Source organism: Anas acuta, chromosome 5, assembly GCF_963932015.1.
Source record: "Anas acuta chromosome 5, bAnaAcu1.1, whole genome shotgun sequence".
NCBI classification, from domain to species: Eukaryota; Metazoa; Chordata; class Aves; order Anseriformes; family Anatidae; genus Anas; species Anas acuta.
The window spans coordinates 3,984,547-4,054,840 of record NC_088983.1 but is presented as its reverse complement, the minus strand read 5'-3'; the positions used below and the strand labels follow the sequence as shown (position 1 = coordinate 4,054,840).

General features: G+C 43.2%; 3 protein-coding genes and 1 non-coding gene across 7 annotated transcripts; 1 reads left to right on the top strand and 3 right to left on the bottom strand.

Moving 5' to 3' along the window:
• Window positions 1-4,201: 4,201 nt before the first annotated feature.
• On the bottom strand, window positions 4,202-15,343 carry MAPK1IP1L (mitogen-activated protein kinase 1 interacting protein 1 like). 2 transcript variants are annotated; one of them, XM_068682331.1, is made up of 4 exons: window positions 15,238-15,343; window positions 8,533-8,560; window positions 7,321-8,034; window positions 4,202-6,854 (listed from the first exon to the last, which is right to left on the bottom strand). In XM_068682331.1, the coding sequence occupies exons 2-4, from the start codon at window positions 8,554-8,556 to the stop codon at window positions 6,843-6,845; spliced, it is 750 nt and encodes a 249-aa protein (XP_068538432.1). In that variant the 5' UTR covers window positions 8,557-8,560; window positions 15,238-15,343; the 3' UTR covers window positions 4,202-6,842. The 2 variants fall into 2 exon arrangements, with proteins under 2 accessions (XP_068538432.1, XP_068538433.1); XM_068682332.1 differs by having other exon boundaries at window positions 15,242-15,340.
• A 13,874-nt stretch (window positions 15,344-29,217) lies between these two features.
• SOCS4 (suppressor of cytokine signaling 4) lies at window positions 29,218-37,319 on the bottom strand. 3 transcript variants are annotated; one of them, XM_068682327.1, is made up of 3 exons: window positions 37,180-37,319; window positions 31,480-31,562; window positions 29,218-31,035 (listed from the first exon to the last, which is right to left on the bottom strand). In XM_068682327.1, the coding sequence occupies exon 3, from the start codon at window positions 30,936-30,938 to the stop codon at window positions 29,628-29,630; it is 1,311 nt and encodes a 436-aa protein (XP_068538428.1). In that variant the 5' UTR covers window positions 30,939-31,035; window positions 31,480-31,562; window positions 37,180-37,319; the 3' UTR covers window positions 29,218-29,627. The 3 variants fall into 3 exon arrangements, with proteins under 3 accessions (XP_068538428.1, XP_068538431.1, XP_068538430.1); XM_068682330.1 differs by lacking the exon at window positions 37,180-37,319 and adding an exon at window positions 35,329-36,984; XM_068682329.1 differs by lacking the exon at window positions 31,480-31,562 and having other exon boundaries at window positions 37,180-37,314.
• WDHD1 (WD repeat and HMG-box DNA binding protein 1) lies at window positions 37,297-69,073 on the top strand. The gene is made up of 26 exons (XM_068682326.1): window positions 37,297-37,416; window positions 37,810-37,898; window positions 39,392-39,503; window positions 42,551-42,702; window positions 44,885-44,996; window positions 45,528-45,578; window positions 47,521-47,616; window positions 49,088-49,180; window positions 50,113-50,219; window positions 52,318-52,453; window positions 52,992-53,187; window positions 53,407-53,597; window positions 54,186-54,370; window positions 55,524-55,765; window positions 56,251-56,388; window positions 57,070-57,226; window positions 58,877-58,991; window positions 60,423-60,554; window positions 60,911-61,128; window positions 62,864-62,994; window positions 64,407-64,463; window positions 65,323-65,366; window positions 65,524-65,679; window positions 65,985-66,142; window positions 67,333-67,468; window positions 68,030-69,073. The coding sequence occupies exons 2-26, from the start codon at window positions 37,822-37,824 to the stop codon at window positions 68,228-68,230; spliced, it is 3,393 nt and encodes a 1,130-aa protein (XP_068538427.1). The 5' UTR covers window positions 37,297-37,416; window positions 37,810-37,821; the 3' UTR covers window positions 68,231-69,073.
• TRNAG-UCC (transfer RNA glycine (anticodon UCC)) lies at window positions 51,047-51,118 on the bottom strand. Its single transcript has one exon. It is a non-coding gene; the product is annotated as a tRNA-Gly (tRNA).
• Window positions 69,074-70,294: the final 1,221 nt, after the last annotated feature.

Here is a 70,294-nt window from a genome sequence, read left to right as displayed (position 1 = left end):
GTTGGGTGTAGCCACAGAGGAGCGAGGAGGCAGCAGAAGGGGTCACAGCTCTGGGTCCCACAGCTAGCCCGGCCCAGGGGGCTTCCCCTCTCCCAAGAAGGACTTGGGGGTGCTGGTGGGCAAAATTCTCCCCCTCTGCTCTTGGGAGACTCCACCTGGAGCCCTGCACCCAGCTCTGGGCACAAGAAGGACACGGAGATATTAGAGCAAGACCAGAGGAGGCCTCGAGGATGCTCAGAGGCTGCAGCCCCTCTGCTGTGGGGACAGGCTGAGGGAGCTGGGGGTGTTCGGCCTGGAGAAGGGGAGGCTCCGGGGAGACCTCATGGGGCCTAAAGGGGCTGCAGGACAGCTGGGGGGGGCTCTGTGTCAGGGGGTTGGTGACAGGGCAGGGAGGTAGTTTTAGGTTAAAGAATTTCTTCTTTATATGGGAAGGATGAGGCTGGAGAAGCGGTGGATGTCCCAGCCCTGGAAGTGTTCGGAAAGGCAGGTGCAATGCCAAGTAGGCTGAAGAGTTCACTTTAAAATAACTTTATTACAACAATTTGTGGCTTTTACCTCATGAAATAAGAAGAGATGGGGACGGGAAGAGCTTTGTTGCACTTCTTTTGCTCCTGAGCACAAAAACTCGTTCTCCTGTAAAACCTCACCCTAAACATGGCTAAAGTTTAAATCTTTTGTACAGTGCACGTCTTCGCCCTGTAGAAATCAAATCAAATCCAGTTTAATACGAGTCTGTGGAAAGATGTAGAATTGTAATGCCATCCCACAGCCCAGCCCAACGACCAGCACTGCGTGAAGGCACAGCTAAACCCAGGACCTGTCCCAGCACAATCCAACCCAGCAGCTCCACCGTGCCCAGGGCACTCCCAAGCGCTGCTGTCACCCACTGAACTCTTTTTTTTTTTTTTTTTTTTTTTTTTTTTTTCCCGTTTTTATCAAGTTATTGTGCGTCCAATGCCAAAATAATAAACCCCAGGTACAGCCTGGTGTCAGGGAGGACCAGCCACGCAGGTGACCCAGGAGGGCTCCCAAACAGCAGCACTGCCCTCTGCTGCTTGCAGAGGAGCCAAAACCAGCCCCGAGCTCCTTCACCCGCTGTATTTGGCTTTTATTTGACCATTTAGAGCAGGCCTGTAGGAAGAGAGAGGTTTTTTGTGTGGTGTCACCCCGCAGCCACTCTTTTTAGCAACACCTTACTTGGCCAAGTGCTGCAGACCAACAGGAGAGCAACAAGAGGATGAGGACGATGGAGTTGTGCTGCACTGCCCACGGGACAGCACTCAGCATCCCAAGCAGGCAAACGGGGACAGCATCGAGGCTGAAACAAAACCACGACAGCAGAAAGTGGAAGCTGCTGAGGTGCCTCTGGTACAAAGCTTTCAAGATGAGCAACGCTGACACAGTTTCCTTCAGGGGCACCAGCAAGCTTCAGTTTGGCACGGCACGACTCGGCGCCGGGACATCAAAGCATCAATTCCTCCTACTTCTAAGCAAACTTAAAATAGGATATTTAAGTTTAAGTATTTTTAAGCTGGAGGGCACTGCCCTGTAACCAGAGAAAATGCAGGCAAATCAGAAGGTGGAGGATTCAAACCCGCTCTGAACAATTTCTGTTGTACTCTGTAAAGCTTTCCATATAATGCAAATCAGGCATTTGTCCTTGTCCTTGTGAAAAGGCATCTTGAAACGCTGTTTTACTTCTCGTTATCTGTTAACAGCTTCGTAAGATGCAGTATCCTGACAGATCACCCCTTATCACGTACTGCGTTCCTATAGGGAAGCCATAAATCCACCACAGAGCCACACCGCATGAATTAGCCAGAGTAAACCCAAATCCGCAGTCATTGGCCACCGTTGCATTTAAGGATAAATCCCACGTTTGCTTTCAGTCAGACATGGAAGAGCACGAATTTCATGGGAGTTGTAGGGCGATGCAGGTGGGAAGGGACACGAGCAGGTCCCTGCCCCAGGGCAAGCCCAGGCTGCTCCAGGGTTTATCTGGGCTGACCTCAAAAACCTCCGAGGATGGGGACTGCCCCGCTCTGGTGCTCAACAGACCTCATGGTGAAAAAGTGTCTCCTTATTGCTGGCCTGAATTCTTGCTTAAAGTTGTGCCTCGTTCACCTGCACAGCAACACTGCCTGGTGCTTGCGTTACGATGGCTCTGCCATCACTTGGCTCTGTCTCAGGCCACGGTCGTGCACATTTCTCACTGTGTACCCCAGCCTCCTGCTTTGTGGGATCCCCACCAGCCTGTGTCAGTCACCTGGCCTGAGGGAAACCACGGTGGTGATAGAAAGAAGAGGTAGGAAGCCATCCTCAAGCCATCATTACTGCCAGGAGGAACAAGCGGTGGTTGATGGCACAGCTCTTAAGAGTTAAGGGTTAAGTGCTACGAGCCTCTCCCCAGCTTTCCTCCACACGAACACCCATCTGCAGGTAAAGTCTTGCACTGACAGCAGAACCACGGCCTGAAACTAAAGCCCAAGGTGTGTCGACTGACTCCTCAGCACGGCACTTCCCTGCTGAGTGCCAGGAGAAAGTTGGAAAGGGGACAGAAATAGAGGGATTTCTGTTTTCTCTCTCACACCTCTCACGTAACAGGGAGTGTACTGTTCCAACAGGGATGCTACAGAGGTGTTTGTTCTATTACACTGACTGGCCCTTCTCACTTAACTGGGTATAACTTTACCATAAACTAAAAAATTGAGATTTTTGTATCCCTTTTGCAGAATCCTTCTGTATTCAGGCGGGTCAAGCTGAATAGCCAGCATCCCTCCTGAGACAAAGTCCCTGCTTCTTCCACCAGCACATACCTAAATGCATGTAGGCTTTCACACTGCATTTCCCACATATCTGAGGCATTCCCCTGACAAGAGTGGCCACAAAGCTAATGTTATCAGCCTAAGGGATGCATGTGCACACACACAAGCATTTTTAGATTATCCAGATCAACTCAAATTCTGCTCAAGTACATGTACAAGAGCAGAGGGAGTTACAGTTGATTCCACCACTACAGCTACCTTGGAAATGTAACTAGGAAAAGTAGATTTGGGAAAAAAAAAGAGGAAAATATTTAAGTATCTTGTCTATGCAGCCATCATCCTGCTGCAGACTAAGAGCTGCAGTGCTGCACCCTCAGTAATACAGCCAGGTTATCGGCAACTCTCGGGTGAAGCCCAGACAGCAATTGCAGAACTCCCCGCTCCTCAGTGCCACAAATACCTGCATCCACCCACAGGGCAGTGCTGGATTCACTTGTGCTTTTGCCAGATGTCTCAAGGGTAAGCATTAACTACACTCGTCTAATAGCGTCAGCTAATCTCGCAGCACATACTGGTGGACAGCTTGTATGAAGTTGAAACTCACTCTTCTTCATTTGTCAGAAGACATGTAGCAGTAATCTGATGCCTAACAGCTATATAGAATTGAAGAAAGGCATGGAATTGTGCTTAGTAAAAAAGTCAGTTATGAAAATATATATGAGAAGGAAAACTTTTGTTGTTAGAGCCCTTACTGTGCAGAGGCATCGTGGATCTAACCCATGCTCGAGCATGTGCACCCCTACGACTTCTGAGAAGTTATCTGGGGGGGTTGCAAATGTAAATCCAACCCTAAGAGTTACCTGGTTAAGTACCACTTGTCAGATGTCCCCCCCCCAGCATCCAAGTAAAGTTGCAGAGCCGCTCTGCAACCCACCACATACAAAGAATTTAAGTGCAGTTATGCCCAAACTTTGCAGTTACTCCACTGCCCAGAGTTTCTCAGGCATTTATCCACCCTTTCCCATTAAGCTCCTGATGAGCACATGAAAACGCTGGTTTGCAGGTTATTTACCACATCCACACCGTCAATCAGGCATAGGCATCGTCCAGCACTGGGAGAAAAAAAAAACTCCTCCTCTAGAAGAGACAAGATCATTTTCCCTCCCCTAGTTGACAAGAGAGTTTACGAGCTGGCAATAACTGAGGCCTACATGGTACAATATAGCAGTGTTCACACCCACACTTAATACACTTTATGAGCAGGTTGCAAAAAAAAAAAAATCACAAAAGGAAGAGGAAAAAACACAGAAGTCAAATAATTCCGATTTTATATTCAGTCTTTGCAAGTCAAGGATGTCCTGTTTTTACTATTCATTCAAGGCAAAGGTCTACACAAGCATGTCAAAAGCTGTAATTGAAAAACAGTAAACACAACAGTCTTGAAAATACGTTTAATGTCTAATCTTATACAAAAGTGACAGCATTTTCAAAAAAATATCAAATCCTGTATTTATAGCTTCTCACTATCATACAGCAATATTTGTTTCATCTAAAGAAAATACAGCAGCAGGTGATAATCTATACTTTAAAGATGTGATTGCTTATATTTCATATTGTAAACAAATGCGGTATGTCGATCTCAAAGCACAAGTCAAAACAAACTTCTCAGCAATTTAACTCAAGTGATGCATAGAAATGTACAAATTCCATTGCAAAAGCTTCAGGCCAGAAGTTGCTCACACTTGACATAACATGTGATAAAGTTACTACACGGTATATAGTGACAACTGGAGTTTTTACACAATAGATTAACAGGTATACCCTTTTCACTGCTATGCAAAGAACTTTGCTCACAAAAACAAAGGGGTTATGAAACAGTTTTCATGACCTCAAGAAATACGAATATACATTGAAAAACATCCCATATATACTGAATTTTAGCCTAAATGTTCCAGTAATAAATCCTGTCTACTTCAGGAAGAACCTAGAAGCCTAGTTACTTTCACAAACCCCCTTTCCAGAAGTCAGTACTTGCTACATTTGCTTAATCCTTTCCTACCTCTTCCCATCCCCTGCAAAGACGTGCCCAGTGCAGTTTTGAAATGGAGCGCTGCCACCACGATCCATTCCTTTGGAGTAACTGGTTTTCACTACATCGATTTATCATCTAAGGCTGGAGGTATTAAAGAAAAAAAAAAAAAAAAAGCACTTGAGCAAATGTAGGCAGCGTTCTACCATGTTTATTTTTAATCAGTCTTGCTGAGATCAAAGCCAGGGCTGTTGTTTGGGAGGCAAAGGGGGCTTGTTTAAGGTTAATAAAGACTTACTTTTTTGGTTCTGATTCCTAGGGTTACAGGCGCTAGGTTTTAGGCTGAAATGTTAAGCGTTTTGGTTCAGTTCCAGTAGTGTCCTCCTAAAATAATTTTAAAATCCATGTACCTTTGCTATTTAATTTTCAGGACAGTTTAAAACAGCCACGGCTGACTGCTTCCCTCTGCAAAAAGTATTGCAGAACTTTGCCGTAAAGGCTCAGACAAGTAACAAGCATCACCACCAGGTCACCCCGCTTGTTTTTAAGAAGTCCATCCCATGCATGCAGGAAGCCATGATAAGGTATGGGAAGAGAATTAACTTGCTTTCACAGTTCCACGACACAAAGACTCCCTAAATGAGCTACCATGTTAAGCAAAATATGTTCCTAATTCTACCTACAGAGGCTAAGTTAGGATCTCCCCAGCTGGGGAGAAAACAAACCATCCATGGTCAAATCTAGGCTATGAAGTACCACGAAGATTTCCAGAGCTCCTCACTGACACGTGGCTACGCTCGCATTGCAGTGAACCCCCAGCATGCTCTTTGCACGGATATGGCAATATAAAAACTTACTGCAGCGTCCCTCCAGAGGAGGGGCAGCTACACAGCAGTGCACAGGCTTCGAGACATTCAATTACTCCCAGATTACGCTTACTCAGTGAGGTATGCAGACACCGAGCTGAGAACAGAGGATTTCTCTCCATCACCACCTTCAGTGGAGCCCCAAGGAGACCTGCTCGTTCCCAGCTGTGGCAGTTAAGTATGGCACAAAGGATCTTGGCAGCTGACACAACTAAATGCCAAGCCAAAAACTGCCGGGAAGGGAATTGCCAGACTGGGTTTTTGATCCTTTAAGCTCAAGTTGAGTGTCCAGGGACTCGGAAAACATCTGCTGAGTTCACACAACCCGGCAGACAGATTTTAAACGACTAGAACCCAGGTTGGAAACGGGGAAGTACCTTACCTAAGCGGGAATCGATTTCTCTTTACATCGACCAAGCCAAACTTCCAACCACCACAGAATGAGAAGTGGCAAAATGCTGTCCTCATTTGCATGCACGAAACTCACATTGGTTGATTCAAAGTGAACTGCACATCCAGGTTATTTCGTTATTTTGCACACAAATGCCTGTTTGTGAACATGAACAGTGTGCTGACAAGCCAGACCAAGTATTTCAAATGCGGATCTTCTCTCCCGTAGTCCCGGACTGAGCAATTGTTTTGAGTATATACAAAATGCTGAGAAAGCCTTCAAGTTCACACGCTCTGTCTCTTTAGTTTGAATTACTGTAGCATGTTCAAAAATCAGATTTCTTGACAAAAATCTTGAAATACTCTTTATTGACATTTTAGAATAACCTGAAAATAGACAAGATATGACTATCCATCCATTCAATAACCAGCACAAGTCTGGCAACAAGACTTAAAGCGTTCACGGAAATTTAAAAATTCTTAAGTCCTTGGGCCTGATTCATTATAATCCTTACTTGGCAACTCCCATTTTTCCAAGGAGTATTTGCCAAGGTAAGAACCATGCGTTTATTGTTATTTCTGCTCTTTGACACTCATTTTGTTAAACCGAACAGTTACGCTAGCATATGAGCAAGTTAAACTTATGCAAATTGCTCCTTCATACCTCAAATGCACATACAAGAGGCAAGTATTCTTCATAGCCCCAAACATTACTGAAACAAAAACTGTAAAAATCTCTGTAAGTAGTGGATGAAGGTGGAAAGCTACAGTACTTTGTTGCCCAGAATGTTTTCAACGGTAAGGCTGCAAGAGACAAGAAGTCATCGTCAATAGAGGGTTTTCACAAAGCAGTTAATCCACAAACACAGTAATTTTGTTTTTTAAACTAAGAACGTATCTCTACAATTTGTTATTCCCTACCTACATGCCCTAGAAGTGATCTCTCTATAATACAAGACTAGCAATAATATTCAGAAATATAAGATATACAAGTCTTCTCTGTTTTTTTTTGTCTTTTAGAGAAGGCTTTCCAAATAGTGGAAGTCCACTACATCATAATGCTTAGACACACCCCAACTTGACAAAATTTGACTATTCTGCCATATATAGTTAAGTATTTAAGAACAAAACTGGCTGTTATTCCTCTGACTCACAAGTCAGGCATGCTCCAAGTCCTTACCTGCATTAATAGGTCTTATGCTACTGCATTTCCATGCTTACAAGTTTACAGATCTGCGTAATTCAAGCCAAAAAATAAATAAATACTCACATGGGGACCACCAGGCATTGACGGAGCACCAGCAGGACCAGATGGCACTTGAAAAGGATTAGGGGGCGTAGGATATAGTCCTGGAGCCGGGTATGATCCTGCAGGTGGAGGAAACGGACCTGGCGGTGAAGGTCCCCACGTTCCGGGCGGGACCGTACCCCACGGTACTGTTGGCGCAGCCCCTGGAGTCTGGGTAGGAGCAGAATATGGCCCTGGGGGTGGATATGGCATGCTAGGTGCAGGATACTGCCCTCCCATTGTTGGTCCCCATGCTCCAGAGGGCATGGATCCCCAGGGCCCAACGGGAGCCGGAGGTGCAGCTGGCTCCGTCGGACCACCGTAAGGTCTTGGAAGCTCTGGAAAGGGCATGTTTGGTGGCGGATACTGCCCTGGTGGGACAGGACCTGGCACAGTTGGGGGCGGATACGGCCCTCCAGGAGGAGGGCAAGAGGGTCCGGTAGGAGGAGGAGGAAATGGAGCAGGCGGTCCGGGGGGCATTGAAGGATACATTCCTGTTGGAGGAGGTCCGAAGGGCACGCTGGAAGCAGACGTGTTGGGTGGCAGGCCGGCTGGCCCCGCAGGGGGAGCGCTCGGGTTGTTCCAGGGGTTCGACGCCGGCCAGCCCTGCGGAGGCTGACCGGGCTGCTGGCCGGGCTTCGTGCTGCTCACTTTGGAGGTCTTAGCAGGCGACTGATCTGGTAAAGCATCTGCCAACTAAGAGAGAAAGCGTTAGTGAGGGTGCAAAGCGCCTACAGGATGCGTCAGTTGCACACATTCACCTGCGATAAATGCGTTTGGGTTGCCAAAGCAGGAGAAAAAGAGCTACTTGGCTACGTTCCCTTCTGCCATTGAGGGAGAAGGGTGTTGTGACATGCCACAGCTCCAGAACCACAGATAAGAGGCAACCTGCCACACGCAGCAAGAAGCTATTCCAGCACAAACCCCAAAAAGACTTTCGGGAGTTCCCACTCTTCTGACACCATTAAAATACAGCTCCTCTGTTAGGACCATAGCAGAAGAGACAAGGCCCGCAGCAGATTTATACGTATAAAATTCACAGATTGTTACCTCTAAAGCTAAAGAGGAAAGCACGGTTACTGCAATAGCAGGGAAATAAGCTCAGCTGTAAGCTCTCCTTCTCAGAGAATTGTCTTAACTTTTAGAATGAAGTAACAACTGGCAGATCTTCAGGAAGGAGAAAACATCACTTACCGAAAAATCATCAGTTCCAGACATTTTGCTGAAAAGCAAGGTAATATAAAGTGAAATTTCTTGAAAATAAAGTACATCAAGCAAGAGTTCCTAACAAATTCCACATTTGTCTCCTTCAAATGGTAACAGATGTCCAATGACAGCACTTCTCAGCAACAGCTCTATCCCAATGACTCGGGTCCACGCAGACACCAGCTACAGGTCTCATGAAAAAACAAAACTCGAGCCTCCACCTGTCTCAGCTCAAAACAGGACCAACACAAAGTAAAAGGGTCACCATGGCAAGAAAAACAATATTGAATCCATACGTTTTTTTCCTAGGATACCAAGCAGGCAGCCTACCCAGTGATGCCTGTGACGTATTTCTGATCTTTTCTAAACTGGGACTCCGGAGCTCTGGCAGGCTGCCTGCAGGTGAAGTCAATGCCCCTAAAATTAAACGTGATGACACCCCCATTCAGACCTTATTTTCAGAAGCAGAAGAGCTATCTATGGATTTAAGACACGCCAAAGATAGTAGATGCATCTATTTACTTCCACTGCCTGCAGCCAGCTAGCCTCAGCTGAACACACACACAGCAAAGGCGCTGTGACTGTGTGCCTGATCGCCAACCTCTCAGCACTTGAGATGTGTTGAAAATAGAGAGCAAGGAGTTGTGTGCTATCATGAAGCTCACCTCGAGCCTTCCAAAGCTTCACCGTGATGAAAACTGACTGACCGCTGATCTTTATTAGCCCCAGGAAAAGGCAGCCATCACAAATCCGATGTTATGTTCGGTTTGACTGACAGGCACTGCCTAGAGGCGAAGAAATCTTAAGAGGATGACCAAGAGCAGGTGGAATCGCAACCAGGAGGTCTTAGGGGAGGGTGTAGAACAACAAAGATAAGAGGAGAATGCAAAATACAGACTCACAGGATGGCTTAGGTTGGAAAACACCTACAGGATCATCACATCCAGACATTAACCTAGCGGTGCTGAGTGTGCCACTAACCCCTAAGCACCACAACCGCATCTTCTGAATACCTCCTGGGGTGCTGAGTCAACAGCTTCCCTGGGCGGCCTGTCCCAAGGCTTCACAACTACTCCTGCCTAGCTGAATCCATAAAAAAAACAAACAAACAACTCTTGTGAATAGGTTAAAGGTGGTGAAAAGCTGACTTTTAACAGAGCGATCTCAGGGGTTGAGGTCTGCACAGACAGCCCCTAGCACATAGGTTTCTAGGCTCCCACTAAATTTCAAGTGATGTTCATACAAATCTTGTGCATATAACTAGAGGCTTCTCTACAACTGGCTTTTTTTTTTTAAACAATTTAGAGAATATTCTAATCTCAGGACAGCAGTGGCCTGAACAAGGAGCTATTTTCTCAGCATTGCATTTTGTTTTCAACAATGAAGGGAACAACAGCAGGCACAACAGCCTAACTCCTCAGCTATTCTAAGCCCAGACTTACTAGGCTCAGATTTACTAAGTTACAGGCAGTTTCTATGGAATAAAACTCAAAATATCGCTTCCACAAACCCATCTAGCTTCCTCCTTGTACTTACAACATCCTTTGAGGAGAAACTCCATCTGGCTGCTGTGTTACACAAAGAGGCGCCTCCCTTTTCTGTCCTAAAGCCGGATCCTCCCAGTTTCAGGTGAGGCTCCTTCATTCTTCTGTCTTCAGAAGGCGTTAGGTCTATTCTCACCCACCCTGCCCATGCTGCTCATTATTCTGTACATTTTCCCCCTTTTTCTTTCAGTTGCTCCTTCTCTGGGAAGAGATGTAGTTCATCTCCCTGACCCCTGTGCAGCACCCACTCCATCTCTTTGATTATTCTCACCGCTTCTCTTTGAGGTTTCTCCAATTCTTTTTTTATCCTTGGAGACGAATGACAAGAGAGAACCGCACAGCATTCAAAGTGTGGGAGCAGCGCTGCTTTATACAGCTCCATAATTATGTTCGGGTTTGTCCTCTATTTCCTTTCTGATACTTCTTAACACTTGATCTGCTTTTTGTTCACTGCCCAGCTGACTTCTGCAGCAAGGCTTCATTCTTCTGCAGTAAGGGTCAGCCCAGCGTTTATATTTGAATAAATTCAATACAGCCATCTACTCTGCACTACATCACGTTTCTCCACGTTGAATTATATCTGCCATTTTATTCCCTAAGCCTTACTTTCCTGAACGCCTTCCTATCAACAAGACGCTGTTCCTCTCATTCCCCAAGTTATTTGTGATCATACCACGCAACCAAACCCCTGTGGAGACGGTGAAATCCCCAGGTTATACCTAGGAATTTAGATAAACCTTTGAAGAAATGCACATTGACCTTCACAGACACTGCCCTGGTGGAAGCCAGGGGCTACGTGCAGGACAACAAAGGCTCATTAAAGCTCTAACAGCGGCTGAGAACAGCAATAGCTCCTTCAAGTACCTACAAATACCTGTAGCTTTGTATTTAATCGGTTCAGATCAGCAGCCATTTGTTTCGAGTTGAGGAACCAACTGAAAATCACCAGCAAAACGTGATCTGCTCCTTTCAAGAGCTCAGCTGCTTGAGGCACCCACCAGAAAAAGCCCCCTTTCTCTTCAACAGACACCACTCCTGTTAAAAAAGCTGCCAGTGGTTCATTACAAGAACCAGGGATGGAACAGAAATTGATCCTCGCTTTTCAGTGGCGCTGCAGCTCCATTTGCCCAGACACAAAGCTGTTTGATATAACCCACAAAAATACAGAAAAATCATTAATCTAGAGCCAAGTACAGAAATAACTTTTTTACAAAGATGCGCGTGTACGCGTATTCATATGCAAAAGAGCTGGTTAACGGAAAGCACCAAAACGGGCCAAGAAAATCATCCTTGCTGAGGCAGAAAAGATGGGACGGGTAAATCCAACTGAAAAACAGAAATACAGGAGACTGGGAAAAGCCCACAGAGAAAGTCAGAGCATGTGAGCCAGGGAGAGGAGGAAGAGAGGGAACAGACCTAGGGGTAACTCAGAAGATCCCGTGACATCCCATAGGAAATCCAAGGCAAAGCAGCGGATGGCTACGGCAGAAACAGGCCTGCCCACAAAACACCAACCCGCCCCAATATTTATCAGCTGCTAGTCCCAAAATATTGCTGTGCCATGAAAATTACGGAAACGATTCTGCTGCATGGCTGTGAGGAACAAACCTGCCGCTAGGCACAGCCCGTAATGAGACTGAGCAGCTCCCCTCCCCTGGCAGGCAGGCTACAGCAACATTTGTTGGCAACATTTGGCGTGTAGGGCCCGTGCCAAGCATGTCAAGGATCCTTCTGCAGGCAGCCCGGCCCGCTTTGGGGACATTTTTTTTAAACATCCACTTAATCTGCGTCCTGCCACCTTCCCTTCATAAGGAATCGCTGCTGTTGGAGCCCTTCAGGCACCACACGAGCTGATCTGTACTTCCCATCTATAATCCACTCTCTGTTTAGGTTGCACAGCTCCAAATTGCAATCCAAACCTCGCAGAGATACCAATTTTATTCGCAGCGCTGCCCGAGGCTCACAAACGATGCGAAATCAGATGCTGTCAGGTCAAGGACCTCCAGCTCGGTCCCTTTCAGAGCTCCCGTGGGCTCAGGATTTCAGAGAAACACGCTGATACATTTTGTTGCCTGGATTTTTCAGAGCTGGCAGGGTTAGCAAACGGACTTTCATTTTCTCTTGAAGCTTTCCTGGAAGAGCGCTGCACAAGCACCGATGTGCGTAGAGAATGACGGGGCTCGTAGCAGATATTTTTACATCACCACACTGCCACATTTGAAATCTATTTCAAATTATTCTTTCCTGGGGCTGAGCGAATAGAAGGAGGGCCGGAGGAGCTGAAGTAATTTGGCAGGGCGCAGAAGGACTACAGAAGGGGCAGCGTTAAAGCTGAAGTCCTGCTCACATCCACTGTGCTGAGAAATAGGATTTCCTTTGTTTCTGCAGGCCGCCGCCCCTGCAAACATCCTCTGCTTTCCAGAAGCACACAGCCTGCCAGCAGCACCCCTGAGAGCGCACACATGGACACAGGCGGGAAGCTGGAGAGATGACCAACATCTCCGGGCAGTGAGGAGAGAGAAAAAAGGAAAAAAGGAGCAGAATCCCTCTCGTCCTTTAACCCAAGGAGTGAACTGGAGCATGGCACAGAACACTTCACTGCGCCTACCCAGGAAATATACAGGGAAGACGACTTCAGCCTGGAGCCTGAGGCCTCTGGGCACCCAGGAGCTCTCTGAGGAATTAACTACCAGCAGGCGAGATGAGTCTGTAGGGCTCCAGGCTGCAAAAAAGGTTGAGAAGTGCCCCTCAGGCAGCACCAGCGGGCTAATTCCACCACCAGCATTCAGGCCTGACTGAAATACCCGGCAGTTTTCGGAGAGGTCTGTGAAAACCCCACTCCTGGAAGCTCCATGCTCCGTGTGGTGCACTAAATCCTTCAGCTTCCACAATAGAGCAGCTCCGCAGTGTTTTTTGAGCAATAAATCCTCTCCACTCGCATCCAACCCAACCGAAACCGAGGGCTGCAGAAGCATTTTTTCCCATGCTCTTGCCCTCCCTGGCTTTTCTCCACCACTGGTCCCCGGTGGCCCCCGTTAGAGCTGTCCAAACCACTTTTTCCTCCTCTTTCTAAATCTTTCCCACTTTTACAACTGCACGGCATTTTCCGAAGGCTCGCTGTGACAGATTTAGTTCCCATCTCCAAGATCATCTTTCAAACGCAGGAAAAAGCCTCCTAGGTGCAACAGGCTCAGCTGCCTTTCCACCGGGTGGCACGGCTCTGTCAGCGACGAGGCTCTTTTGTCACCGTACCATGACTAATGCCTCCAGCACAACCCCATCCCCAACCAGATCTCTGCCCACATAAGCCCAAACACCGACACGGATAAAAAGGAAGGGACCAAATCTTTGACAGCTCCTGAATGTTTTCAAAAATACGCAAATTTCTGCAGCTTCTACCTCCAGGTGTTAAGAATCAGCATTTTATAGCTGTCCTTCCCCATCTTTAAGGCCTCTTGTGAAGCACTTGTGTACCTTGTGACTGTCTCCTCTAACCTACAGGATTATTTGGGGAATAAACCTAATTCATGACAGGCTGAAGAGAAAAAACAATAGTTAGTTGTTAGCAGCTACTCTAGATGTGGTGATTTCTGCTTCTAGCACGTCTGTTTTGACAGAAGAGGGCAGAAGGAGGATTTTTTGTTTCCAGATTTCCAAAACAGATTTAGTCAAGAACAACGACGTGTGCTGCCACACGTGCTGCAAGTCACCAGCTACCAGAGCAAGCAATTCCCCAGAAGAGAGCTCCCCTCAGCCGCCAGGACCTGTACACCACACAGCCATACGGAACTGCAATCCGGTCCAGTTTGCCACATATGACAGGCTGCTCAGTTTCACAGCTGCCTCCCCACCAAGATGAGACCTGATCGCTTCTGGTGGTCACCACATCACAGGCAGGTGGTCCTGAAAGCAGCAAACACACATCGCTTCTCAGGGGGCTGTGTACCTGCCAGCTGTGGGACAAAGCCAGCTGAGAACTGCCAAAGACAACTCCTGTCTGCACCTCCCTGCCCTGGGCACCTCGCAGAAGGTGTTAGCCCAGCAGCTCACAGGAACCACAACAGATTGTCCACAGCTGCCTCTGAATTTCCTTCAGAGCCACGCAGCCCATTTACATCACACCATCCTTGGGTCCAGAAGGATGCTTCATTTATTTCTAGCTTTAACTTCCCATTATCGGTTCTTTGGGAGGCTTCCTGAACGCCTAAAAGTAAACGCCTGTAGTAAAGGCGATGTAAGGAACACCTGAACTCTCCTCCTATCAACACAATTTACTCAGGAATTACCAGCATTTTTGGTTGGATGAGACAGGCTGACCCTAACCATCAAGCATCCTCCTCAACTGTGCTGCTTTTAAAGCAACATCAGACCTGTGTGTCGCATTTCAGTGACAAACAAAGCCCCACACCTTCCTGCTCTGTTACAGAGGTTCTTTTCCAGGGTAGCTCTCTTTGGGATACAGCCTCGCTCCATGCTGGTACCTTTGGCTTCTTGATTTGGCACTGCTAAGGCATGCTGCAATGAACTTAAGTTCCAAAAGCACCTAAGATGCTTTATGGGATCGGGCTGACCTTTAGCACTCATTTGCACATCACTGGTCTAGGGAAGTGAACCTTCGGGGCGGGTCATTTTCATTTTGATTTAAAAGAAAGGACACTTGTTTCTTACACCTACTGACCAGGAGGCTGAACAAACACCCACAGGTCAGCAGTTTCCTGAGGCATCCACCCCGAAACAAGCTCTCCCTCCGAGACGAGACCTGCCAGATGAGTAACTCTCTCTCTCTCTCTCCAGGAAACGTGCTGGTCGATACCGCCGGGCGCTAGCTTTTCCATTGAGTCATTGAGGAGCCACCTCCTTAAAATACAGCAACATCTGCGAAAATTCACCTCTCAGAAGGCCACACCGGCTCGGAGACCCTCTTTAAGCAAAAACATTTGACACAAAGGGCTATTTACGAACCGCGCACGCCTATTTAAGTACCGCCAACAAGCCCCAGCCACCCCCCAGCCACCCCCCAGCCACCCCCCAGCTCACCGCCCCCCACCCCGAGGCAAGGCCCGGCACCGCCGCCCCAGCCCCACAAAGCCCCGGGCTCTTCAGCCTGACTGAGCAGAGCCGGAGGCGGCCGCGAGCCCCATCCCGGTACCTGCCGGCGGGGCGCGGCGCGGCGCAGGCCGGAGCGGAGCGGAGGCAGCAGGCGGCGGCCCCGCAGCACCACCGCCACCCCCTCACGCCCAGGCGGAAGCGGAAACTGCGTCACACGCCCCGCCTCCCGGAAGACCCCTGCGCTTAGCCACGCCTCCTTCTGCTTGACCACGCCCTCTTTCCCCTTGGCCACGCCCCCTTTGGTTGGCCACGCCCCCTCCCTCCTCTCCCCCCTTCCCGCCTTTTCGCACCGCCCCGCGGTCACGTGACGCCTTCCCGCCTCCCTCCTGACGGGAGGCGCCCAACGGTCGCCGCCGCCGCCCCCCCTGAGGGGCTTGGAGCCCCCACACGGCTCCCTCACAGCCCTGCGGTCGTGTTTGGGCTCCACACAAAATGGCCCTTCCCCAAAATGGCCCGTTTCCACCTTTGGTGCCCGCCCCCGTGTCTTCCCCGGCACGCCCCGAGGCGCCGCGGGTTGTCTTCCCTCAGCGCTACCTTTGCCCTCATGCCTCGCGCCCCGGCGGTTAAAGGCTGCTAAATATAATGTGGAGTTTTCCTGCCCTGCCCCGCCGAGCTATGGCACTAATCCGGCAAACATCTGCGTGTGGGGATAACGCTGTTAAATGAAGCAGAGTTCCCCGTGCCTGTGCCCATCTATTTGCCCTCCCCAAGGTCATAATTCTGCCATTTCTGTGGCAAATGGGAAAAAGGAGCAGGAATGAGCCCCGTTATGTTATTCCAGGCATTACCGTAGCAGCAACAGGCATAAAAATGCATTATTTTTAGCGATTTATTTGCATATTTTTTAACTATCTAACCCCAAAGGGTATTCACCACAGAGGCAGCCCCACCATGACGCGTTATCTCAGTTCATCAGCTCACTCAAAATTTAATTAAAAGCTGGAAAATTCAGGCTGACTGCACGCTCCTTTCGTAGTTACCTGTCCAACAATGGCAATCGCTGGGCGATGGTGGAGAAACGGCACTTCTGGCATGGCCTGGTGGGGAAAAATGAGCAAATAATAGCAAAATCCATCTTCCTGCCAGCTGTTTTCCCTGCTCGGAGGCCCTGTCACGGGCGGCTGCTGCCGTGTCCTGGGCTGCCAGCAGTGACAGCAGCAGCCCCTGGAGCTTGCTGCTTCTTCCTGAGCAATCTGGTAGTTAGAAGCCTTAATTAACGAGCACACATGCGGCCAACAATGGTTATGATACCTTAAATATCAAACAGGGGCTGCAATAGTGCTTTCCAGCAGTAGCCTTACCAGCCCGCCTCACTGACCTTGATGTCGGGCTCACCCGATACATAATAAATAAATGTTTCCCCCTTGCTGCAGAATACAAAGGATGATGCACTTCTAAGCAAATATTTGCTTGTATACACAGCTTTCTGCTCCTTCAGGCAAATGTGGCTCTTCCTCCGCGTGGAGGTTGTGCAAAGAGCTGCAGATGTACCTTCACGTAATTAGTGTGCCATTGATCCAGCTTAGAGCCAGGAACAGCACTCAGGGGGGATAACACCGAGCCCTGGCCACATCCTATTGGAAGACATCACTTTGCACTCTAAATTATGCAATGGAAAAAAAAAATAGGACGAAAATACAAATCGAGAGCTTGCACGCAATTCTGAAGGAAGGCAATGGAAGCTGTGTGAAAGAAATTTTGCTCCTGATTACTAAGAGCCATTATTTTCCACTTTGGGACCTTGCTGTGTTGTTTCAGTTACTCAGAGGGGCGGTTTCGTGTCTCGGTGTGAAGGCAGCTCTTTATTGCAGGACCTAGTGACTCTACCTTACGAGTGCAGACGACTTTGTTTTTGCTTTGGCATCGTGTAAATATTTGGATTGGGAAGAACAGGCGATCTGGCCTCCTGTTCCACACAGGGCCGGCTTCACACCCTGTCCAGTTGGGTTTTGAGTATCACCAAAGACGGAGATTGCACAACCCCTCTGGACATTCAGTCCTGTCCTTAAACACCATCGCAGTGAATATCACCATTGTGTCTAGTCAGACCCCCTCTTGGTACCTTGCTGACTGCAGTGAGATCCTTCCTGCCCTTTCTCCTAGCCAAAACCCCATTTCCTCAGCCCCTCTTCATGTCACACACTCTAGCCCCCCCAAACATATCAGTGAGCAACCACCTTCAGTGCATCAACATTTTTTTTTCTTGGCTTTCAGCAGCAAAATTGGGCCTGTCTGCTTTAGAGCAGCAGACAATACTTCAAGTAAGTTTTTAATCCCATTACAAGAAAAATCATCCCCTTCATGAGTGCATTGATCTTAGCTGGGGATGGAGGAGCACAGACAGTGAACATTTGGATCCCTCCCATTGGACTCTGACTTACTTATCACTGGATTTCAGTTCCCAGCTTGCCAACGAGTCAGATTTAGTACTTTTCGGGGGCAATAACAGAGATTTTGAAATGTGACAAGCATCAGAGTCAGGAAATGTTATTGCACCCAGAGGGCAGTGCATGCCACAGACAATAAATCCAGAGGAACAATGAGAGTATCTTTCGTGTGCCTCCTGCTTCTACATCAGCTAGTAAGAGGGAGGAAATCCACGACACAGCAGAGGCAGCCCTTTCTGTCCAACCAGAAAACGCAAGGATTTGTTTTTATTTGTCTAGTGAGATGAAAATAACGAAATGTAACATCAGTTTCAGTTAAGAAAACTGCCGTGAACGTAGAAAAAATCGTAAAATCTGCAGCTAGATTTTAAAGGATACCAGATGGTATGTTTGATGCATGTGGTATGCTGTTATATGCTTTTCCCCTATGGCCAATCACCGAGTGATCATTTATTTCAAAGCCCTCATAAAATAAATCACTTTGAAAATGACGCTGTCTCTAGTTAATAAGTGCTCTTTCTCCAGGCAGGGGCTTGTTGCCATGAAGATAAAATCATAAAACTGGTTCAAAGTGCATTGGGATGGCAAACGCACCCCATTGAGGCGGTGAGATAAACTGGCTTGGGCTGGAAAGGAAGCGCTGCTGCCTGCTTGTTGTGAAATTATGAGCAGGTGAGCTGTCATGAAAGGCATTCTGACAGTCGCTTGGGTTCGCACATGGGTGTTCTGTGACGGGGAGTGAATTTTTGGGGTACATTTCCTTTCCACGATGTGGATGTGGAGAGCCTTGATCCACGGTTCCCTTTGCCTGCCTCGTGGACCCAAACCTTTCTCCATCCCCTTTTTGTGTTCCCCTTCCCCCTTCCTCCCATTGCCCGATTGCAAACTCAGGTTCCTGGCGTGGTGTCGCAATCCTCAGCCTCTCAATGAGCTGTGTGACATTTGCTGCTTGGCTTTCGGCCACGGCTCCTACAGGCAGATGAAAATCCGCCAGCACAGCCCTCTGAAGCATCACGTTTTCAAGTGCTCGCTACTGTGGAGACGAGCTGCAAAACTTATTTTAAACGCTCAAGGATCAGAAGGCGAATAAAAGGAGCCCTCGGTTTATTTTGCTTTAATCTTGCAGTTGTAAATGAAGCTCTTATTTATTTATTTTTAATTATTATTATTATTTTTTTTTTAGGAGAGGTGAGCAGCCGCTGATCCGTGAAGGTTTTGCCTGGCAGTGCGGGCAGGGTCGATTTTTCCCTGGCCCAGATTCTCTCAGCATCGTGGACGCCGGCGCACACACAGACCAAAGGTCCAGCTGGCATCCAGCCCCATGCGGCTGTGGGCAACCAGATACTTCAGAAAAGAAGAGAAAAAAGAAATAATCCTCCCCTCTGCCAAGCCTCTGAGCCCCCAGCAGTCGGCAGCCTGGGGGGCACATCTGCATTGTCATCTTTTGTGCCTCATTTTCTCTTTCTGTGCAGAGCACCCGGGACTTGTTCATGGAGAGATGCTTCTGTGCTCGGGCTCTTTCTGCCTGGTGTGCTGCACTTCCTCTGCAAACCCTCTGGGGGCCTTTGAGACCTCCACTTTTGCACAGCCACCTAGGTACACGTTTCTTCTAGATGGGAAATTAATTGCTCACTACCACGTTGCTCGTGTCGCCGCTCCAGATGCGTATCGACGGCACAGCCAGGCTGCCAAGGTCAATGATCGGCTGATCGGTGCCAAAGAAGCCATTTAGAGTCAAATGGCTTGTAGGAATCCGGGGAAATGATGCAGGGCAGGATCATTTGGACTTGCGAAGGATCTTTAAGTTAGTGATACGACAGAGGTGCTGCTGAAGGGCATGGGATGAATTATTAACACGAGTGTTCGGTGTAAAATATCGTGTGGAGAGGGTGACAGAGGGATGCAGACCAGGTTGATGCTCACCACTGACTTCAGCAGCTCTCACAGTCTCCGAGTGGGGATATTTTCCCCCAGCATTGCCACGATGAACCAGGATGAATATTTACCGGGGTGGACATTTACCAGGTGCGTGGGGTGGCTGCAGGAGCGCAGTCAGCACACAGAAGCACACATCTCGTCCACTGCAGCTGTAATATGCTGAAATCTGGTTGCATCAGCTGAGAGTCGTTTACTGCTCCGAGAAAACCCGTGGGAATAACACCCTTGTCATTCCTCCTCCTCCTTCTCTGGAGCTTTCGGGCCCTGATTCAGCAAATAGCTTCGGTGCTGCGCTGAACTGGTGCCTTTTAGTTGCTAATGCCATGCAAAAATGCCATGAAAACAAAGCAGTTTGCATGACCACTGCGAAGAATTCACTTCCTTCTTTGGGCCTGATTTTCCATCGGCCTGCTGGAAGAGTACAGCGGGGAAACAGATCAGCCTGGAGAGACTTCTTAACTAAGAAACCCACCACAAATGTGCTGCTTCCACGATATTTTGGGTCAAATGGGTTTGTCAAGTCAATAGCCAGCAAAGTAAGAAGTATTCCTGCAAATAAATAAAAGTGACTTAGATATTTTTCATATCTGTCTGACAGAGCTCCTTTAAAGTGCAAACGTGGCTGGGATTAATGGAAGTGGGGAGAATTTCAAGCAGGAGTCATTAAAAAGAACAGAAAACACAAAGTTTTTAACTTTTTAACCTTGGGGTTCTTTCCAGTCACACCCTTAGCGATGATGATAAATGCAGAAAATTCCATTAAAATTATTCTTCAGACTCTTGAGGCATTTAGCATAATGTTCACAGTTCCTCTTTTCTCTTATGAAAACAGGAAGAAATTATGCAGGGCAGTAGCTGTTTAAATACTAGAAAGTCTCCCCGGGGAGGATTACAGACATTTCAGTGATAAATTGGAAGGGAGATAACAGGTTTGGAATGAGCCCCATCCACGGCTCATTTAAGTCCAAGCTCCCTCATTGATTTGGGGGCTAGACTAGGAATGGGGAAGGATCCCCCACAGATGGCCCCGATACTGGCTGAAGGTTGAGAATCCCCACAGTAAGCTCGTCTCCCCCCACAAAGGGCGACTGCATCCTAATTAATGAGCAGAAATACAACTCATATGGATATCTAGAAGAAAAAGGAGCTGACTATTGTGATAAAGTGCATTGCAAAACATGCTGGGCTCCACTGGAGCAGTATGATGAGCGCCCGAGGACAGATTGCGGCGTTATTTCGTGCTCCCCAGGGCTGTGCTGGAGGCAGCCGAGCAGAATGGGCGCTCGAAATCTGCTGCCCGGCCTGGCAGGAGCTCCTTCTCCTCCTCCTCCAGGAAATTCCTGGCCTTTGCTTCCACATCCCACGAGTGCTGCCCCAGACGTGGCTAATACCAGTGTTGCAGAGCCCCCTCCCTCCAGCACCTCTGCTATATTTATGTTTTTTTCCCCTTTTTTATGCTTAGACTTAGTTCTTCAGGACGTGGAGCATCTCCTTGCTTATTTTTGAGCATTAACAACGAGGTGTCGGCGCTGAGCTGCTGTTGGGACACAAAGAACCAGGAGCAATCACATTTCCTCGGTAATGATTCAGCCCAGGGTCCGGGCTGGCTGGCGACCTGAGCAAACCAGTCTTGTCCTGGAGCGTCACACTCCTCCCTCAGCCCTCCTCCTGCTAAACATCCTGAGAAAACAACACGGTGTGCTGCCAAAATAGCTGAAAGAAGCAACTCCCCAAACAGGAGGCCTTCCCCCGGCCCCGCCGTGTGAACCACAGGTTTGGGGAAGCAGCAGGAGGTAAAAACAAGCACTTTGCTGTTAGGAATTGCTTTTCTTGTAGGCAAAATATATATGGCGTGCCTGCTAAAGTGCATTTTCATAATTAAAAATAAGCTGTAAATGGATAAAGTTCACATTTCTGGTGGGGTACTCCCATTCATTCACTGAGTTGCAGTCAGTTCTTTGCAAAGGATCTCCCTGCTGTTAGAAATTCAGAAACGTGGTCACATTTTGATTGCAAAACCAGCATTTTGTGTCTCATTGAAAACACCTTGCTAATATTTTCATCGTTACTAATGTTTATTTTGCTGTAGAGACAGGGAAAGTACGCATGGCTGAGCTGGGCTGGCTCAAGAACACATTTGGGGTGAAGGATGGGATGTGTAAGAGCTCAGTAAGCACCTGGGAACAGATATCTCCAACCCCCCACCTCCCCTGTCTTCCCTTTAGCTCTTCTCCATCCTCCCCTTTCTCTTCCCCCCCAAAACTCCTGCCTGCCTGCAATCACAGCAGAGGAGTGCCTTGGATAAAGCACTATTTATTTGTGCTCCTGCTGCTGAAGGAAGAGCAGCATTGAAGCGTTAAGTGCATCCCCTGGCTCCTGCAATAGAAAGGATCCTTTTATTCCTCGGCAAGTCTTTTGTCTGGGCAGGAACCTGCCGCCCACTCGGGTAATTGTACCAGCAGAGCTCACCTGTGCTAGGAGAAGCTCCGTGAGGAGGGAATATCCAGCGGAAACTGAGGGAGAAAATGTAAAAGTCAACGGGCAAGCCCCTCATCTGGCTGGCGTACCACTCAGTGCCACCTTCAAGTGAGATATCCTCCTATTTCCCCTTCACATTTGCCCCCCTTTTGGGCACAGGACCAAAACTCCTCATGTACAAGGACGCTGGAGCCAGCAGCATTACACCAAGAGGTAATTTGGCTCTGAGCACGTAATAATGACAGGAGTTTAAAAATGACAGGATGTCCCACTCGCCAACGCGACGTTACCTTGCGGCAGCCAGATCTCAGACATCTCCCAGTCTTGTGCCAGCATTTTTTTTTTTTGTTGAAAAGGTAGGGAAAAGAAAAGCCTCCGGCCTGTCCTCAGCCTGCAGCTTGAGAGGTCAATGGTTTCCTGAAAAAGGAGGAATTCTGGGGGCAGCTGAGGATCAGCCAGTGATGTTCCTTGCCAAAAACACGAGGGTGGCGATTTCCTGCTCAATTGAGAAAGGTCTCTGTTGTACCCTGGTATGGGTTTCCTTCCCCGGTTCAGCTGACACCCCAAATTCCCCTTTCTTGCTGCAGTTTCCCACTCAGGTCACCCTTTATGCTCCTCCAGCCCGTCTTCCCCTGGGCTGAAGGCACCCTTTGCTTATTTGAATCTTTAGATGTCTTGGGAATAACACTAGGGTGCAGATAAAATAAAATTAAGGTTGTAGGGGAGAGCTGTGCTTTTACAATCAAATATCCCCAAACCTGAAATTTTCTCATTTTGCAACTCTGTTGGCGGAGAGAAACACTGTGTAGAATTTAGTAGGGTTATTCCCTTTCCCCTCTCACCCCCCAGGTATTTTCGAGACCTTTCCTCCTTCCCTGAGTTGGAGGACACAAAGTTTTGGATGGCTCTGAACCAGTTGCACGGCCGTACACCCAGTGCTCAGCTTGATTTTTCTTGACTAAATTTGCTCGATCAATTCTTTTCAGGCGCTGGGTATCAATTAAAAGAACACTACTCTTTTGTCTTGTGTGTTGCTCCCCTAAAAAAATAATGAACTGTTTAATACACTGGAGGCAATTTCAAATTATCTGGCTTAATGAGGAAGGTTGTGACAGAAGATTTATTACCCTTTCTGATCCGTTAATGTATTTTCCCAACCATCCCAGCAGAACCGATCGCTGTATTTTCATTATACCCTCTATTTTCAGGGGTTCATTAGTTGTGGGCTAAAAATATCACCCAAGGCCTCAGCCTGAGAACTCATCCAATTTTTTTTTTTTTTTTAATTGGAAATAAAATTTGATAAGACAACTTTCTAAACCATAACAGCACCGAACAGCAGGACCCTTACTGGGTGTTTTGTCCAAAGTGAAACTTCACGCGACTCCACATAAAGAACTGACCTAGAAATACCATCCTGTAACTGCTCCAAAGGACAAAACCCGGCCTTTTCTTTAAAAACAAACCAGAACAAACCCCAAATAATACACTTTCACACAAGCAATGGGTCGTAGTCTATTCCAATTGACATGCTTAGAGAAAAAGATTTGGCAACGAACCTGCTCATCTGCAACAAACTCAAGGGTTCCCTTAGCTAGTGGGTGAAAATGAGGCTGTGATTATTATTATTATTAATTATTTTCTTAAAGAATTAAAAAGAGAGAAAGGAAAATGAGCTGGAACAGCTCCTGCCCTGTGCTGGATTCAGACCCTGCTGAAGCTGCTCCTTCCCAGCGATGGCTTTGTGCTGGTGCGTGGCAGCACGTAACGAGCCTGTTTTTATTGTCTGCTGCATCATTTTGATAGATGGGCAACAGGAAAGCAGGGAGACAAACGGGTTTGGGTTCTGCAGGGCATGCTCTTTGCAGGAAGGGAGAGAAACCCTCACTCCATGGGGCGATTCGTGGTGCTCTTGTTTCAGCCGCTTGCTCTGATAAGCCTGTGCTGGGGGGAGCAGGGGAGAGGCAAAGGCAAGGAATTATATTTGAAATGCTTGGTTCTGCTTCTTGTAAAGGCAGAGATGCTGCACGCTGGTCAGCATGCTTTTGGCCCTCTACAGTGGCCAGACTTCCCTAATGGGCTAATGAGCCTGCTCCGGTTTTTAATTACACTCTTATGTCACAGCAACCGCAGGAGCTGTGTCTCCAACCCGGACATCCCCACGACTGGTCCCACACACACCGCTCAAGGGATTCTTCCCAGCAGTAAAACCCCTCAAGCATCCACGCCAGGGAATCCTTGGGGCGCTTTTTCATCCTCCCTAGACCTGCAGGGAGCCCTGCAGGAAGGTGCTCGCCGCGGGGAGGCCACGTTTTGGCCAGATAATGCAGCAGAGCTACCCAGGGGGTTACTGAAATGGATGCAGGGAGCAGGGAAATTACTGCGACTCGCCTCAGCCCCGTGCTATAGATTTTGTCTGCATAAATTATATATTTACATTCAAAACTCTATTATTCATAGAGTTGAGTAAACAAGTATTGATTTTTACACTGCAGCACAGACGAGTATTTCTAAGGGCGCGGGGGCTGCTCTCGCCTTCTTGGTAACCCTGACCTCATCCGTGCTTCCTGCCAGCAGGATTTAACGTGGACGATCAAGTTTACAAAATCAGCTTGCTGTCACTGCGCCGAAAGGAAATCAATGGGCTTTTCTTTCTGAATGGGCAGCTTCTCCTCCCCCACCACGTCACGCGCGGCTCGTCCCACCACGGCACATCCACGTTTCAGATGCGGAAGCAGGCAGATGCCGGCGGAGAGAAAGGAAAGGATGCGTGAAATGAGCTCAGCTTGTCAGATAACAGCGGCTCTCCCTCCATCGGGGAAGAGGCAGAAGCAGTGGCTGTGTGAATCTAGCACAAAGAGCAAGCTTCAGTGCATAAAACCACGATCACACTGCAGAGCTCAAGCAAACCACCTAAGAAAGCCCCTATGATCACTGCAGGAGCTTGTACTGGGATTTCTCCACCGGTTTCTCCACCAAATGTACGATATTTCCATGCACATTCAGGGGTGAAAAAAAAAAATACAACAACCCTTAACTGCATTTTCCAGTGCTACGTTATTTCAGAGGTTAACCAAAATCACTTACTTCATAGCTAACTTTGCTATATGGAATCCATGTACAAGTTCCTTATTGCATTTTTATTACAGGTAAAATTGACAGCGAAAATCACTAGGATATACTTAAAAATGGGAAGGAAATGTACGTTTACAATAAAAAGGTCTCTGAAGGTCTCTTGTTTCATAGGAAGGAAGCTGTCTTTATATTACATGAACTATAAAAAATGATTAAAACTGAAGAGAGACAGGAAGCTGATAATTTGATTTATCATCTTAATGGCTATGATTCATGAATAAATAATATAATGGTTTATGTCTCTCTTGTAAAAGAAGTAGAGAAGAGCAATTTGTCTAATAAATGACTTCAAAAATTACAGCTGAGTCTTGTTTGCCACATTTGTTCTATTTAAAAAGAATGACCAAGTATCTTATTTCTTATTACTTACTAGGACATTTGTTGTATTATTTATAAGAGTCAAAAACCTTAACTAAAAGCCACTCATCTCTGACCACAGTCTCCCATTAGCTTTAAATTCAGGAAAGAGAAAGGGATTGATCACTAGATCAATAAATCTAACCTTAGAGCTGACTAAAAGCTTCCTTTAACCTCCTTCCTACAGCATCCTTTTTCAAAATTAAAGCATCCCCCTTTTTAATTATTTAAGAGCACGTCAATTTTACAGTAAGGCCATGTATGACTGCATCACGCAAGGATTTCTTTTCCAGATTGGGAACACACCCGCATCTTTGAAAGAAAAGCATTTAAATTAAGATCACTATTTTTTTTTTTTTTTTTAGCTCAATATGCTACTGAAGAAGTAAGCATCCTGTTCCGAATGCGCCCCAGATTTCATCGTGACGACTGCTGAGAACGGGGGATGAAGGAGGACTGAATGCTCCCGGCGGCTGGACAGACAAACCACCCAAATCCATCATTGAGTCTGGCGGAGCGAGGTCGCTCGGCATTGATGGCGCTGCGCCTACACAGCTGCACAAAGTCACTTCAGGCAAAAGCAAATGCCAGAGAACTTAATTAACGGAGCGAGCGTTTGTCTTTTAAACCGTCCTGTAAAAAGAGCTCGTGTGTGTCCTTGGCTCAGCGAGCCTCAAGAGCCTGGCTTCCCTCCCCCTTATCAAAATCATGTATCAAAATCTGATCCTGTTTCTTACCAACTCACACCGATGTAACGCTGTGATTCTGCAGAACCACAGGGCAATGTAGTTGCACCCTCACAACAGAAACCACTTCAGGGCCAGGATCCCTGATGTAAATCTGGCTGGGAGCCTCAAAACACAGGGGCTGTGGCCAGGGTCAATTTAGGAGTACGTCCTCGTCCGCCTCAAGCTCTTGTTTTTCCCCACATCCCCATTCCTTTCTTTGTTCCACATTTAATCTTTATCCCCAAGAACCTGTCAACTTTATCCCGCAAGAACCTGGGATGAGGAGATGCAGTTCTTATCCTGTTCCTGGGGCTCTCCGAGAAAAGTCTAAAGGGCTTCAATACTGAACTTCAAGACTTGGTTGTTCCTGGAACATACTTCAGAGAGCTAATGCCAGGAATTATAAACTGTTCTTTGAGTGATCAGCACCGGTAAGACTGTTAGTGGTGAGAGCAGGAAGAGAACCTTAGGATGACAAATCTTTGTGTATCATGAAGCCAGTTATTTTCTACAAGGCTTACTCAAAAAAAAAAAAAAAAATTACATGGATTTAAGCAAAATAGATTTTGAGTTCTTGTGTTTCATAAAAACCTGTGTACTTTGGGAAATGTCTCCCTCACAGGCTGCACAAATATTCACAGTTCAGGCTGTCAGAAGATACTGAGGTCACACAGGCATGGCTTGGACAAACAAACAAGAGAAACGTAGGGTGAATTTCCACCCAGGCCCTTTCAGGGGTTATTTTCTACATACGATTTCTCTAAATAGATGCAACTCATTGGCCTGTGGTCAACAGGCACTATTTTTACATGCAGCACCTCCATTCCCCAACCGCTACATTATATAGGTCTCCTAAAACTGGAGTGCTCGAGACAGTTTTGGGGTAAGCGATGCATCAGCAGCACCTGACTGCCGAAGCAATGTAGGCTGCGTGTGGAATGACACTGAAATCACAGCAAATCGTAGACCTCTAACCCAAAAAGGTTCTTCCAATTTTCAATTCTTTCAATTCTTCCTGCTGCCTTTGAAAGACACAGTGGCCTTCGCCAAGTTTCAAAACAGGTAAGGCTTTTGGTGGAAATCTAGATATTGTGGGCTTGCGATAAATATAATAATGGCAATCTCCATCTAAAATTGAGCTTTTTGCCCTGACAGTTTCTGGAAGTTTTAATCAAGCAGCCCGCATCTGTGAAGTTAGATTTCAAACCAATTGTTTTGTATCACAGCAGCATTTTGGTCTAACATGCACCGTGTAAAAAAAAAGCAGAACAAAGATGATCCCTGCTATTCATTCACTTTGTATGTGGAAAATAGCGGTGGTAGATAAAGAAGAAACAGATTTACTAATCCAAAGCTGTTCTCGACAGAACCCAGCTTATGCAAAAAGTAATACCACTTAAATGAAAGCAGCAAGAGGGAAACATTACCAAAAGAAAAGGGTAATTTTTTGGACATCAGTCATACAACCATCATTTGCATACGGAGGAGGAAGAATCTCAGCTGGTATCAACTGTTGTAAGTGCATCAATAAAGCCACGCTGATTTATAGCAGCTGAGAGTCTGTCCTGCAGCGTATTCACCCGTGTGCGATGCGATAGATTGATGTGTTTGCGTTTTCTCCCTGGAGACTTTGGTTCGAAACCTATTTAAAACACAGTGAAAACAAACTGGCTGGTCTCTAAGCAGATGTCCCTGGAAATCTGCTTACATCACAGCCACAGCAGATCAGGGGAAAGGCTACTCCTGCTCAGGGGCAAGCAGGACTCTGCTGGAGTTGCCTGGCAAACTTCCTCGACTCACAAATTCCCAGGGTGCTGGACAAGGTGAAATTGAGGTATTCAAAGAGAAATGCTGCTTGTGCTGCTATAGCATTTAGTCTGCAATCCTGGAGGGAGACCGCACGGCACACTCCTGCTCTGAGCCTGCACACGTATGTAGCCTCACGCACCCGGGTCATTGTGAATTTTTGATAAGATCTCCGGCACGCACGCGGAAAATTAGACATCTGTAATTCCGACTGCTTTGGGTCTCACTTTCAAAGGCGTTTCAGGAGGATACAAATGCTCCCTGTGATCAAAAGGGAAGAAAACAGTACGGCTGCTGTCACTGCAGTTAGGTGATCTGCGAGCACGTGTGGGCGAAGCCACCAGAACCACAGGTTGCTCCTCGTGGAGCCCTTACCCGAGGCCAGCCTGGAAAATGCTCCAGTTTTGTGCCTGGACCTAGAGCCTGAGTCTCCTTGGGATCTCACCAATAATTCAGCAGCAGATCTGACCATCCACGCACCGTAAGCAATGCTTTTAGGAGCATTATCGTGGTTTTCCCGTACAGGTTGCAAGAAAAATGCGCACACTTTTTTTTCCAGCTATACTTAACTGAAAAACCCTCCCACTAACAACGTGAGAAAGCTGTTTGTCACCTCAGGATCAAACAAATAGTATCAGATAGTTTAATATGCATAAATTGTCCAAGATTAAGGAAATATCTGCCTTCCCACCCTATGCTTTATCAACTCAGACCAGCAGCCCCTAGAGTGAAAACTGGCTACTGCCCATAATGAAACAGGAACAGAGGAACAGTTGCCAAGTCCAAGCCCCATCTATCACAAGTGGCCGCATCATTACCCCTTCCAGACACCAAACAAACCCCAGTTTCTGAGCAGTTTGCTTTTTACTGCTGTTATAGAAATGAAATTCTACTCCAGAACCCCACTGCTGATGAGTGCGAGCCTTCCTCCTTTCCAGCCAAAATCCTTTCCCCAACCAGTTTGTACATGTTTGTTTCTGTACTGAGCGTTGTCCTTAGCTTGAATTGTTTTCTCCCTGGCGTTTAGCCCCCTGATGTATTTATAGCAAGATCGTATCCTCTTTCAAACTTCATTTTGCTAGGAATAGTAATGTTAGAAATAGACCGATGAATTTCCTACATTAAATATGGGCGCGCACACACACACACACACACAGACTAGAGAACTCGTTTTAAAAGAAATGCAGAAAATAGAGATGAGTCAATCTTTAGTTAATGTGCATTATTTCAAACATCTCAGCAACATATGTAAATTACAATATAAAAGACAGATCAAGTTCAAAACTGATTTTTTAAGGTTTTTAGATCTAAAGACTATCCACCTATAGAAATACCAGAAAGCCTACCTGAAATTCCATAAAACTCTAGTTGGGGAACAGTACCGAAAGCCCACAACGAATACCATTTCTAAAAAGAGACTCGGGAAGACTCAAAGTACGTCTGGATAAAAAAGCCTTACACAGAGGCTAGTTTGGGTTGTAAATAATCTGCAGAAGAAGGGGAAAAAAAGTCAAAATGACATTAAGGAACTTAAAAGGAGGAAAGACTGAACACAAATTGATCTGTTGAGAGACAATTTCATTCTTTCATAAAAATATTTTCTAGCTTTGCTGCTCTGGCACATCAATCCTGAGTACTCTAACTTTCGATTTGTAGTGATATTCCTTCAAATACAGCTTCACTGACGGAGGAATAGGAAGTGCATCGATGCCGTCGTAAGTGGTACAGTTGCAAATAACTGTTCTACATATATGTTGGAGAGAAAAAGGAAAGGTCCTGTTTAACGGAGTGGACAGAAGAGGTTCAAAGAACATACAGGAGCTCGGATCTTTGTAGTGCTCTAGGAGTCCCGTGATGTCCGGAGAGTGGAAGACGCACGGATCGTGGGCATCGAAGCTGAAGTTGTGATTCCACTGCTCTATCCGCGCGTGGAGGGAGCGGCTGTAGCGCCTGAAGCTCACCGAAAACAAATAGTCTTCTTGGGCAGAATCTCGTAACAGAAATGTTCCCTCCGGCTTGCCTTCCAGCAGCGCTTCGGCGGCGTATTTATCCATGACTCCCCAGTAGCAGGGGTTGTTGTTGATCTGAAGAAGGTCTGGGACCAGGCAGTGGACGTAATCGATCTGCGTGTGGTATTTTGGGGGCGTTTCCATCCGGAACAGCTCGTCGTCGGTTTCCCATTTGGGCTTGTTTCTTTTCCTAGAGCTTGTGCACAGCGTAATAACTTCGTCGTCGGAGTCCATGTCGCTCTCCTCTTTGCTGCTCCGTACCACCTTACCCAGCACCAGCTCAGACCTCGAGTCCCCCCTGGAGGAAATGCCATCGGGAAGCTCACAGGACTGGGAGGGAGACTCCGTTCCCCCGTTGGCTACCTCGTCATCTCGCAGGTGATCCTCCTTCTCCTCGTTCTGGGATAAATCAGCGATTATCCAGTCATCCGCCTTTTGGCTGATGGGGGCTGTATGCCTTTTAATCAGGTGCCACCGAAAAGCGAGCTCTGAGCGCGGAGGGAAAGGACACTTATCTAGCATGAGTTCACTGATATGAATTTTCCTTTTCGACTGGAGCCCTGAGGCGTGCCGACTGCTGCAGTTCTTTATGGGAAAGCACTGACCCACGGCATCCTGCAATTTCTGTTTGAGAGAGCGGCCCAAAAACCTGTGACCACAGGAGCGATCTAGATCCAGCTCGATAGAGGAGCAGCTGTATTTCCTCTCCTGGCTCTTTAAATTAGACCCTGATCTTCCTACAGAGCTTGCAGTTTCAGCATCAGAACAGTGCTCGCTCTTTTTTGACCAGGAGAGCTTCTTCCCGCTCCACACGTAACCATCCTTTCTGTCCGCGCTTCTGCTCCGGCTGCTTTTGGGTCTGACATCTGCGTTTTTAACGTTACTGTCCTTATTGTCTGCCATTTTGAGAGCTTTGCTCCGCGAGTTTCCAGAAAACGCACTGTTTCCTCGTAGGGTTTTCCACGCGAGGAAGCTTCTTTGAGGCACCTTCTGAAAGTACCTGAGGAAAAAGAGAAGGCAGAGAGGTTAACGGCTTCGCACGCACATGACACAAGACCGATGCCCGTGTACACACGACAACAGGAACCATTAATTGCTAGCCACGTATAATAAAGATCAAGCTGAATTCTTGAGAGCACTCCACAAACACCACCCTGATCCCAGACACGGCTCTCTTAACCCTTTCTTATCAGAAGTTTCCTCCAGAGCAAACCATCCGGTGCGTTTTTAGAGCACCCATTCTGACTACGAAGCAGAGCAGAAAGTTTTGGGCGTTGGCACTCCTCCTTCACTAGGGTCCGTTTCAAAATGAAGCCTTTCACGTGGCAGGTGGCACTGCTTCGGCTGTTTATTGAGCAAGTTCTGCATCTCTTCCAAATAACCTTTCAAGAAGGAACAAGCCAGAGCAGAAACAAGTAGGTCAGAGTACAAAGAGCTACTGTACCTAGATGATACGCCTGTTTGCTGCTAATCCACGGGGTGGGATGCCAGAGATCTTATTCTTAACTGACACTTCTGGGTCACTTTCTGGGTAAAAAAAAAAAATAAACTATATCAGTCACAGATTCTGTCAATTTCTGAAAGCTGTTTTCCCTCTGCCTTTTAAAACGGAGCTGGAAAATACTGAGCCCCTAAGGGATTGAAATATCTGGGGCTTTACATACTGAAAAGGATTAAAACAAATCCAGTCCCTTACTAAAAGCAATTTTAAAAGGCCATGAAAGATGGAACTGCTTATTACTCATTAGAGAAGAAAGTTTACATTATTAAAATCAGCGCTGCTCTGAGACCCACGGTTGCTGATTTAATTCTCTTTTGTTTCCAAAAGCGCATTGAATTCTCAAACAGATAAGAGATTTCCTTCTGAATGCTGCACTTTGAGAAAAAAAATCAAAAATTCCTCTTTTGATTACTCAGTTGAAAGTAGAGCAGGGATTTTTTTTCAAGGTACACAGAGAGCAATATGCTCTGCATGCTACGCCCTCCCAGGGCATGGCAGAAAGGCTTTCCATCACGTACCATCACACTTTTTGCACCAAAAGTAGATCCAGCTCCTTTCTTCCACTGTTTTGTGGTGGTGTTTTTGTTTTTTTATGAACTAATTGACGTGGTAAATACTAAGCAGGAAAAGCGAAGGGCATCCACTTCCTCTCTCCATTCAATCCATTCTCATCATTAGGATTAGGCAGCATGACACAATCTCCCTGCAGTCCCCGAGGGGCTGAGCAGGCTGAGGTCCAGCCTCTGCTTTCAGTAAAAGACTAAGGCTGCCGTGCCAAGGGCTTACATGCAATATGTGGACCAAATGCATCCCAGATGTAACTTTCACCAAGGAATTTTTGACATTGCGTTCGTTATTCACAAGCCACAAACCTGAGGGGGGGAAGGGAAAGGGAGGGAAAGGTGGGGAAAAGAAAAGAGATGAAAAAAATGTGGAAGGAGGGTAAGAAAAGTAAAAACACTGCAAATATGTGGAAAAATCTAGCATTAGAGCCATGGAGATGAGCAATACCTCCCTGCAACTAAGGGGAGTCAGGGAACGGGGTCCAGGCAATTACAAACCACCAAATATTAAAGATCACTTTCTTCTCCCAAGATTTTGCACACAACTTTTTGGTGAAAACATTGCAGATGCAATACTGAGAGGAGAAAGGCAGTATTTGAGACCCAAACGTCTTTTATTTAGACCAGGGTTCAGTGACTGCTTTTGAAACATTTACATTTGGTCATCCAGAAGCTTAAAATTGCTTCTGGAGCAGTGAATTTTCTCCACGATGATTAAAAAAACAACAAAAAACCCCAACAATATCCCCCCATCTCATTCGCCCTGGTGATAATCTGAAATAACTGCTGAAAAACAAAATTCAGCCTGTGGTAAGTTTCATTAGCTATGTATAAGGGATTTTTAATTGGAAGGAGAGATAGCATTTAGGGTACAAAGTCAAGTACTTAAAAAATAGGGTATGACAGTTTGTAATTGCTTCTGAAACCTTCAATTATCTCATTCTGCACATCCAGCCCTTATAAGGGGTAGGAATAGGCAGAATACAGGCTTTTAATTAAAAACTGCAAAATGTGCAAACCCCCAAAGTGCTGAGAAGGCCCGATATCCCCCAACGTGACAGCACGGCCTTGCAACTGCAAGAACTTCAGTTCTTGGTGTCCTTTCTATCTGGGTTGCCGTTGTGTTTGGCTGTAAAGCCGCGTTCCCCTCCCTGCCTTTCTCCTGTTGTGTACCATTAGTGGTATCTGGACCCTGAAACGCCAAGCGAGGAGGCAGCACATGATGTTTTAAGACATGCCCCATTAGCCAGCAGCACAGAAAGCTGTTCCCGGGGGTTTGGAGGCTGCTGGGAGCGAGGTGCCAACCCTGCCACGTCACGGGAGTAATTGCTACACCCGTGGGAAGAGCGTGGAGCACGTGAAAAAAAAGGGGATGTTGTCCTACAAAAGGCAGGCTCGAAGCTGAAATTGCGAAGGAAGAGTAAAGTGCTCAATGTGTAACCTAGGAGGTAAAGCTGCTGTTCCCAGCTCTGCTGCAAGCTGCATCCTGAAGCATCCCCTACCAAAAAGGACGGTGGATGCCCAAATCCTGGTGTCCTGTGCTCCAGCGAGGGGTCATCCTTCAGACTTTCCCCAATCCGTGATTCAGAGCCCTGCCTGCAGCATGGGGACCAAAAATAATGTGGGTAGAAAGACACAAAGGACGGCGAGGCATCTGGGGCTGTATCCCCACTGCACGCTATGCACCTAAACCAATCTTCCCTCGTGCTGCAGACCCGCGAGGAAAATACGACGTCCCCTACATCCATTAATGGCTGCACACAACTCAAAGAGCAAGAGAATAAAAAAAGGGAGAATAAAACCCAGGGAACACAGAGCGGACTTTTCCCTGCAGGCAGCACTAAATGGAGAAGTCGTGCAGCGCACAGCTTACGGACGTCAGGTCTGAGATCTTCCCTGCTGCAACGAAGCGAAGAGACAGGCGCTGGTAGGTAACGACACAGACATGAGCAGCCCTCTGCCTGCAGAAGCTTTCTTCTAAGCGGGGACACCTCAGGCATGTTAGAAGCAGAAGGATTTGACAAAACCCTTACGTTGAAACTCTAAACAAATGGCAGGGGGAAAGCAGCGTGCGGGGATAAACAGAGTTCACATCAGGCCACAGGATCCGGCTTGCAGTTCAAGGTTATCCAGCGCTGCCACGGCTCACAGTCCCCGAGGACAGGCAGGGAGCGGGGTGGTTTCTGTTGTTGTTTTCACCACGGGCACAGCTCCTGAGCACGAAATGCCTCTTTGCTCCGTCCACAGCGAGCTTCGGAGGGGGATGGGGCAGCCGTCTGCTCCCGATGCGTTTTCCTTCCAGCACCCATGCCCAGACACTCAAACTTCAAGCCTGAACTACGCGTAGTACCTAGCAGCTATTCTGAGGCAATACAAATATCACCTCCTAGCCAGAGGTAAAATGCCATGGACAACTGCGATAAGACTCGCCAGATGTCTGTTCAAATCAGCTGCAAAACACCCAGGAACTCCGAGAGCAGAATCAGAACCACGAGTGTTGACAGACTTCACCCCCCCCAATAAATACTGAATTGCTTTAACCAGATATTTTTGTCCTCAGCCTCTAGCGCAGAGCCCCCAGGTCCTTTCTGTCAAGCTGCTTTGGTTTCTGTGTAAAGAAGAAACAGAGCAGCACGATGCCCCCAGGCGCTGGGTGAAATGGACGCCCAGGGCTGCCAGCCCAGCCTCCTGCTGGAAGCCTTCCACATCCTGCAAGCCTCCAAGGATGGAGGTCCCACCAGCTCTGGGGACGACCTCCTGAACGGCCCTCCTAACAAGAAAGCACTCCTGAGGTTTTCTGTTCAAGCACACAAAAGCCAAAGCATCACTGGAGCAAGCCCCTTGTTTAACAAGGGGAGATTCGTGCACACAAAATGAAATCAATTTTGGTATTGTTACAGCAGTTGATACTCTTCTAGCCCTGATAAAACCCCAAGAGGGAGGAATTAAGTTGTAATAAATTGGAGTACCCGTCCCTTTTCCTTTCAGCTTACGTAGAAGTCATTAAAAAAAAATTTCTCACCGGTCACATGCTGTTTTCATTACTTTCGCCCAATTAGATTTTGGCTACGAGATCCCATTTTAAAACCTGACCTTCCACTGAAGCCGGGCTGTTATTGACTCCTTTTGGAAAAAAAGCCCGACCTGTTAAGGATAACACTGAGGCTCAATTCTCCTGGCTTAAAAATGATAATCTGAAAAGATAAAAACAGTCTGCAGTACTTCTTACCTGGAAATATACTTGATTATTATAGGGTCTGCATATCTCCGGAGCTCCAGGAAGAAAAGGGCAGGCAGCGATGCCCAGTTTAACCCCAAATTAAGCTCTCTTATTCCCTCCTGGGATGTGGAAGAGGTTTTAGAGGCAGGTGCTGAGGACCTCTCGTACCTCCCGCTGTAGCAGCGCCCTGCTTGCAGGCGGCAGGAGCGGCTCACCGAGCGCAGCCGCCTCTCCAGCACTAAATCAGTAACAGCTTTATGGCCCGTGACCGACACGTCGCGCTCCACCCAGAAACCCAGGAGGTGAGCCCAGCAGCTCCCGCCCTGCCGCTGCCCTCTCAAGCGGCTACACCTCCTCAGAAAGCTGAAGCTTTGGTTTCCGACCCGGATTTAAAGAATAACCTCACACTTGACACCTTGCCTCTTCCAACAGGACTTAGCGCCGGTGCCTGTGCTCCCTTGGTAGCACCTCCGGAGGATTACGCTACGCTCGGACTTGTAACAGCTTTTGCATTGTAAAATATTCCAGGTGCAGCTCGCATGAGACTTTCTGCCAAGCGAAATAAATAATTAAAAAACATAATAACACAGTTGGCGTGCCTTCGTCTCAGCCCCAGAAGCTTGCAGGGAGGCTGCTGTAAGAATAGCTCGCTCTTCCCACTCATCTGATAAGCGGTTCAGCTCGAATCACTGTGCTAGAACACATTATCCTCACCAGAAATCACGATTTACTGAAATATGTCAGGATACACCCATGGAAAACATGTCTCCACACAGCTTCCACAAGGCTTAATAATAATGAAATCTGGGCATATTGATAAAAAAAAAAATAAGAGCCTGCCTACTGTCTTACTCATTCATGAAAGCACCAACAATGTGAGTGGTATAAAGAGCCCGAGCACATTTCCAACATAAATAAATCACGCTGCTCACCCCGACCACTGATAGATCCGCTCCAGACTAAAACTGAAGATAAAAGGTTTTTGCCTGGGAGCAAATTTTCTTAGAAGCTGGAATAAATTGGGCCAGAACATTAAAGTTGCATTAAGGAAAAATAGAGAGCCCTTTTTTTTTTTTTTCTTCTTCTTACTTCGGGTATGCCGAGCTGTAATGTTTTGTCCTTTAAGAAATAATAATAATAATAATAAAAAAGGATGCCTGGCTTCTGTTTCCCAGCCTGGAAAAGCTTCATGCCGTGCCTCGCTACCTACTTCACCACATTTGGCACCAGCGTCACAGCAGCTGTCCGTAGGGAATAATCCCCTAATTCCAGGATCTCCAGGCGGGTTCGGTCCTGCAGGCTTTGTGGGGTGCTCTCCCCGCAGGGAGCAGCCGGTGATATTTCGTTTATTTTTAGGATTTTGCCTCGACGGAGGGTTCCTACAGCTCCTGAAGGGCTTGCGATGGACACGCAGGATTTGGATGGTGAAGAGCCGGGTACCTGGCACACTGATTTCCCTCAGAAAAACTGAATTATTGGTGCATCGAGAAGCATAAAGCCAGTTTTTGGTAGCGGGAGGGTCACGCTTCCAGCACCCCGCGTTTACCTGCCCCCCACCTCAGCCAGCCGGTCTGCGTTTTGGGGCCAAAATACCCTTTTTTTTTTTTTAAGGGGAGGGAGGCAACCGGGTAGGACGAGACTACCGGGGCTGTTCAGGCGGAGGCCTGGGGGGTCTGAGGAGAAGGAGAGGAAGGAGGAGGAGGTGGATGAGGAGGAGATGAGGAAGAGGAGGAGGATGAAGGCCGCTGGTGCCGGTTCCCTCACGCCCGACCTCGCCGCGTCCCCTCAGGCAGCAGCCGGGCCCTGCCCACCCCTCACGGCTCTCCCCTGCGCCCACCCTGCCCGATGCTCGCCCCTCACCCGGCTCCGTCCCGGCTCCTTCACCCGCCGGATCCCCTCAGCCGCCTCCTCCTCCTCCTCCGAGCGGCCCCAGCCTCTCCCACAGCCGCCGCCATCCTGCGTGTGGCGGCCGAGCCGGGCCGGCCCCCGTTAAACCCAGCTCCGCCCCGGGCCTGACGGGCTCCGGGCCGGCCCCTGGGGCGGGCACCGAGAGCCCAGCGCGGGAAGGCTCCAACAGGGCGGCCGGGGCCCGCTGTGGTGAGCGGGGAGGCGGTGGGGGATGAGGGGAGAACGCGGTCCCCAGCCTTCCCCTCCCCTTCCCCTCGCCCCCATGGGGCTCCCCGCGGCCCCTTCTCGTTGAGATTTCCGAGTTCAGGCCCCGCGCACCCGTCCCCTGAGGTCCCCCTCGTTTGATTTTCCCCCTTCCCTTTTTCCTTCGTGGCTCGTTTTTGGCCGAAACTCTTCGGATTTGGGGGTGTTTAGGAGCAGGGAGGGCTGAGCTGCTTAGGCCGTGTGGCTGGGCTCTGCGTGGTTCCAGCCCCCGTGTGTGGGGGTTGCCATCACCTCTAACCTTGCCCTGCCATGCAGAGCTCTTTCACCCTCTCTATTTTTTAATTTTAATTATTGTATTTCTCTCCTTTTTATCCACAGGTGACAGCAAAGATGCCTTCTGCCCAAAAACCCATGCGCTATGGCCACACGGAGGGCCACACGGATGTTTGCTTCGATGACACCGGGAGGTAATTTAACCTAACTCCTGGAGAGGGGGGATAAAATCTAATCCAGGGGATTATATTTTCTGTCTGCTGATTCCTCAGGAGTATCTGTACCAGCTGCTGGTGGTTATGGTGCTGGACAGATGGATTTATGGCCTGGCATGGTCTGGCAAACCCTTTATTTGCCTTTGTTGAGAACTGACTATAAGACGCATCTTTTGATGCCCTAAATTTTGAAGCAATAGACATAACTTTTATATAAGACATATATATATATATATTTACATTATATATATACATACATGCGTATGTTGGAGAAAATATGTTTATATATCCAACAAGAAATTAAAACTATAGCAGAAGAAATCCAATACTGGCTTGCTATTCTTTCTTGTTCTACTTACACTAGTTCTTGCGTGCATAAATAAAAACTGAATGTTTGTTGTTACCTGTTTTTTGATTAAAAATAAAAGGTAAGCTAGAATACAAGCCATCTCAAATGAATTTACAGTCTAAATCTTACATATTGATTATGGTTTAAATGCAAATTATCTTATCCCTTTCTTTAGGTCATTAGGCTTGCTACAAAGAGGACTGTAGGGGTAGTCTGATAACAACCTCCCCCTCCAACCACAAAGTCTTGTTTGCATAGAGTTAAGATTTAAGTATCTTCCATCAAAATGCAGATATAATAAAAAAAAAAAAAAGGCACCACCACAACAACAAAAAAACAGACATCACTGCTGAAGACCACTGGTCCAGTACTGCTGGACCCTCCAATGTCAATATTTTCAATATCAATGCAGTGTTGCTTGCAAACCTTATAGAACAGCGCCAGGAGAGTAACATCACAGTTTCTCTACTGACTTTGTAATACTTTACTGTTTAATTAGATTTTTTGGGGGACTGCATCTGGGAAAAAAAAAAGAATACAAAGCTTGATTATAGATTCAGAAAGTAATTAAAAATCCTATGCAAACGTTTACATATTTGCTTTGTACTTCAGGTTATTGTTTATTGCTTTAAAATTGTGAAAGCTAACTCTAGTAGCCTTGACAATTGAATCCTATGTCAACTATTTTTAAGAACTCTGTAGGCCTGGAACATGTTAAGCTTGGTTCACTTCAGTCAAGGGTGTGTGTTAGCGCCCTTGCTTTGGCCTCAGCTTTGTAATTAGCTGTAAAGTAAATTTTCAAGGCTGAAGAAACAATTAAATGCCCAGCCCAAAGTGAAATCAGTACTAATTAAGTCCTTTGAAAAAAAAAATAGTCTAGATTGACTTAAAATATGTAAGGGTGAGTTCAATGGGGGCTAGGCCTAACCAGACTCAGGTACTCTGTTATGGTCCTGCATTTTTTTTCTATGTTTATTAATCATGGCATTCAGTGAATAACGTAATATGTATTGTGTTTCAGTTAAAAAACAAACACTTCAGTAACATTTTCATTCTGGGATTGAAAGTCAGAGTGGCTGTCCTTTCTGTACCTGAATGTTAACAAATCCTTGTCTTTGAACAGCTGCATTGTAACTTGTGGCAGTGATGGAGATGTTAGGATTTGGGAGAACCTGGATGATGATGATCCGAAGTCCATTAATGTTGGAGAGAAGGCCTATTCATGTGCTCTAAAGGTATCGTAGTTAACAGAACTCGAGTTAAGTTCTGTCATGCTGATGTTGATACGTAACATGACTGCTGAGGCTGTTAAGATACTGCTCACATATGTAACATTATGCATACATTGAGATAATACACAGAAAAAGGCAGGAATAATATTGTGCATAGCACATTTCAGTCTGATGGAGGTTAAATATGTAGATCTTTGCCTTTGTGCCAATATATGGAAAACAACGTTGAATAGTGTTTAATCAGATTTTGTTTAAATTTGAGCCTATGTCCACATTCTGCCTTTGTGTCTAAGTGAAAATGTTAAAGCAGTGTTGAAAAAAATACTTTTCAAACAGAAAACTTCACTGAATGTGTCTACAGAATATTTTAACTAAGTATTTTATATAAACAAATACTCCTGACAACTCACTTCATCCCATACAGGCTTGAAGAGGAATTATTCCTTATACTAAAATACCATAATACTAGTTTTTCTTACTCCTCTCGCTTCACAGTCAGTTATACTTATTTCTGACTTTGATCTCCTTTTTGAAAAACAAACCCAGCAGATTAAACTAATTATGCAGTGAACTTTGTAGACTGTTTCAGTGGTTTTGCACAATGTTAGTTGCAAAAAGTTTCCCAGCATAATATGTAATCATCAAGGGTTAGGAAAAGCGTTTTTCAGTGACAGCTCAGTTCTTCAGTGCTGAGGGAATGAACGTTTTACCAACAGCCTGTAGCTGCAGCTGATTCCTACTCTTGCCCTTCCAATCTCAGAGGCTCTGAAGTGGTGCTAACAGGGGGAGGAAGGTTATGTGAAAATAGGTAAGCCAGGAAGTAGTTTTGTGTGGACCTATTTTAATACCCAAGCAAGGAGTTATAATCTATATTAATCAAGAATTACTTCATGGAGTCAGTGCCTGCTAATGCTCTGGTAATACTTTTTATTTGTTTGATTTTAATAGTTGATATTTAGTTCTCAAAATTGCTTGTAGGCCAAAATGTGCTTCTGACATTTTGTTTCTCCCTTGCTCTCCACCCCAAGTCAGAGGAGAACAGGATTCCTGCTTAACAGTAATTAGTAATAATTTCTGAGAATGCTGATTAGAGGTATTTCTGTCACCTGACTGACTTGTTCTGGCATTTGTAGTACAACCTGCTCTGTTTATTTTAATGTTAAGGCAGCTCCTTGTGGTATATCTTGAAACAGGGATTATTTGTAAGTAAGAAGGCAAATAATCCATCTATATCAATTTGTATAATAGAAAACAAATCTTTTTTTTTTCTATTTTATTTATTTAGCTTGAGAATTCTCACAGCTATTCTCTTGTGTGCAATTATTCTTATATTACATTAATAACAGAAGGTCCAAAATGTTGTCTTTATGGCAATTGTAGAAGAAGAGAGGAATTCCAGATGTTTACATCTCTTCTTCAGATATTGTCGAGTTAACTTTGCAGTCATAGAGGATATTTTTAAAATTGTTTTTCAACTATATGTGATATTTGGAGAGGAATATAAAAGGTGAAATAGATGAGAATTCATACAGATATATTAATTTGAAACTATATTCAGAACAATAATCTTTCTTCTGTTTCTTACATGCCTTTTGATATAACTTATGTATCATGCTCAATACCTGTAACATCTGTTTTCACCATTGCTTTGTAGTGTTTTGCTGTTGGTCTTCGTCATGCTGCTTATCTTTTCACACACCAAGTGAGGTGATTTGAATGGGTTCTCTTAGCAAATCAGTGCCAGAAACTGTAAAAATTATTAATTAATACAGGAGGGAGAAATCACAGAAAGGCTAAGGTTGGGAGGTCATCTGGTCATCTGAAGATCATCTGGTCCAACCCCCTGCCCAGCAGGATCACCTTGCACAGGATGGCATCCAGGCAGGTTTTGAATATCTCCAGAGAAGGAGACTCCACAACCTCTCTGGGCAACCTGTTCCAGTGCTCTGTCACCCTCACAGTTAAGAAGTGCCCTCTTGTTTTCAATTTTTGGACAGCAGTTGGAACAGTTCTGTGCTCTTAGCTTATGGGAAAAGAATTATAGTTTTGAGGGATTTATTTTTAAACAATGAGATTATGAATCCTTTTTAAAACTTCAGGAGGTTTTATTTCAAAAATATGCTTCATTAAAGACACTTTTATGGGGCACTGGTTTGTAATAAGTAATAAATCTGATCTCTTTCTCAAGTTATTTACTACTGGCTGTTGCTTTCTTTTTCTTTGTGATTTTTACTATAAATTTGGGCTGCTTTTCTTTTTTTTTCTTCCTTTTTTTTTTTATAAAAAAAGGAAATGCAGCATTTCTCTATGTATTTCAAAAATTTATTGCTGCATCCAAGTGAGGAATAGTATTCTCACTTTAAGAAGATATACTGCTGTTCTAAGTATAGGATAATTTCTTTTGTTTTGGAATCATTTTTTGATGACATCTGCCTTCTGTTTCTGCAAAGGACAAAGCTGTAGTTCATAAATTTCTCGTATTTCCCTAGTGGCATTTAACTGGCAAGTTTGGTCCAAGGATGCCCTCTCCTGATGATGTAGCATATTAATCTAAACAGGATGCAAGATTCCTCCTGTTCTAAGAGGCACTCTCTCCTATATAAAAAGATTTATTTTTTCTATCTACCTGAAGAAGGTCAGACAGTTCTTTGAAATTCATTTGTGACTTTTCTGAGAATTCATTATTTTAGTAAATATACAGGTGGGGAATGTCTTGATGGAATAAATTGCCATGTAATTAATGTCATGGATTTTTAGCCTAGCACAACAACTTGGTATTAAATCTAGCAGTTTCTAGTATATTGAAACAAAGAATAATTTTATTATCTTGTAATAGTTTGGTTTAAGTGATAAAGTATCTTAAGAAGTTACTGTGTTTCTCTTTATTTTTGTGTGGAAGAAATACAAGTTAGATTATTTCTCTGCTACTCTTGATGTCTTTTGGAGCTACTAAAGTTAATCTGCCCAAACATTGGGAACATCAGGGCATTTTTGGCTCCTTGGGCATGAACACGGTTTCACTAACAAATGTTTTTTTGTTTGTTTTTAAGAATGGAAGACTGATCACAGCAGCATCAAACAACACTGTTCAGATACATACGTTTCCTGAAGGAGCTCCTGATGGCATCCTCACTCGTTTCACCATGAACGCAAACCATGTCGTCTTTAACAGTGATGGTACCAAAATTGCTGCTGGATCTAGGTAATCTGTGCTTGATAAGGAAGAAGATTGCTATCATTCAAGGTCCAGAAACTTCCTCACATGGCGATTTTGCCAATGAGATTATTAATCCACGTACGGCTGAGGGTTTTAAAGTAATGCAAAATGCCTTCCAGGAACGGTGGTGGCGGGGGAAAGAATGAAAAGGGCTGTTAGGAAAAAATTTTCTGAGAGATATTTGATCCACCGAATAGTTTCAAGTGGAAATGTGGTGTTGTGAAATCATTCTTTCTCTTCAGGAGCCTTGAGTGTTTTCAGTTTTCAGTCTTATAAATGCATAATCGTAAGTGTTCACCCATATGGATCTCATTGCAGCATCGAGGATTTTGTTAGTGTATGCTAAGGATAATGTCTTGACTCTTTGGGATCATGGTGCTGCAAATGTATATGCACATGCAAAAGTTAGCTGGGTTCTGATTTGCACGAGAGCTTTGAGTCATTCTCTGGCATCAGTATCATCCCCCTTCTGCCAAATGATAACAAATGACAGTTGCAAGACTCCCCTGAGGGGGATTAAATGCATAGTTTAGTTAAAAGCAAACATGCTGCCCTAAGAAATTATGCAATATATGCCAGTCCTTTGACAGAGATGGCAAAATAGCAAGCAGGCAACATTCTTGTTCATTTATTTACAGCTCAGGTGGTTCTTAATTGGATTTGGTGAGCTCTTTAGGTACTCTAGCTAACCCAGGCTGCCTGCTTGCTTCTCTGCTGGAATTTGTCCTGCATTCCTACAGCAGAGATGGCAGAACATTACATCTGCAGCCTGCCTCCTCTAAGCATGAATTGAACTAGAAAGCAATTTGGATCATTATGCTGGACTGTAAATTCTGGCAGCTGCAGAGCAGACACGGGAGCTCCACCAAAACTGGGCGACTGGACAGCTGGGGACAGTAACTGTTCTAATCTCTAAATCCGACAGAGATCATGAATTTGGGCTCTTTGCCAGTGCTCGTCTCTGAGGGAACAGCTCTGCCCCAGGATCTGAGTTTGATTAGAGAGATTAAGCAGACAACACCCTCTTTCTGTTTCTAAAAACTTTTACAAAAAGCCAGTCCTTCTGCAGCCTGACCAGGGTCCTCTCGTTAGGAAAAAGAACTTGTGAAACTGAGGTCACCCCTTGATGAGGTCTTCTGTTAGGCATGAAGGAGGTGACATCTGGGATATGAGGGAATGCAGCTAAGAATGCAGCCTTTACTTGTCACAGATTGCTCCATTATTACATGAAGTCTGTAAACTTAGATTTGTATAAGTTTAACGTCGAGGTGGCTGCCAAAATTCACTTAAACTGTTTGAAAAATAGTTCTGTGGCTTCTTAAATAAGCAAAAGCTATCTTACTGCCTGCATTTTCTTTCACGTTTCTTTGCCTTATTTAAGAGACAACATTACTTCAGTTGTCTCACAATGGAGTTTATAGACTTCTTTTTATGACTGTTTGGCTAGCATTTAGGTATTAGACAAAACAAAGGTTGCAATTCTGTGTGTAGTTGAGGTAATGACTAACCCTACAGAGCCCCAAATTCCTCTTTGAAAATGTTGCAGTGAAGTATGACAGGGAGTAGTACCAAAAGATTGTCATGGCAGCTCTTTGGCTTAGAAGTTATTGGCATTGATTTTTTGAATTAAACTGCAGTTATGTCTGTAATTTTGGAAAGGGGAGTAAAGTTGAAAAAGGAAAAAAAAAAAAAAAGAAATTATGATATCTGATGCAATAAATGGTCTTATTAATCCTGTTAAAAACTTTAAAAAATAAAATATTTTGTGCTATCTTTTTTGGCCAAGAGAATGATGATGAATATAGGTCCCATTTAACAGACAGATACCAGAAAACTGGCTTAACAAGTACTAAGCACAGGTTTTTACTTAGTCTCATTGAATATAATATTCAACAGATTTGTGGTCTGTGTATATGTAATATCCTCTTCAGAGAGTAACCGTATTTTATGAACTTTGATTTAAACAAAAATGATCTGGTGATGTAACCTTGCTCCTCTTGTAGTAAGCCTCGAGATTCTCATTTTCCCTTGGATCATAGTGTCAAGAGTTACAACTTCCCCAAAAGATAGTTAGTGTCCGATTTAATTTTTGTAGCTGTAAACAAATACTCTGTCACTGTTGATACCAACGTTGATAATCTTACAACTGTGCCATTATGATTTACAGTGACTTTATGGTCAAAGTTGTGGAGGTGACTGACAGCAGCAAGCAGAAAACGTTCCGAGGACACGATGCTCCTGTTCTAAGCCTGTCTTTTGACCCCAGGGATGTTTATCTGGTAAAAACAAAAACAACTTGTTTACTTTCTTCTTTGAATTTCCTTCTCCATGGGAGGGGGGAGTTATTTTTGGAGTAAAACAGCAGTGAGCGGGGACATAAGACTACTTAATTTCAGCTGACTACTGCTGATGGAATGTGTGAGAATTTGTTGCCTCCCAGGGGAGCTCGGTCTTTGCTTTCCCACTCAATTACCGTCTATGTTCTTCTGGAATCTATTGCCAATCTGATTTTAGAGGTGGAAAGGTATTTCACTAAAGTAATTTAAGATTAGTTTTGAGCCTTTTTTGTAATTCCAGTATCTTGGAGTTGACTGGTTTTATCAAGATGATTTACATTTCCATTAGAAAGCTTTAAGTCTTAAAATGGTTTAAACTGGAAGACTTTCTTTTTCAAACTACTTATGTATTATATGTCTGTAGCATTGGTTGTAGTTTTTTTAATATATATTGTGGCATTAATTTATCAATGTCTTTAATATTTATTTTATTATTATTTAATTTATTGTATTTATTTAATTTCTCTTTCACAGGCATCAGCAAGCTGCGATGGCACTGTCAGAGTATGGAAAATTGAAGATCAGGTAAGAGGCCTGCCTTTCAAGTTGTTTTATAAGAAAGCAGGGACTTCACAGACAACAAAAAGAACTAGACTAAAATCATCCTGCTGGAATAAATCTTTGATATGTCATCAGTAACTGCTGACAGTATTTGCAAAAAAAAAAAGTTTATATATAAAATTAATTTGCAAATAAAAGGGGAGCTATGCATTGGAACTCCTGAAAGAAGAGATGGTGAATGGAGAATTCATTTTTCTTAGGAAGAAGTTTGACAGTACTTTATAGAATACTTCTACCTATTTCTGGGAGAAATTCCAAGCCTGAGTGTGAAATACTGCCTGGGTAGCTGTGGGCTGTTATTTCTGCCTGTGGTATCCCTAATTTCCTTTGTTGATGTTTCTTCATTGGTCAAAATTGTGTATTTCGTCCTCAGTGTATTTGAAAATTACCCTTCACGTGAAAGTAGCAATTAACCATCATATTTCTTGGTTCATAGAATCATAGAATGGTTTGGGTTGGAAGGGACCTTAAAGATCGTCCAGTTCCAACCCCCTGCCACAAGGTGGGCTACCATGGTTTCAGAATTTCAGCTAGTTGCTTTCAGGGTTAAGAAAGAAATTTTTATGCTAATAAACACTTGTCTAGACATATTTTGTTTCTATTTATTTTTCCTGTGCTCCCTATGAAATACTGAATAATTTTCAGGATTGAAGACTGACCAGTGAGGGTGAAATCATGTTCAGAGATGCTACGCAGCATCTTCTTCTATGAACCTTCTGGGTAGTTAGTCTTGATCATGTGAACATGGTTACTTTGATTTGATATTAGGAGGAGGTTTGGTTTTCACATGCCAAGATTGGTGAAGCGATGCCCATTTTTCTTTGATAGGGATTTTTGTGCACAGCATTGCTTTCATCTCTCTTGCTCTCTGTGGCACACATAGTTGGTTTTCCAAGGACTCAAAGTTTGACTTAGTGCATACCAACCTTTTTTATTTGTAGAAATAGGACTATGTTATAATGAGTAAAAGTCTTACTAAAAGATAACGGGCTTGCTATTCTTCTCTGTTTAAAAAAAAAACCACACAACCGAACAACAACAAAAACCCACTTCAGAACAATTACTCATGAGGGGGATGTAAATCACAGTTTGAAGAACATAATTTATTAGAAATACAATAATTGGGCTCAGATTGGCAATATTTGTGCAAATAATTTTCTCTGCTGGCCTTGCACTCTAAGGAACTTGAGAAGAGTTTCAGGTGAACGCTGTTAATAAAGCAGCTCTGCATGTATGTGGGATTATTTTTGGTAAATGCCATTATTGATTGGAATAAGAATCCATGTGGAATTACTCCTATAACTGCACTTTGGTATGTACTTCACACTTGTAATTGCTACTTCTTAAAACAAAACCATATTACTAATATGAAATCCAGTGTTCTAGTCTGACAGTGGGTGCCTTTTGGGGCAATTAGGCTGTGTCCTGGGACCGTGACAGTGATGGATATCATCTGTGCTGTAATACGAGAACGTGGCAATTCATTCATGTTTGTATTGTTCTGGTGACATTCAGGCTGATGCGTGTCACCTTCCTACAGTCAATCTGGATTTGACAAATGCCGTTTGGCTAGATATCTCTCTTTATAACATAAATATATGTGAGCTCATGTTCTGTACTTCATTAAAAACACTTGTTCTCTGGTCTCATTTCTCTGACAAGTTGTTGCATTGTAGTTAAAAATATTTTCAGGTCTACATTGGCAGAATATTTTGCAGCATTTTTTTTTCTTTTCTTTTTTTAAAAGGGTAGGCACCATTGTATTCAGATGAAGGAAATTATTTTGGTTCCAGAAATGGTGTATCTTGTTTCCTTTTAGTTTTTTTCCACACTTCTTCAGGAATCTTTAAAATACAGTAGGTTTTCACAGAATTAGAGAACTCATTTTTGAATATTCTGTTTTCAGACATGCGTGACAAATTGGCTACTGCTGCAGAAATGTAATGATGTGATAAATGCTAAATCGATATGCAGGCTTGGCTGGCAACCTGGCAGTGGGAAGGTAAGTGACAGATTGTTCCAGCCATATCTTAATCCTTCATTTCTCTTTGGGAGTACAGTAGAATTCAATCCAGGCAAGTGCAAATTCTAGCTCCAGGGACTAAGGAAAATGTTTGGGATGAAGTTCACTTTTAGGAAAAACAAACCTGGAAATGGTTACTTTAAATACCAGGCTGTGTTTGCCAGCAGTCCAGCTGTCAGCCCAAAACTATGTTAAAGAATCATGTTGTGCTGCGCAGGAAAGAAGATTGTACATGAGGTAAACAATCTAATTGTTCACAGCAGAGCATCAAAAGAGTTCTGACTTGCTGTGCTTAAATTTTGTTGCATCAGTAGTCTTGCTCTGCAAATGTATCCTATGTAGTAAGTTGTTTCTGATCTAGTGGGAGATGTCCCTACCCATGGCACAGAGGTTGGGACTAGATGATCTTTAAGGTCCCTTCCAACCTCAATCATTCCAAGAGTGTCATGTGCAGATCACTTACCAAAATAGGTTGGGGGACAGAAGTTTGCATCGCTGTGTGGATGTCTTTGTATCAGGTAACCTAGAATACCCCTGCAGCATCTAAAGTGCAAAGGGGAGGGGAGAAGGGAGCAGATAAATTCAAACCCACATGAAACAAGGCATGTTGCACCATATTTGAAGTAAAGGGCAGGGAATTGAGCAAGAGTTGGCCATTTGGGGAAAAATTGCTTTGTGGCTTCTGTCCTGGCCTGTTGGCTGCAATAATAAAGGATGAATAGGCTCTGCCAAACTATTGACATTCTAGTATGCGCAGGGTCAAAAGAGTATTTTCCAGTGTTTTCTCACAGTTTTGACTTGAATAATCTCTATTTCTTTGTATGCTTGTGCACACATGAAGTGTAGGAAGCTGCCTTGCATCTATTATAAAGCAGATTATTAGAAATCATAAAAACAGAAAACCAAACAAATAAAAAAAACCCACACCCATATCCCAAGAAGTAAACAGGCAGTAATGTTATGTAGGTTTGTGAAATACCAAATGAGCTATTTCAGGAATCAGCTATTCAGGTAAGATTTATAGAGAAATTGTAACCTGATCAAAAAAAGTTTGGGGAGGGAGAAGGAGGGAGAACATAAGCCTTATGCTCAGAACATTGAACTATTTATGCGTGTTTGTTAGCTGTTCATGAATAAGAACTTTTAACCTTAAGTTGCAGCTGTCATTATCGTCTGTTTTCTGCCAGGAAGAAATGAAGATTGAAATGAAAACAGCCATTATTTGCTGTGTTGCATATGGAAAGCATCGGAGAACTTTGTAATTCAAGATTACTTCTGTAGCGTTCTTTTCTTTCTCAGTTGGCACTGCTAGGATGCTAAGAGAACTGTTAAATACTTAGACAGCCACAAGTGTGATACTTTGGAATGAAGGAGCTATGCTAGTTCTTTGAATGTTTTGCTTGGAAGATAATTTGTTCTAAATTGCCTAAATCTTGTTTCCTTGGAACAGTTGCTGGCAATTCCTGTAGACAAAGTTGTTAAACTATACAGAAGAGAAACCTGGGATAATAAATTTGATCTATCAGATACTTCCATCACACAGGTAAGTACATAAACTAGCTGCTTACTAAATCTTTCAAAGTTTAAGTGTTATTCTGCCTGAAGTTATCTTCTGGACAGTACGGTTCTATTCCCTGTCCTCTTGGTAATGATTGGTTACCCTTTCATTTCTGATCCTGTTACTTTGTGTTGGAAACCAAGGCAAGAAATACTAGAGGAGTGTCAAACATGTTTGTAGCTCTGGTTCCCCTATTTATCTTGTGAAAACCCACCAGGTCTGTAAAGTCAACTGGTGAGTCACTGAGTGAAGCCGAAGAATATCTGTTTTCACAAATTGTTCTAAATGCATAGCATTTTGGGGAAAATCTCAGGAGTATTTCTTTATACAATAGAGATACCCTTTGTTTGCTTTATTAACTTGAAATTTAGCTACACAATAGCCTTAACTGTGCCATCTTCTTGCTTTTGACCTCATGATCTATCTGGAAACCTTTGTGTGAAACTACAACTTTGCTGGTTAATTGTTAGGTATATAGAGTCTGCATTAATACTTTTCAGTGACTTGAAATTATACTGGAATATATAACAACTGGAATGTTAATAAGATACGGAATACAGTCTTTGATTTTGATTTTTGAAGCTCTATTAATTAAGCTTAAAAAAAAAAGCTTTGTTCAGCGCCAAGTTTGTAAAATATGCTCTTTCTGTGTGCATGTCTAGAATCAGGGTTTGTTTGACCTCATGGCAGCCTTTAGTGACAGAAGATAAATATTATAGGAGAAAAATAAGTGTACTGTCTTTAAGGAATGGTTTTTCTGGGAACTGCCTGCAGCCAGCTCTAGTATGGGAGGCTGGATGTGGTTTGCTAAAGATTAAGATTTCTTCCTTCCAGAATGTCTGCTTTATACTTCAGTATATGAATGCTCTGTATGGATTGGTAATACTTCTTTTTATTTAAATTTTCTTTTTCCCTAGCCCTTGAATGTCGTGGCCTGGTCTCCCTGTGGGCAGTACCTGGTAGCTGGAAGTGTGGATGGGAGTATTGTGGTGTGGAAGGTGGAAACCCAGGAGTGCATAGAGAGGTACGTAGTGCTGTTCCATAATTCCCTAAACATATGCTGCTTCTTGAAATAGAATTTTGTTAAATCTCTGTGCAGAATCCGGCACTTGCTCTTGTTAAACTTCACGTGGCTGGTGATTGCCCAGTCTTCTAATTCATCAAGATCTCTTGGCAAAGCCTCTCTACTATCAAGGGAGTCAACAGCTCCTCTTAATTTACCCAACTAGTGGCCACCAGCCTGATGGAGCTCTTTTTGCTCTAACCCTTTGAGCCTGACCCATCAGCCAGTTGTTCACCCATCACATTATGGTTTTGTCTAACCATGTGCTGGACATTTTGGCTGGAATGTACCTTGAGAGACTGTATTGAAAGCTTTGCTAAAATCCAAAAAGATCACGTCTACTGGCTTCTCTTGGTCAGCTAGGTGAAATTAAGTTCGTTAAGCAGGACTTTTCTTTTGTCAACCTGTGTTGGGGATGACCAATGACCAGGTTGTCTTTCATGTGCCTTTCCGTAAATCCTAGAATAACCTCCATGATTTTACCGGGCACTGACATGAGACTGACAGGCCTGTAATTACCAGGGTCTCCTTTCTTTCCGTTCTTGAAAACTGGGGCAACGTTGGCCAGCTTCCAGTGGACAAGGATCCCTCCAGATTCCCAAGACCATTGAAAAATAATCGAGAGGAATCTCGAGATGACCTCAGCCAGCTGAGCTCCCCGGGATGAATCCCATCAGACCCCATAAAGTTGGGTGCCTCCAGCTGGAGCCGCAACCCCCCTATAAGTCTGGAGCCGGCTGGGAGGCTATGCTCAGGGCTCTGGGGGTCCCAGGGCCCCAAAATGTAACTGCGTTGGCCGGGAATCGAACCCGGGTCAACTGCTTGGAAGGCAGCTATGCTCACCACTATACCACCAACGCCAGCTGGCAGGGCTGCAGGAGACAGTGCTTAAGAGCTCAGGCTGAGCAATCCCACGCTGCTGGCCCCAGAGGTGGTCGCTGACCGTGTCAGGAGAGGGGATGCAAGCCAGGATTTGTGGGATCGGGGCGATGCTGCAACACAGGGCCACTGTTCAGTCTAGACTTGAGCAAGGGAGCAGGAGGAGATCACCTTGTGCAACCCGGGTGAGGTGCACTAATGGCTCAGGTCACGTGCGGACGGGAATTTGAGGGCTGCCACATCATTCCTGCGCTCTACCACGAAGCAGCTGCCAGGAGAGTATGACTGTCAGGTAGAAACGTGGCATAGCCCTGCCATATCTGGTAGGCACAGAAATATGTTCTGATTCATACGATGTGTTGCTTTCTTTCTGCCCAGCTAAAAGAATCTGGAAACGTTAAGTTCCTAGAAATAGAACGGGGGATGGACATGAATATGGGCTTGTGTTCAAATTCCGTGGTCTAGTTCTGCGTGCAATGGGAATGTTTTTACTTCTGATTGATTAAAGGATAGTTTTAATGGAAATAAATCTTCCTCAGGTTGCAAACGCCAGGATTGTTGGCAGTAAGAGGCATCTTCTAAAGGGTGTGGGGAATACTGACACAGTGAGTCAGCCGTCCTCACCTTTGGGCAAAAAAAAGAGCCAAAAGGCATTTCATCTCTGTTAACTAAAGGGAGGAACAGAAGGGAGGCTTTCAGTGACTGATTATCTTGAGTAAGAAACATGATTTTTACTCTAATGCATATGTTAGGAATTAGACAGACCGTGTAAATGATTCATGGCAGGGTTGTTTTGTGAGAATAAAGCAGGGAGAAGATGGAGGACTAACTCATCAGTTTGGTACAAGAGAAGCAGCTGAGTGTTCGTTTTATAGCTGGATGGTTTGGAATGTGTGGCTGCTGGGGAATTACTTTGTCTTTTCTACATCTATCAGGAGCTGTTTTATGAAAATGATTCTGATTGATTCTAAAGCTTAAATAATTTCCTCCACAGAGAAGTAAGGCCTGCTGTGTTTTTTATAGTAGTTATTTATGCTGAAGTTTAACTTATGAATTATTTTACCGTGTGTATGTATTTTATTATGTTGTTTTCTAATACCAGCAAGTATTACCACTGCTTACAATAATGCTTCTGCCCTGAGAAGCTTAATACATTCCAGTATTTTCATACTCTTTTCAGGACAAAACATGAGAAAAATTACTCAATTTGTGGACTGGCATGGCACCCCAAGTACAGGCAAATAGCTTATACAGATACTGAAGGAAATCTGGGGTTGTTGGAAGATATCGGTGATGCGAAGAAAACAAATGACAAGGTAATTAGTGCCAATTATTAGCTTTAATATTTAACCCATCAAATTATATTGAGCATTCTGTATTGGGTGTTGAAATTTCCTTCTTGTTTGTTAATTCATTCCTTGAGTTCCATGTCCAAAGGAAGATTTAATCACAGACTCACAGGCTGGTTTGGGTTGGCAGAGACCTCACAGCCCATCTAATCCCAGCCCCTGCCACCAGCCCAGGCTGCCCCCAGCCCCATCCAACCTGGCCTTGGGCACTGCCAGGGATGGAGCAGCCACAGCTCCTCAGGGCAGCCTGCGCCAGGGCCTTATCACCCTCAACATGAAGAATTTCTTCCTCTTATCTAACCTAAACTTACCCTTTTTCAGTTGAAAAGCCATTACTCCTTGTCCCATCACTACACTCCCTGATAAAGAGTCCCTCTCCAGCTTTCTTGTAGGCTCCCTTTAGGTACTGGAAGGAATTACCATGATTAAATAACAATTATAATTAATAACAATAATTAATAGCTGCTAAATGAAAAAATAATGATAATTGCTAACATGGTTCTAGGTTGCCAGTACAGCGGCAAAAGACTACAATGATCTCTTTGATGGAGACGATGACGACTATTTAAATGGAGATGCAATCGAGCCACCCTCTTCCCCAACCCCGGGAGCTAATGAAGATCACGGTGATGATGATGACCTTATGCCAACTGCAAGCCATCAGAGACGGGCAATACTTGATGACGATGATAACTCGTTAGGTACAAAATGAACTAATTCTCCAGAGCTCTAGAATGTTGTTATTGAGACAAACTCTTAGCATCCTCTCTTGGCATCCCCTAATCAAATGTATTTTGTTTTATTTTTCTGGTCAAGTCTTCACTGTTTTAGTTCTGTGTTTTTTTTTTTTTTGCCTGTTTTCTGCCATAATACTGGGAAGAGGTAATACATAAATGTATTTTTGTGTTTTAAATTTTTAGATATCGGGATGATAAAAGCTAATTCCAATCTTCTTGCTAAGGATGATGATGATGATGATCAGACTGGTGGCTTTCCAGCTTTGCCAGCATCTTCTACACAACAGCATTTCTATGATGGGCCATTGCCAACCCCCAGGCAAAAGCCTTTCCAGTCTGGCTCCACTCCTGCACATCTCATGCATCGTTTCATGGTAAATCTCATGGCTGTGCTGCCACATAGATGTAGTTGCTTTGTTAGCATTTTCCTGGTTTTGCTGGGTCTTAATCTAATCATTTCCAGCTGCATGTGTCTGGTATTTTTTTAATACTTCATAGTGTAAACTAAATGGTGAAAAGTAGCTTTGTGCTAATGCAGACTGCATAATTTTATGCCATACGTTTAGGTTGCTTTTGATGTAAAAATAAATATTTGGTTCAAGACTAAAGTAAGCAATAAAGTTTGTGCCTGAGTTACTGAAGTTGAACAAATCTGTTTTGAAATTCCGTTTCAGCTTGGAACTTGTGGATACTTTTGTCCTTTTAGGACTTTTTTGTCCATCACCCATTATTTCTTTATAACTGCAAGTTGTTAATGATTAATTTTGCAAAGAGAAATTTGGTTAAGCAATGAGAATAAAATTATTTTTGGCCTAATTCAACTGTTTTAGAAACTACCAGCCATGACTCTGCAAGTCTTTGGTCTGTCACCTATTGTTTCAGACAGGAGGTTATAGGAGGCTGTTCTAGGGCAGTCAACATGCTTGATTATTATTATTGTGATTTTTATTTATTTTTAATAGGTTTGGAATTCTGTTGGCATCATTCGCTGCTACAATGATGAGCAGGACAATGCCATAGATATCGAATTTCATGATACCTCTGTACACCATGCAACACACCTGCCCAACTCTCTGAATCACACCATGGCTGACCTCTCCACCGAAGCTATTTTGCTAGCCTGTGAAAGCACAGAGGAACTTGCAAGGTAAGTCACGGCTTTGCTCTGTCAAACCCGTAGTATGGAATTACATTTAGCATATTTCCTATATTTCAGCTTTTATCACTTTTTTTTGGAGATTTTTGGCTTTTGATCTTGCTTTTTTATTTATGGGACCGCTTTTGAGGAGGATTTTTCACACCCACCCACTTGTAGCCTTCAAGGTATTGAAGGATATATTTTGTTTCCTGAGGTTTTTCTCTAAATCCTGTTTTTCAAGTGTATATACTAGAAAGTTCATGCATTGCTAGCTCAAAGGAAATTGTAAACATGCACAATAGTCCTTCAGTCAGCTCAGATCAATGATAAATTGTAAGGGCTCTGCTATTTCTTTTCATGCTGTTGCTATGGAAAGATGTTTGGAGCTACCTGAAGAATTACCATGTGAAGAACACAAGTTCAGGAAACCATAGTAGAAAACTCCAAGCAGCTGGACTACTCTGCTCTTGTATTTAAGAAAGACATCGTGTGGGTTTTTTGTTTGTTTGTTTTTGTGGAAATGTGTTGAAGGAAGAACTTTCTGCCTTTTTTGGGGAACATACAACACTGTGATAACTTGAAAAGCAAATTTAATCTATAGGAGTATTATTTCCATGTATTGGTTGTCTGACTATGATTATTTTTTTCCTAAATGAGGTAAACATTTGAGTTATTTATTGAAAGCTGTGGTGTCTGTAAATGGGTTGCAGACAATTTTAAGTCATTAAGATTGCAGAATCCAAGTTCCTAATCTTTTGCTCCTGAAGGATATCACAATGTGACAGGCTTATAATCAGGCCTGATTGTCAGGGCTACTGAACACCTTCAGTTCTTGCAATGTTAATTAAGCAAGATGCTTATCTCTTTCCATATAAAAATTGCCACTCAGACCTCTGAAGTGTCTCTGCTTCATGCTTTAGAGGCTGTAAATCTGCAGTGCTGGAGACTGAGCAGGCTCTTCAGTTCTTGAATAAAAACAAAAACAGCTTTGCAAATGACCACTTGTAATCTGTCGGATGACGCAGTTCCTAATGACAGTCACATATTCTAGGTCTCTGATAGAAACATAATATATTGCTGTAGATAAAACACATGATGTATTTTCAGATATTGTGTTTTTCTTCTTGTGATGCTTCACTGCTGTTCTTTGTCTCTGTTTTAGCAAGCTCCACTGCATTCATTTTAGCTCGTGGGATACAAACAAGGAGTGGACGGTAGATATGCCAAAGGATGAAGATATTGAGGCTATCTGTCTAGGTCAGGGCTGGGCTGCTTGTGCCACCAGCGCCTTGCTGGTTCGTCTGTTCACAGTTGGAGGAGTTCAGAAAGAGATCTTCAGTCTCCCAGGTCCTGTGGTGGCCATGGCAGGACATGGAGAGCAGTTGATGGTTATTTATCACAGAGGTATTTTCTCCCTTCTGTCTTTTTTGAACTATGCTTTCTTTCAATCCTTGTCTGTTACTGGCTTCAAATACTGGTTAATTTGTGCATAATCACCAGAATTGTTTTACTTTTCCTTCTTCTTGTCTGCTTGATGACACCTTACTGTTACAACCTATAACTCTTTGGAATCTGACAGCACAGTCTATGTTTTATGTCAGGATGCCTAACTTAACTTGTGGGGAACGGGAGAATTTTGTAACTGTTGCATAAATAGATTAAATATAGGTTTCAGATATGCCAAAATGAATTACTGGAGGAAAATAAGGGACTATTTTGTTATGCATGCTTTGTACGTCAAAAATGACAAATAGTTGCTTGTCTGATACTTGTATTCATGGATAATGCTGCCTTAGAATTAGTTTTTGATTCAAAACTTATTTAAATTTAGCCAAGAGACAAGACATTTCTTTGCTTTTTGATATAGTCATTGAACAACTTCATCCTAGGTACTGGATTTGATGGGGACCAATGCCTTGGAGTACAGCTGATAGAGCTAGGAAAAAAGAAAAAGCAAGTTTTGCACGGAGACCCTCTTTCTCTTACAAAGAAGTCCTATCTGACATGGGTTGGATTCTCAGCAGAAGGTATGAATAACATTGAGAAATCTTGATGTTAGGTGATTTTTGGAGCAGGGGTTGGCTAACTAATGCCCGCTTTGGCGTTAGTTAGTAGAAAACGTGGTCCTGGGACCTAGATTTCCCCTCCCCATCCTGAGCCTCCTCTATGCTAAACAAAACTGTTTTTCTGTTCTTTATAAATATTTATAAGAAATCTTTAATATGTTTCTACTCTGAGTAGAATACACTTGAGTATTACCAGAATTTAATTTCCCGATCAGTTGCCCTGCTCAGCAAAAAGAAATAAACTGCATAAGTGCATCATAATTGGCATGTTCAACATAACTATCTCAGCAGATGTCCCCACAGAAAAGCTGGTAGCTTGGGAGGAGTTTGTATGATAACTAGAAAAAAGTAATTGTCAGATAGCTAACTTTTTTTTGGGATCTATCCAAGTAACAGATTTTGAGTTCGTGAAATGTTTTCAAGTCTTGAATTTGAACATGAGTCAGTAGCAGTGGTATTGGCTGTCAGAAGGTGGCGCATCTTTCTAAGGAAACTAGTTTTTCCCAGTTAGGTTGTACTGTTTGGCTTACTGTCTTTGAGTTATGCAAAACGTCATTTCCCAGCAGTATCCAGCAGTTCAAACTTACTCACGTCATAATTAGTTGCCTGTGAGAACAGCTGTCTACATTTTGTACCCAACAGGTACCCCCTGCTACGTGGATTCTGAGGGAATTGTGCGGATGTTGAACCGAAGACTCGGGGATACTTGGATTCCAGTGTGTAACACAAAAGAGCATTGTAAAGGAAAATCTGATCATTATTGGGTTGTGGGCATCCATGAAAACCCCCAGCAGCTCAGGTCAGCTATTCCACAAAAGAAGTGCTTTCTTGTCTTTGTTATAATTTATATAACACCTTGTAGTAAGAGAAACTGGAAACAACTATTACTAAAGCAGGTGGCTAGTAAATGTGCATTGATCTAGTTCGTGAATGCAATTCTGCATGGATGTTTCATCAGTAAATTTGTTCTGAATGAACTCATTGGTTCTATAATGTGTAAAGGACTAATACTGACTTCTTGCTTTGGCTAACAGGCACGAGCACTTTGTTATGAAATCACACATCTCTGATGCAGGCACGTTCAAAGGACTGCACTTTGCTAGAGAATGCTACTAAAAACATGCAGTTGCTGTTAGGATTCTGTGCTGTGGCCATGAAGAACAATTTTGTAAAAGTGCTGATGTATTCAAATAAATATTTAGCTAAGAATGAGCCATTACTTCAAAATGTGACAGTGATGGTGTCTAAACAACTTTATTCCTCTTAACAAGCATCACAGAAGTGTAGTTGCTAAGCTTTGTTTGTAGTCTTCTTTATTCAGTGATACATGTCCTTTTCCTAGCAGCTCAGAAGCTGTCAGCTTACATTTTATTGACATTTGGGCTCTCGTACTTTGCTAAACATGCACAATTTTGGGTGTTGGTGGGAGACTGCATTTTATTTAAATTCATATGACGCTTTTTTAAATCTTCTGTTTTATGCAGTAAAGAAAATACTTTGATATCACAAGTAAATATCAATTAGCTGTCTGTTTTTCCCTCTAAAATATTAAGTAGTGTTGGCCTTTCAAAAATTCACCAAAACTGTGCAGGACACATCACATTGATGTGATAATCAACTGTGAGTCAGTCATCTCGATTTTTTTTTTCCTTCTACTCCAAGAAAGAAAACACTGCTCTCGGAATTGCAGAGAGCATTTTTATTCAAAGCCACTAGCATATTGAAGATAAGAAGGGGGAGGGTTATTGTAGAAACACCATATGCCATAATCAACACAGAACACTAATGCTTCCTGTTTTTTTTTTTTTTCCTAGTGTTTGAAACACTAGCTTAAAGCTATAAAAAGAAACATTTTTGTCAGTGCTCATTGGTGCTGCTGGAAATACAGCTCTTCCCCAATGTTTTGCTTAAGTGATTGTAACCAGAGTATCAGTTTAATGAAACAGACTGTGTTTTTAGTGTGTAGATGTGCAGCTTTCCCCTTTTTTTTCCCCCCTCTGTCGCAGCACTGTTCTCATGAAGTCCAAAATCCCCATCATAATAAATGGTAGATGTGCCTGCTGTTTCTCCAGTGGCCCTTAGTTGTTCAGTAGTTTCTGAATTTAATAAACTGCATTTCCATTTTGTAATTGCTGCTAAACAGCGTGTTGTGTGAGATAGAGATCTGTGCCTGTTACGTGCCATGTTTGGAGTTTCTGGTGTGAACAAGAGCAGCGTGTGCCTGCTGGTTTCAAAATCTTTTATTGGTTGGGATGTAAAAATAACCCTTTATAATACAATCTAATATATTGCTATACTTAAGTCAGTAATTTCATTACTACTTTTTAAAGAACAAATCCTCTTAAAGTATCTTGCTTCTTAGGAGACATGATTTAGATGTAGAACAACTGGTGACTCTGTAGCTGATGAGGACTCTGTGTGTGGTTTTTTTTTTATTTCCTGTGCACAGGTGTATTCCCTGCAAAGGAGCCCGATTCCCTCCCACACTCCCACGTCCTGCTGTAGCAATCTTACCTTTTACGCTTCCTTATTGTCAAGTTACAACAGAAAAGGGACAGATGGAGGTATGGAATGATGTTGAGTCCACAGCTGATAGTCTTAGACATCCCCATAGTAGGGATTATATAAGATTCCTATTAATCATCTCTACTACGAAGAGGGTTGTGCAAACTCTGAGTAAGGCACCTGGCTAAGGAGGTTATTTGGGTTCAGGGGTTATTTGGGTATAGCCCTTTCAGTTGGGTTTGCTTCACAACTGGTTCTAGAAGAATACAAAATTAAGTTGTTAGAGTTGACACAGTGTTAGTATTTACACACAATCTCCTTCAGAGCAATGAAGTTTCTATCTCTCTCTGGTTTGTTTGTTTGTTTAAAAAATTATCAGTGGCCTAATGCTTGAGAAAGTGCCAGATTTGGGGATTCAACTTGAGATCCCCTTGAAGATGCCTATTTCCAATTTTTTTTTTTTAATGCATGTTTCTATTTCTGGAAGATCTTTTTTGAAAGATGTGCTAAGTATTCCCTATAATCATTCTGAAAACATACGCCTTGAAGCTTGATTTATTTTCTTAAGGCAGAGTTTGGTTGAAGATGTATGTGTGAAGAATATCCAGAAAACTGTTACCAATTTTTGAATTTTTTATTAGTCTTTTTTTTTTTTTAATGTGGGATTCAGCTGCAGTGTACAAAATAGAAATGGACATAAAATTCTAACCTCAGCCTCAGAGTCTGTTTAATGCTATTTGAAATTTATTGTCCTTGATGAAAGCATGGAGGAAAAAGTTTCAATAATAAAAACTTTATCCTTTTTTATGAATTCATGCTAATTTTCAAAGTTTATTTTTTTATTTTGTTTACTTGAAGGACTATGATTTTGTTTGGTTGTTTTATCCTTTTTTTTCCCCCCTGTCCTTTCCAAATCAGGAACTGTTAATTTACCCAGAGGGAATATGTACTTCTTGATAGATTGGTCTTGTAAAAAAACAGGTGATTCCTAATAGATCTGATGAGAAAACATTGGTTTTGAGTAAGGTATTTTGCCACAGAGCAAGTCTGGTCCACTAGCTTTGCTAGTATTTCCCTGAACAACCTGTCTGGCAAATGTTACTCCTGCAGTTACAGAGTTATTGTGGAATGTTTCCATTTCACTCTGGGGCAGAAAATACAAGATAAAGTATTCAATTTGTTCTAGAACTGCTTATACTGGTAGCAATCTGGTGAACATGTAGGTCCTGCTGAAAGACTGTAATAGAAATGGAATTTAAAGAGAGGATGACTATTCGGATGGGTTTCTATGTTGGTGTGGTCTATTTTTCCTCACTGGGTATTGGTGTTTAAAGAGAATTGTCTGCCACTCACCCGTCATTATAAAATGAAAGGAACGTTTAAGAATGAGTTGATAAAATGCTTTGTAATTTATTAGGTATAGAGCTGAGAGCTTTTCATTTTTTCACCCTCCCTCTGACCTCCAGCATGCAACTTTCTCCCATTTTCAGGAACAATACTGGCGTTCCATTGTTTTTCACAACTATGTGGATTACTTGTCAAAAAATGGCTATGAAGTTGATGAAAATGCTACAAGTCAGTCGGTGAAAGAACAGCAAGAACTTCTAATGAAATTGTTTGCAGTAAGTTCAAATACCTTAAAAAATAGAATCCCAAAGACTTCATTTTGAGTGGATAGGATTTGATGCAAATTTAGATGGGATTGCTCGTTGTAGAAATGTGGCTGGTTATCAGGTACCTCTCCAGCTACAATAAGAGGTAGATAGCAGTTAATGTTATTATTTATCAATACTGAGGGTGCTTATAAAAAAAAAAAAAGGGTGTTTCTTTGCTCTGCAGTTCATACTTGTTGGTGATTTGTCTTTATTTGTTCAATACATAAAAAACAAAACAAAACAAAAAATAATATTCTGGTCTTAGAGTCTTCAGAGAGCTGTGTAACTGAAGTGTGTAACTCTCAAGGCTTTTCTCCTTTCAGCTTTCCTGTAAACTGGAGCGTGAATTTCGTTGTGTGGAACTTGCTGACCTCATGACACAAAACGTTGTGAATTTAGCGATCAAGTATGCTTCTCGCTCTCGAAGACTAAATTTAGCTCAGCGGCTTAGTGAAATGGCTGTAGAGAAAGCAAGTGAATTGGCAACAGCACTGGAAGAAGAAGAGGAGGAAGAGGATTTCCGAAATCATCGGAATGCCGGGTAACACACATTTCTGAGATTAAAAACCTGGGAATGTTTTTACTGATTTATTAACGTTTTATTCCAATTGATACACTTCACTCTTCTGGACAGTAATTTGTAACGTGTTTGTTATGAAGTACTGGTTTGTACTGCTCTACTCATAAATTGTGTGTATAAAATGGTAAGCTCTTGGTGACATCTTTTGAGGACTAATTAGAAATTAGCAGCAGGGTACTGACACAAAGTGTCTCCACTGCTTGCTTGCTGTGTGTCTGTGTACAGTGGCTTCAGAGGCAAAGTGGACTTGATATCAAATTGCTCTGACTTTGTTGCATTGTGGGTTTTTTTTTGTCTCCAACCTATTTTTTTCTCTTTGCTTATGTCTCTTTACCCTGTTTCTACACCCTTAAAATCCTTTTACCTTTCTCAAACCCTCCCCTGTTTCAGCATGCCATCTCAGTTTATCCCAGTTGATCTTGTTCCCATGTCTCTAATCCCAGCTCTTCCAAACTATTGAACTATTACAGGTTTGCTGTCATTCTTTTCTCTGTATCTGTGCTCTTTACCTTTCCTCTCCTACCTGCATCCGCTTTGTTTGTGCTGTCTAAAGCAAGAAGAGGCAGAAGATGTGTGCTTTCTTCTTTCTGTTTGTTTTAAATACAGATCGTACAGAAGAGTTGTGTGTTCTTGCTTGGCATCTGGATGGAACAGCTGTAAGGAAACTAATAGCTAACCACCAGTCTGATAACGCAGAAAAAATGTCCTGTTTTATCAGAAGCAGCGTCCTCCCATAGCAATTTTATGTATGAAGTTCGTAACTTTTTTAAGCAAGAGGAAGTGATAAGTTGAGGGACTTATCTGTAGCCTTTCCTTTGGTTTTAAATGTGCTATTTCACAAAGAAAAATAACCTTTTTAAATGGTCTACCGTGTTCTTCTGGATCTGGATGAATGGAAGTTGCAATCCCATGTCTACAACTTCTGCCACTCTGAGGGCTGAAATACACTGTAGGCACTATGTTTCTTAGTGCCAAATGAATCTAATACTGACACTGTAGTCGAGAGAAATGAACCTTTTAATTTCAGGTGCACACATTTTAGTAACCAGCAAAGATTAGGGGGAAAATGCAAGAGAAGTACATGCTATAACTGGGGAATTTTGAGAATAATGAGATTAAGCATTGAAGCTTGCTGCTTAAACTTCAGACTGGAAATGTGTATCCATGTTATCACCTGCATATTTGTTTATGCAGAAAAGTAACCTGGTATTGCTCATGATAGCAGAGGTATGCAGATTTCAATGGAGCTGGAAGATGCCTGCTGTTTGCACTTACATTTGTGGCAAAGCATTCTTAACATCATTGTTGTGCATTCTGAAAAAGGTGGCAAAAGCTCGCTGCTTCTCTTGGAGAGTTTGTTCTTGTGTGCAGAGCTGTTTGAAGGATGGTCCTTGCACTTCTACCTGGGTGGGAGTTTCAGGCAGTTTTGCAGTCACGTGTGGTCTATCTTAAAGCTCCACGAGTACTGTTTTAAGTGGCTGTGTGTGGTATTTTGGGGTGAACTGAAGTGGTTCATGAAACTTTATTTTATTTTTAGTAATCAGCACAGTGTAATCAGTGGTACAATGTAAGTGAATGCCAAACATTATTGTTCTTTTTTCTTAATTTAGAAAGTTAGCCGCCTTTTGTTCCAGTTTTCTGTCTGAATGTGAAGTTCAAAGCACCACTTCCTTTCTGATGAATTCCATCCCTTTAGTTACAGCAACTCGGCCGCAGAGCGGCGGCGTCTGCCAGTCAGGAATGTTCAGCAGGACGAAGAGATGGAAGATGCTGAGGAAACTGATGAATATGAGGAAGCAGAAGAAACGCCAGAAGTGCATAAACAGAGTAAGAAAAATACGTTGTTTGAATAGCCTGGAAGTTATCTAGATGGGTCTTTCACAGACTTCTGATAAGGAATTCTGGAAATTCCCTGATAATCTTTAGTTTGGGTAACTCAGCAGGATAGAGCATGAAGCAAGCAGTGGAGTTTCCTGTATGTTTTGGATTTTTTGACATAAAATTTAAGACAGACAGACACACCACATGGCAAAGGGCCCTCCAGGGGAGGCACAGGAGATTTGACTTGGAAGCCCTTTACTTAAGTAGAAAATAATATGATTTCTTTCACTGAGTTTTGAAAATCTGCAAGTGTAGCAGGGATGAGGTTTTCTGCTACCTTATTAAAACAGATCTGGTATTTTCTGAGCTGTCTTGACTTTGATGGACGAAAAAATATGCAGCAGGGTGGCACAGAAACTCCTGCCTGCGAGCTTCCAGTTCCCTGCACTCCCTGTGGGAGATGCATAGTGGTGTCTACCTGATCCATAGCCCAGCACGTACCTGTCGTCACTGCAGAATAACAAAAATGTAGTGTGTGTCTTCTGCTCTGTCACAGCTTGCTTGTGCATTGTACTTAACTGTTTAAAGGGATCCTTGGGGAGGTTTTTTGTTGCCTGATAACACATCTAATGGACTGGGTCATGTTGCAAAGCTGTTATTTGGTTTCAGTTCAAATCTTGCAGATGAATTGACAGACAAGGTGTTCACTGAGCACTCCCCTCTTCAGCAGCTAGGCTTTTACCTCTTGCAGGAGAGTTGTCAGGCAGTCTGCACTGTTTTGATGTTCCTGTCATTACCATAGGCAGGCTGTTGTTTTTTTTTTTCCCTTTGCTTTGTCTCCCTTCACCTCTTCATCTTTCCCATCCTTTTGTGTGTTTCCGTATACTGAACAATTTCGTGTTTGGGCTTTTAAGTGGTGGTCTGGAGGAGAAAAGCAAAACGAGTTTAGTGATTATTCTCATCTTACTTGGTTTGTAAGTTATGTTATCTTCTTCCCTCCATAGAAAAGTGGGGTGGGGGGGGAAGAAGAAAGCTGGAAAGATAGCTTTACCTATAAAACAGAACTATTGCTTTCTTATATTGTACAGCACTTACACATTTTATAGTTTGATATTTCTTATTGTTAGACATTTATTTAAAAAACATGCTTCTCTCTTTCAGGAAAAAATTGTGTTTTTGTTTTTTTTTTAATTTAAATATTAGGTATAAGGAAAAGTATACAACTCTAAGCTAAATCCAGGTAAAAAAGACGGATGTTTTTGTAAAATCATGTGTACGTTTTGAAAATGAAAAGTCGTGCTGTAAGATATGAATTGGTTTACTATGACTTGCTTGTGTGTTTAGGGTTTTGTTTTTTAACAAGTTATGCTATTACATTTTATTGCACTTACATATGTACCTTTTTCTTTGTTCCAAAGGGCCAAATCCTTTCTCCAAAGGAGTCACTTCAGCCGAGGTGACTACTTCAAAGCCTGGTGAGTAAATCTCCATTTATTCTAGAATCAGAACTTTGTTATACTTCACAACATCTGCCCTGTTTTTATCTTCTGTTCTCCCATTGCTACTAAAATTCAGCGTGTAACAATGCTGCCGAGCAGTAACTTGTAAGGACTATTGTTTTTGTGTTTTTAAGAGGTTCCTTATTCCCGTTGATGTCATCTTTACATAATGATGTTCTTTAACATCATTACCTGCTGATTACCTTACTTGTGTCAAGTGCTGAATCAGTTATCTGCCTGGCATTCTTTGGGAGAGGGGAAAAATAGAGCAGTGATCAATCAGTTTGTTTTACTAATCACAGATATGTTCATTAGCTGCACTTACAAGGCAGTGTAAAAAAGCAGAACTGGGGGTCTGCTTTAGCTGGCAAGGCGAAATACAATCTCTTGTTCCCTTTTGCTTATTCCCTCCTGCCATCCCTCCAGCAAAAACAATAGGAATGGAAATGGATTTGGGAATGGAGGAAGTAATTGGTGTTCCTGTGGATTTGTAGTTGTTGGTCCTGCGTGGCTTTTCTGATGACTAACAATAGCTGAGGATGCGTAGTATAACCCTTCTGGGGTTAACAAAGTGACTTTCTCTTTGTCCAACCACTTTGAAGTGGTTCAAGAATTTCTCTTCTTTGGTGTGGAATATTTGATGCCTCTGACCTAGTCATCCTCTTCAATTTTTCAACTAACAGAGGCTGAAATATGAAAAATGAGTATTTAGCCTTTTTCTTTGGAAATGAGGCTAAGGTTGTTTCATTCACACATCTAAAATGTGTGTACTGCGACGTGGGGGGTTGTCTACACACACATTTGACTTTTTTTTTTTTTCTTTTCTATTCAATAGCTGTAATTGCATCAAGCAGCCAAGGACGAGTGAATCCCTTTAAGGTAAAAATTTTGAAGCTGGTTTGACTGCGGTGCTCTGAAAATCCCAGCAGATTTTTATACGTAAAGTTACAATGCGACTACAAGAGAAATCTTGGAGGGACATAGGAGCGCACTATGCCAGAAAATAAGTAAAATGTTTGTTTATCTGTTTTGCTAGGTGTCATCTAACAAAAAGGACCCAATGGTCCCATCAGCGAGTATTCTAGACAATATGAGCAAATACTCAAAGAAAACTTCATCTAGCAGTCGAGCTGCAAACAAACAGAGCCCTCCAGTTATAAAGCCTCTGATTCCCAAACCAAAATCCAAGCAGGTAATGTTTCTAGTCTTTTCATGTTGCTTCAGAACAGTAAATTGAATTTTACTAGCTTTTATCAAGTATGAAACCCTGCTGATTGAGTAAAGCGTCTTAGATGGCAGGATTCGTTTAAGCGTACTGCAGAAACTTACACAAACACAAAACAGCAAGGAAAAAAAATTGCTTCACTTGTAGAAATTGCATTCTGTGCTGTTTGTTTGTTTGTTTTGTATTTATTTTAAATAGGAATAACTAAACATATATTCTGCTGAATTAGGCTTACCTTTTTTTTTTTTTTTTTTTTAACTCAATTTCTGTAGGCTTCAGCAGCATCCTTCTTCCAGACTCGTACACCGAACTCTAGTGAAAAAACGGTGGAAGAAAGACAAGAAAAAACGGTGGAAGAAAGACAAGAAAAAGCAGGAAGAGAGTCCCCTGAAGTCAAAGTCACTACACAGGATAACACTGAAAACAAAAGGCAAGTGAACGCTTGCCACTCAATACCATGTTCCAATTTTGATAGAATAGCAAGTCCAAAAACTATTTTTTGAATGGCCAAAGTAGCTTAAGATTAAAGTGTAAGCTCACAAGTTGTCACATTTGTGAATTTACTTCAGGATTTTTAGCAAACTGATATTTGTGTTGTGGCAATTTGATACTGATCATATTACAACCACAGTGAAGAAGCACAGGCAAAACTCCCTGTTATTAAATCTTTCCAGGTATGCATGGCAGTGGTATTCAAGGTAGAAATTTTGTGTCAGCCTGAGACAAATACATAGATTGTTGGTGAATAATAAACAAGCAATGCATAATTTAATTTTGGGGCTATAAGCAACGATTTTTGTCTCGGTAATACTTAAACAGCTGATAACGACCTTTGAATGATAAATGAAACCATGCTGCTGTACCAGTTCCAAGTATAGGAAATCCTTAAACGTGTCTAGCAAATCTCTGAGGAGGTCTAAAAGCTAAGTGTTTTATGAGAAAGTATTAAAGCTTAATTTTGGTGTGGGTGCTATGGGTTTGGCTGTGTTTTTTTTGTTTCTTTTGTTTTTGTTTTTATTTATTTACTTCTAAAGGAAAAAAAGCAGAAGACTCGTAGCACTTAAGCAGTATATATTTTCCTTGCTAAGAATGTAATATATCTTATTCCTCTGAAGCAGACATTTTCCATGATCCCAGTCCTCATGAAACTTGCATTATTATAATGACTTCCCATTTAGACTTAATTTAACTGAGGAAGATGAAGGGAATTATTATTCATTTGGGCTAGTATTCTTTTCATTAACCTTAACAGATAAGTTTCTAAAACAAGTGGTAAGGAGAATTGTGAAAAGGATTAGCTGAAACGTGCTAATGTGTGCTCTATTTTTAGGTTGATGAGACCTTGTCAGGAAGGAAGAGAACATTATGCTTTGTCATTCTAAAACTGAAATGTTAATCTCCATATATATCATGGATTTAATAAAAGTGCTTGACTTAGTCTTGCCTTGTCAGTCTATTCTGCAAGAATACTGCAGTAGGGGAAAGCAAACTGCTGACTGTATATGTCTTTTCTTTCAAGAGCAAAAAACCCACTCAGGTGTTGTTTAGAAATGTGATTTTGGGGCATATGGTTTTCCTCTAAACTTCATAAACTGACATTTTTTTCTGTGGTTGTTTCAGACCAAAGACAGGATTCCAGATGTGGCTAGAAGAGAACAGAGCAAGCATTTTAACAGATAATCCTGGCCTGAATGAAGCAGAAGTTATAAAAGAAGGCATGAGCCGATTTAGAGTTCTGTCATCAGAAGAAAGAATGGTAAGAAAGCATTCTCTAACTGTTTTTTCTTTTTAATTTATTTATTTTATTTCACCACCACCACCAAATTCCTTGGTTATTTCCAAGTAGGGCTTTTTTTCTTTAAATTCCTCTGTTCTTCATCTTCAGGGACTTTGAATTGGAACATGATCTAAAACGTATATGTGTGAAAATATAAAGCATATTGACATATGAATAATAAGAAAAGCAGCTTTCTGCTTTTACCAAAGTGGAGCATGTGAGAAATGTAATCAATGAAAAAATAACAAAGTTGGGGCTTGGTTCTAAAGCCTTTTGGCTTTCTTATTTGTCCAGAAAGATGTTTAAGATCTTCAATTTTACATACAGGTTCAAAGGAATTACAGTTTTTAAGAGAAATGCTGTTGCAGAAAAAGTAAAGTGAGGAAATTGTTCTCAACTTGATTGGCAATCTCTATTTGTTATTAACAAGAATTATTCCAGCACTTCCTTATAATCAAAGAAAGAAAATGTGTTAAACAAATCAGTGAATTGTGTGGCTTGCTATGTAGTTTTCTATTTAATGATGTACTTTCTTCAAAGGCATGGACTGAGAAAGCAAAAGGAAGAGCAGCTAATGATTTAACAGAAGACAAAAAACGAAAGCGTCCCACAGCTACTGAAGACGAGGAGAAAAAGAACCAGGAGCAAAAAGCAGAGGACTCAAATGTATCAAAAAAACCAAAAACTTCAGGTCAATCTACAAATGCCAGATTATCAGCTTTTGCATTCAAGCAAAGCTAAATAATGTGGTGCCTGCTCAGCATTTGCATGCTCAATGCAGAGCCATCTGCTGTTTTCAGAAATTTGCCACTGTGCTCAAAGAGCACTAGCAAAAAGAGAGTGCCTTGCTCCACATGTTTTTACAAAGTATTTTATTATCAATTATTTAGGGAAACTTGGATCCACTCTCCAGGTCTTTGCAAGTTGCTAGTGTAAAGATGGACAGTGGAACTAATCCTAGTGGGCCTGTTACCTTGAAGCACAGTTCCGCAGTTTTGTGTAGCCACATGTCTTGACGCTCATAATATTTGATGCTAAATCCAGATTAGTCATTTTTGGGGTCATGTGCCATGTACAAAAGCTGTCCTTTGGTTATGGAGAAGCAGAGTGGTGGCTTCTGTACCTGTCTGCTGCAAACTCCTGTAAGAGAAAGACACTCCGAGAAATGACAGTGAGGGTGAGATGACAGCTTAACATCTTTCTGCTGGTCAGCTGCAGCTTCAACATCTGTGGCACTGTCCTTGAGCAGCCTGACAGGGGCTGGGACAGAAAACCAGGACAGATAGGAACGAAGCTGAATTAGGAGTGTCAGGCGTGCAAAAACAAACCATTACGGACTGTGCAAGCGTGCTTTCCCAATCTGAGCTTCAGGACAGCCCAGAAAGGTTTCAGAACTTGAAAATGTGCGCATTATTTTATGTAACGTTTGTTTTTAAAATAAAACGTGTTTCTTTCCTTTGCAACTTTTGTAATTAAAGTAAACAGACTTCTCACAAATCATAAGGCAGTCATATTTACCCTTCTCTGAAGCGGAGACAGAATGTCTAATAAATATATTTGAATCAAATTCAAATTTCAAAACTTTTTTTTTTTTTGTGATAAGGTAAAATGACTCCTCAGCACAACAACTTAAACTGAAGAGCTCCATGTTTTCCTGGTTTTGTATGCCCTTTCATCCTTTTTTCATTCTTCATTTCTCATTTTATTACTGAAAAGGGACATAACTATCCATTTAGAACACATTTTTAACATGGAAATCTATAGATTGAAGATCTGGTGAGATTTTTGTAAACATCAGAGGTGTTCTGCTATACTCTTAGCAATTGTTATATGACATTTTGGAAAAAAAAAAATCTAAAGACTGTTAATTTATTTTTCATCCACTGTTCTTATAATTGCTGAGAGTAGACTGCAAGTAATAGTTAATTAATTGTTAATAGTTAAGTGTACAGAAGGGAACCGTACTGACACTGCAGAAAATTCAGGAGAGTTGTAGCACATTATAAGTTGTCTATCATCGCTGGAAAGAAATGATAGTATCAGTGACTGTCTTGAATTAAGTTTTTAGGCAGCAAAGTGTATTTCTGCATTTGGTTTTATTGAAGAAAAAAGGGATTGCATTGGTAAGGAGAACGTCCTGATAGAAAATCACCGTGGACTTGGTGAGCTGTGTAATATTTTCTTTCTGCTAGACTAGGTCAGTGTGGTGACGACTTCAGGCATCATCATTATGGTCCTGGGAAATGGGGTGGGTGTGAATGGATTCTTCTTTTAGTGTTGGAGCTGAGTTACCTGCCAGGTGTCCTTTTAAACAGCCTGAAATACAAGAAGAAGTTAAGTCCCCTTCTGGAGTGAATAAGCTGAGTAACTCCTCACCTCCCATAAAAAGGCTACATAAAGTAGCTGAGCAAGGTGTTTATACCTTGCCCTCAGGACACTGAAGTCGGTTGTACTGCAGGATCAGGAGGTAAACTGAAAAAAACAGGCAGGTAAGAAAAGAGATGGAACTGGCTAGTAAGTATACTCTGGGTTGTGCCAAATTAGGATGGAAAAAAAATATCAATCATTTCTTAATGTCCCTTTTTTGAAAGCAGAATATTTAGACTGATAACTTTGGGTTTTTCTGGGCATGCATCCTGTAAGTGAAATATTTTACCCTCACTTATCCCGAAGCAGGGTGCTGACTGCCTCCTGATGCAGCGGTATTGTTTTGGGGACGGAAGGGAGATGCTGATGCTGCCAGTGAGACGGAACAAAGCCATTCTGTAGATTCAGATATTGGGTCTGTGTCTGTCCACCACTCCC

Excerpts from the sequence above, each read along its gene's own strand:
- MAPK1IP1L (XM_068682331.1), bottom strand. The coding sequence starts at position 8,556 with ATGTCTGGAACTGATGATTTTTCG. Across the intron at positions 8,035-8,532 it reads CTGGAACTGATGATTTTTCG|TTGGCAGATGCTTTACCAGA; the intron begins GTAAGTGATGTT and ends TTTCTCTCTTAG.
- SOCS4 (XM_068682327.1), bottom strand. The coding sequence starts at position 30,938 with ATGGCAGACAATAAGGACAGTAACGTTAAAAACGCAGATGTCAGACCC.
- WDHD1 (XM_068682326.1), top strand. The coding sequence starts at position 37,822 with ATGCCTTCTGCCCAAAAACCCATGCGCTATGGCCACACGGAGGGCCAC. Across the intron at positions 53,598-54,185 it reads ATCTCATGCATCGTTTCATG|GTTTGGAATTCTGTTGGCAT; the intron begins GTAAATCTCATG and ends TATTTTTAATAG. Across the intron at positions 62,995-64,406 it reads GCCAGAAGTGCATAAACAGA|GGCCAAATCCTTTCTCCAAA; the intron begins GTAAGAAAAATA and ends TTTGTTCCAAAG.